Here is a 54,778-nt window from a genome sequence, read left to right on the forward strand (position 1 = left end):
ATCACTCCTTTCGTAGCAGCAAGAACAAATGCGAGTGCTGGTAGTTTACTGCTCATAATGGTGGTCATGGTGATCAAACCTAGATCAAGCCAGCACCCAGGGACCACTGCAGTACATTTATATGCACAAAGAAGAATGTCAGTTCACAGAGAACGAACCTTTCTCTAGCATCTTTGATCTGGCGTCCAGCTGCGACATGGTAGATTGACGCTACTGGATTGGGTGAAAAGGAAGAACTGGGCAAGAAGCTCATGTCTCTGTGGTCACATTGGACAAGACTTGCTGCCTGTTATAGTTTCTTGCCCATACCTATGTCAGTGGTACATACAACCTTCTAGAACAGTCTTTTCTTTTAATGTTTGTAAAAACAAATTTGTTCAGTTGAAAGGATGCAACAAGAACATCCTGTTTAATTTTCTCAAGCACAGCTTTTTTCCACAGAATTCTCTGTTTAAAGTTACATGATGCAAATTACTGTGGCACGAAAAAATTCCTTTCAAAAAACATGACATGAAAGTGTTTTTTTCTTCTTTTTTCAATCATGATTACAAACAACTTTTACGCCTTAAATCAACCTGTCTGAATGCAAAGATACAACCAAACAAGCTTAAAAGCAGCAGCAGGCAAGAAAAGACCACAGCATGTCCGTCATGACAAGGCAAGGCAAGGCCTGGACGCCAGATCAAGTCACCATCAGCGGCTTAAGCTGTGTGAGCGCCGGTCAGAGGAAGTGGAGGATCGGGGGCTGTCACGGCGCAACAGGTCCTCTTCGAAAAACTTTCGGAAGAAAGGATGTCGCATGGCCTGTCTCAAATTGTAGCGTGAACTTGGTTCATATGCTAGCATCTTCTCAATCAGGTCAAAGAGCTGCCGATGATCTTCATTGTCTGGCTCCTTCATATAGCGCTGTTAAAAAAAAATCATTCACTGACAAGAGGCACCTTTTGATATAAAGGATATAAATATAGTACATGAAAGCACTAACCAGGGTGTAAGGATTTAAATATCTTCTGCATATATAAAAATCTTGGTTTCTAAACAATGGTTAAGTTGCAGATGTTTATTGGAAAAAAGTGTAAGGATCAATCACTTCACAAAGACAGTGCAGTTGGGGGAAAAAAGAGAAATGGGTTTCCACATGTGATTTTATCCTATAAATCAATTTCCTAAAAAACTGAAACATATTCATCCACCCATACAGATATGGACAGAAGAGTGACTTGTCAGACCAGCTTCTTTCCAGGCATTAATTACAGCCCATAAAAAACCAGCATGCTTTGATCTATTCCTAGTAAATATTTAGCAGTGTGATTCTACTCAACATTACTGATTAAAAAAGTGAATCTCGGATACGAGGATCTTTCGCCGAGATCAGTGTCCACTAGCAACATCCCATCAGCATTTAGCAGTCTTCTTAGTACCATGTGCAAACCAGGAAAAGGGGCTGAGCATATGTTTGTGGCCTACCTTACAGCATTCTTTCACTGTGAACATCTTTTAGAAACTACACAAATTCACGTTCATTAAAAAGGAGAAAAAATTATTTGAATCAAAGAGAAGTTCTGAGTCGCTTTCACTGTTGCCTGCGCTTGCTCAAGTAGTAATTTTACGTAATGGGTAGTAGAAACAAAGCAAAACAATGAAAGAGAAAAGTGATGCTGCCTAATGCATGAAAGTCCTATATTGTCTACATGGCCCTGGCTCCTCCACCTTTGACTTGTAGCCATTACTGTCGTGAACTTTTCTTCCCAAGTGAGAAAAACTAGACCGAAGTGGCTGAACATTTTGAGAAAATAAAATTATTTTTTTTTGCTCATTTGAACCAAAAATGCACAGAAACTTATACATAAACAGCATAGTATTAGTCCTTACAGCTATGTCTAATTTAACAATTATATTTGCTTTTAAAGAATAACAAGTTTATGGCAGAAATTATTATTTGTGAGTTCTTGCACAATATATTTTATGCACTTAAATGATAAGTGGACAGACTCTTTTTTTATGACAGGAAAATTATGTTTCCCCTTTTTATTTTGTATTTGTCCCTAAAAACTGCACAAAAGTATTATTTTTTTTAATTTATTGTGATTTATATATGTAGAATTTGGCAATCACATTACAGTGAAATTTAAAGGCAGTAGGCAAAACATTTTTCTGCACATTTTCTGTTTCTACTACAATTCATTCCTTTAATAAAGCAATACTGTGACAGCTTTATGGATATTTATTAATGCATATCTTGCAACAGTGTTATCTTCCCACTTACAAGGTTCCCTTTGCCAGCAGTTATTTTAGAATCGATGTCTGATGGTGCAACACATCTTTTACACTACTTTTCTCCACACCTGGCAAGGAAGTTTGAGCTTACACTGTAAGCAGTTGTGTTTCAAGATAACACTCACGTTCTCACTTTTATACTCACGATGTCATATTGGGATTTAACCGATTAAGCGTGGGGCATTTATCATGTTATCTGAAAATCCTGATTCAAAATGTCGAATGCATATTTTGAGTTTGCCATCAGCATGAAGTTCTCTCTTTGTATCACAAAGTTTTTTAGGCATTCACCATAAAGAAAGTATATAATACTAACTTTTATCTTGCTTTTTTAAAACATTCACCATTGTGACAGTGATCTTTCTAACCCATCTCGTTATGTTTGTATAATTCATTAAAGACAACAAAATGGCTAGCAGACTGACCCCCACTTCTGCTTAAACCATTGACAAGCATAGACTGGGCATGTGTTGAGTAATTGACAAAATAGCCTCATTGTTCATACCTAACTACTAAGCCTTATAACTTTGACAGTTGAACTGCTGTTGGCGAAACCAAAATTAAGCCCTACTTAGCACTTAATAGGACAAATACCAATCATTAGTAAAGATCAACTTTCATTCAGTTTACACAAAAATTCAACAGCCAAACATGTTAGTGGCACTTTTTAGCCTAAAACTAATCTGACATTCTCTCTCTATAATTCAACTGAAAAAAGACTGCTGAACAGCAAACTTAATCTCATCCCTGGCACATGAATCAATCAGAAGGCTCATGCATAAGACCACTATTAAAACAGTGTAAAAAATTTTAAAGCCTCATGGAACAAAAAATCCAACTCAAGCTAAATATTTACAAAAGACTAAAGGGGGTAAGGCTGATAATCAACTGTGACTGCACAACAGTTTCCAAAGCACAATTCACGTCTTACCACTCGAAAGCTGGCTCCATCAGCAGCGCATACCCTATATGCTCATAAAACCCTCCTGATGTAAACCGATATAAACTTGAATCAGATTGCACCACAACCACCACCACTAATAATACATGCGTCACTGGCAAATGCACTTAGTGCTGAAGCCACACATAGCTATTAAGGTCAATGGCACACCCAATAATTTTTTTCATGACTTAATCCCCTCATTCTAACAGACTTTGTAAGTATTTTTGTTTAAACTGCTTTTTTACTTTACAATGCCAGTCTTTGGATTTTTGAGGTGCAATGCAGCTTTGATAGTATACACTTTTGAATATCCAACCACATTTAAGTAACATGACCACTTTGCATGGTATTAATGTCAATGTAAAATCCTAGAAACCTTTTTTCTCTCTTGGGAACCCTAGACTTCTCAGGACAGGCAATTCACCTTCCATTGTGTAAATATCTGAGAATTTCTTTAGGAGTAATTGCTCACTTTTAGTCTATTGGTAGACTAAAAATGGTGAAGCAGGATTTTGGCACTATCACTGGGTGTTTCACTAAACTATAAAACTCACCAAGTATCTTGCAATGTACAGTCTAATTATAAAAAGCCCACTGCCTCTGACCTGTGAGTCTCTAGACACAATGAACATCAATATTATCGTCATGCATAGGAAGACACCAAAAGGAAATTCAACAACGATGCAGAAAAAATGCGCGCATGAAGCAGATTGAAAGAGAAGGAGAAATTCAGTATGCACATCCTGGTGTTATAGGTGAGAGGACATAGTGAGACAACAAAAATTATGACAGGACAAATGTGTTGCACACTTTGTGCTATACTCTGCATACACCTCACCCAGATTATGAAAACAATTCCATGCCAGTCTAATTTGGCTGCATGGCAGGTAGAAAGAAGAATATATTTTTCAGATTTTTGATGACAGAAGAACTGGAGAACCCTTTCTAAATGATCATCATGCATCATTTAGACTCCTCCCACCCTTTAAAAAAAAAAATAATGAAGCATGGCACAGCCACATTGTGCAGGGTGAAAGCATCAACAAACTTTCAAGCATTATGGACATGAGCAGATGTCACACACTGGATCACTGTCAATGCATATGCAAAAATCTATAATAAAGGCTTTGATCTTGAAGCTGATATCAGCGTTAGAGAATGGAATGATGGGGTAAGTCAGAGAAAAATCTTATAAAATGTCAATGTGTGTGTGCACGATGCAACCACTTAAGTAAAACGGATTTCTATAATACTGGGGTAGAAATTTTCCCTCGGCTGTTTATAATTTGCATTTCTACGATGATTTACTGAGTAGGAACTTTACTTGCAGCAACTTCAGATGACAATGACAACAATAAGCCAAAACCACACTATGGGCTGATTGTGTATTCCTCAAATTCTTAAAGATACTTTTTGTATTATTTCTAATGCAAGTAACATTCACAGGTAGAGGCATAAAACTTAAAAATATCTTTTAAAACTGTACAAGTCCTTCTGAAACCGCTTAACATCCAGTGTCATTTTCAGAATGCTTAACTATGTTGAAAGCCAGCCATTAACTTTTGCTGTCTAATGTTTCCTCTGCTAGCACAAACTCATCTGTGTCCGACACAAGTGAATCTCCTGCATCTAACTTACTAAACTCTTGCTGTTTCTTTTCTCCACTGGCGCTTCTCCCACCATGCACACCATTCACTCTCTCAGTGTTGCTCCCCATGGCCAAACCCTCCTCTGACTTTTTCTCCCCAGTTAGTAAGTTGCTCCCCTTGGTCTGTGCTTGAGCCTCACATGCACTCGCACTGTCTACTGGGACTTTTTTTTTACCCTGGTCTCCACCATAAGCTTTATCATCAGGAAGAACTGGGGCAGTAGTGCTATGTGCAGGTGGGGATGACAAAGGTGTGCCCTCCACAGAACTGCGCTCACCAGGTGCTGCTGGCCTGCGTCTTCTCTCTCGACGACGTCGGACGCGTGCCTTTTGGTCCTGTCCAACTTGACCTTGTGTGGTTGCTGGTGCTACAGAAGGCATTACTACAGCCGGTGCAGTCTCAGTAGCAGGCTTTTGCTCCTGAGTTGTTTCATTTCCTTGCAGAGATGTTGGCGCTACTACTGATGCCTCTGCTGCTGGTGCAGGAACACCGAAAGGCTTGTGCTCTTGGCTAGGCTGATTGTTGGATGAGACTGCTGGTACTGGTGCTGATGATGGTAACATAGCTGGTGAAGGACTGTTACCTTGATTTGCAGCATCTGGGACAGCAGCTACTGATGGTGCAGCACATGACTGTGATGAACCTATAATGGACACACCTGTACTCTCTTCATAGGGACTTTGCTTCTCAATCCAGGCTTCAAATGCATTAACCGATTCAGCAACAAGGGCAGGTTCCTGTTGTTTCTGCTGTATTGGCGCTGCTGGTTTTGGAGGCTTGGCAGCTGTGGAAGGTGGATGCACAGGTTGAGTGACTACAGATGTAGAGGCAGAAACATCTTTGGATGGGACAGATGGCTTGGTGAAGGGTTGCAGAGACGGCTTGGGAGGAGATGAACACACGCACACTGGGTCAGGTGGATTAGATATGCACTTTGTTTGCTGCATGCTCCCTACCTGTACTAGGATGGGTGCTGCTGCAACATTTTCTTCTGGAGCTTGGGTTAAAAATATTCCTGGCCCTTCACTTAAATGAAAGTTTGGTAGTGTGGGAGTTACAGCTATCTCCAATGGCTCTTCCTCAAACACGTTGTCAAGCTTTTCCTCTGGCTGCTCATCTGTCTCCGTAACACTAGAATCAAAAGACCGAAGGCTGCTGCCAGCAGAGGCCTCTGGGAATTGCCCAGCATCAATGGCAACATCATGAGTAGGGATGGGTGGGTAGAACTGTGCAGGAGTCTGTGTTCCTTTATCCTGCATTCTAAAGGGAGCATCAGAGAACTCATGTGGGCTGGGGCACATCTCACGATAGAACCTTTCTGGTGTCTGAGTGCTCTGATTGTAAAAATGGCCCATTCCTAATGCTTCCATGATCTCAGGAGGGTCTAAGTACTGTGGAGATTCTGGAGCCTGTTCTATGATTGTTCTTACAAAACTAGGTGGTTTGACTGCAAATGACCATGGCTGTTTCAAAGCTATTACTCTTGGAACAGGTTCAGGCTCTTGTACAACTACAACAGGCTTCTTCAGATGCGGCACTTGGAGGTTTTGGGACTCAACCCCCTCGTCCCCACTCATAACACTGTCAACTGGACGAGCCTGGTCTGAAGCCAAAGTGATAAGCGGAGGTGTCTTTTCTCGCAGTTGCTTGCTTTCTCGTCGACGGCGCCTGGCCTTCACTGGTGCCTCGCCTGTACGCTGTTTTAGCATTTTTGCCTTTTCAGTTGGTGATGCTGGAGCTGGTTCTTGCAAATCTTCCTGCACATGCCCTTCCAGGGTCCTTTCCACAGCAGCTTCTCTCTCCAGTCGCCTAACTATGGCTGTTTCTTCTAGCTTGGTACCTCGTGCTCTCTTCAAAGCTGTTGGTGGGGCTGTGACATCAAGATTTTCCAAAACACAACTGCTTGGAGGCAAACCCTCCCATGTACCTTTTTCCCTTACAATGTTCTCCAGCTTAGGGTTAACAGGCAATTTGTCAGCCAGCTTCAAACCCATGGCCCCTTCTTTAGAGGGTTTGGAGGGTGCTTCCACATTAGCAGCTGCACCCTCCAAATCTTCAGTGATTCCCATTTCTTGCTCACCTGACAAAAGAGAAGAAGGGGAGGTAGAAGAGGGTAGAGAAGGGGGCAACATGTCACTGTTAGTCACAGCAGGCACTTCAGCCACTAGTAAGGAGGAAGCAGATTCAGGAAAGTTATGGTTAGTGGTTGTGGTTTCAGGTTCATCAAATGAGCTCATGAGCTGCTGGGCACGCATTTCGCGTTTGACAGGAGTGAAAAATGGGTGGCGTAGGGCCTCCCTCAGGGTAATGCGCTGCTCAGGCACATATTCCAACATTTTCTCTACAAGATCTAGCAAATCCACGTGGGCGGCTTCTTTGTCCACCAAATAGTGCTGCAGACAGGACACAAGAGACAGACCAGTCAGTCAACAACCACAATGCATGTTAACATTTCACCTCCTGAACTTTCAAACCCATTCTCAAAAAGACCATTTCTGGTCAACAGCAAGGCTTTTTCTTTTAAAAATTAATTTTATAAATCTTAAGGGAAGCAAATACATATTTCACAGTGATCTGCAGATTTAAATTTCTCATGTATGAAGTGTGCAAATGTGTCAAAAGAAGTCACGCAAATATGGGCAAAAGGGCTTTTTGTGCAAAGGCCCTGATTTGCTGCTTTTATTGTTTTTGATTTTTTTTTTGTGTAGGCAACTCTTTGAAGAAAATGTAAAAAAAAAATAAAAAATAAAAAAAAGGAAAATAAATTAGTATAAAAAAAAAACCAGTTTCTTTCTCTCTATATATATGTATTCTCTTGCCAATTATTATACCCAAGTCCGACTTTTTGGCTGCATGCACAGAAAGTCCTATGTCTCAACCATGCTATCATGCAGGGCAATGCACTGCAAGTCCCTAACATGCAATCTATTTGGAAATTATCTCCTTCATTTGCAAACTGATCTTTTGAATCTTTTTCACGTCAAATGTCTATTATACTTTTAAAGTAATGTGGGGGATGATGATGCAGCTATGGAATACTTGTGAAGGCTAGCAGCAAGATCTGAATCTAAGATTCTGTCAACTGTTTGTGTCATGTTTTTTGTTCAGCCAAACAATAAGTGAAAACCCCTCAGCTGGTAAGATAAACCAGACATGCCAGCACATGTGCATCTTCATCAATCTCAGTGTTTAAAGATATTTTGCCATGCAACCATTACCTACTGTGACCCCATACCAAAATACCGTTACACTAGACAATCAGGTAGCCTAATTAAAATATAACAGCTGATATCCAACATACTGTTACATCATCAAGTATACATGTGCACCACTCATTCAAATGTTAGCATCTAATTCACTGTAAATTTGTCTGCCAGTGGCAGCAGCCCACCAAACAAAAAAAAAAAAAAATGCATGCAGAATAACCACTTATATTTTCCACACACAAAAAAATCCACGATGCAGTCCACAAGACCTGAAGGTCATGATGTGGGAGTGGGAGAGGACCAAAATGATAAGTGATACCAGTGCATGCACACTCTGTCTACGTGTTCACACTGCACCTATTTGTGTGCACACACGTAAAACAAAAGTCTGCTCACAATTTATTCATGTGCCAGGGTAAACTGCTAAAACCTCCACCCCTCGCTCTTTGTTTATTATCCCAAGAACAATTGACTGATAAAATAGTTCTAACGCTTGGTATCCTTATAGGTGAATGTCTAGATAAGCGCAAAAAGACAAAATCAAAGATAAATATTTGCATAAAGTCAATAACCTGAACATTAATCTTTGACTAGGAAGATGATGTGATCTTACCAAACATGAAAATAAAAGAGGCACATTTAGATACTAATCACAGAACTAAAAAGGGTAGTGGAGTTAAGAAAAATAGGAGTAAAAATGTAAACAATAATAAAACATGTTAAATTTTTTTAGGAAAAGCAAGCCTAATGCTTTTTACAGAAGGAAAAAAAAAGAAGTTAATTTCTAATGTCTTCTCCAAAAACAGAACTTAAATTTTTCATCCCTACAAAAACCAGTTGTAAGCCTTCAATATTGTTTTTATGTACAAAGTTCAGTGAATTTCAGGTGCTGATGAAGAAAAGGCAAAAACAAAGAACAAAAACATACATAAACTAAAATAATGACAGTAAGTCCTCTGTACTCTCCCACAAAAAAAAAAACAAAAAAAAAAACAACAACAAAACAAAAAACCCACACCCACACCACTTTTCCAACACCCACTTCCCAATCGAAACCACCTTCCTCGGAATACCTACCATAAAAATTTATCTGAACAATGTGCCAACACATCACATGCCAAGACAAATCGGATAAAAAGTAAAAGTTTCATCTCTTACCAGCAAAGGTTTACAGTTTTCTCGGACGTATCGTCCAGCTGAGCTCTTCTCATCCCAGTCTAAGCGACCATGGTAGAAATACTTTTGCTTTCTTTTAATGCAGAAGAAAATGGGAAAAGAAAAGGGGAAGGCACAATCAGCAAACCAGCATGCGTTGTCCACAAAAAAAAAATAAAAGAAGTCGTTTAAAAGTTAATACACAAGCAAGCTCACTGCAACATCAATATGCACTTACTGTGTGGCTGGCTATTAAGTGTACACAACGGAAAGGGAGAAAATGACACAGCTAAACAATGGTGCAGGCTTCTAGGAATTACAACAGAATAAAAGAGGTGCAAGTCATGCTTTGCATCAACAGCCATTAGTCTGCTATGCTATCCTGATTGGATTTTCAAGAATGAAGCGAAAACAGAATAAAGAAACGATAGTAGCAGATTGGTCTGCCCACTTCACTCCAGAATGAGCAGGGTGGTACTAAACACCCTACACAACCTTTGTGAATTACTGCTATAGTGTATTCAAAATGATCAACCCAACACAAACTGGGAAGAAAAAACAACTGATAGCAATATTTTCTACCCTCGTGGATTCATAAAGAGAAAAATGTCTCTTTACAGCAGTTTCTTTACTGGTCAGCTGGTTTTCATGAAGGACTATAAGAAAGACAAAAATTTAAGTTACAGCTTGCAAAACCTCGGAGAATTGTCAGTGAACCAAAAGATAAAAGCAAAGGGCAGGTCACTCCACTGCAAAGCATTCCAAGCCAAAAGTCGGACATGCATGCCGAACACATCAGCACAATAGACCACCCTGTTCCCTTCCCCAAAACAGGCAAGCACAGCACCAAAATCACTTCCACTGACAAGAATGGGTGTCCGATGCAGACAACAGGACACACAAGAGATACTCACGTAGAGAGGCTTGCAGTTTTCACGGACATAGCGCCCCGCCGGGGTGAGAGGATCCCAGTCGAGGCGCCCGTGGTAGAAGTAATTTGTTCTTTGCCAAATTGAAGAGACAGAAAGAGTGATTTTTCAGAGAGGCACAAGTATTAACACATTTTCATAGAAAACACTTTTTTTCTGTTTGAAACTGAGCCAACAACCTAAAACCAGAGCCTGTACCTGGTAACAAGAAATAATATAGATAATGAAAAGATGACATCTCTTAATTGCAGCCAAAGAAATGAGAGCAATTAGCTTGTCTGTTTTGTAAAGCCACTGTGAGTGCATATTGACAACAGAAGCTTTCCTAGGAAAAAACATATTTGCTGAACTAAAGATTACAGCAAAATACAGATAAATGATGCTAACACCCCATAACAGTGCAAGTAGACAAGATTTTTTAAACATCAAAATAAAAGTAATGACTGAATAAAAAAACTTACAAAAATGTTCTTTAAACTAGCACTGCACTTGGAAATCTTTATCAAAATGACACTTTATTGCTCCCCAATTCTGAAGACTTTTCACAGCATCAAACCAATAATGTGCATGCCCTTCCATTCTGTTTTCACTTTCAAAACTTTTCATATAGTTTCCATCTTGTTTAATTGTTTAAAAACAAAAAGGGCTTGGGAATGCAAAGTGGAAAAAGGGTAGTCAGAAAATGAAGATGTTGTGCAGAAATAATGCACACTGTAAAACAAATCTGAGGCTAAGTGCTTACTTGGTTTTCTTGGCCATGCGGTACGGCAAGGAACCCAAAATTCGTTCCATCATTGCTAGATGCTCTTTGTTGTCATGTGTCTGATTATAAACAAAGAAGCAAAGTTACAAAAATTAAACAAGCTCAGTGTGCAGGCATTTCAACAGCTTGAAGAAATTTTGAAATTTTAAGAACACTTCAAATGTAAAGTGTAAGAACATTACCTGAAAGAGTGTGTAACCAGTGTAGAGTTCAAACATAATGCAGCCTACACTCCACACATCGCATGGCTGTGCCCACCCTAATTCTGGAAAGCATTCACATATACAGTTTTATACTGATTACAGTGAATCATGGCAAGATGTTTTGTTGGATCTACAGCCGTTACATTATTATACTTAAAAAATATTTATGTCAATGAAAATGACGAATCAACTGCAAACAGGCAGAAAAAAGCATCTGAAACTGTAATCACTTTCAGAAAGCTAATTATAAAAAAGTAGTTATCTACTTTCATAGCTACCAATACTATTCCATACCCAAGATGACTTCTGGTGCCCTGTAGTGCCTTGTGCTGACAATGGTGCTATGGTGTTCATGGTCAAAAGTTGCAGAACCAAAGTCTATCAATCGAATGTCTGTTCTTTTGATTCGCCGTTCATCTCGTCTCTTGTTTAAAAAAAAACTCGTTAATGAGAATTTAAATTCTGTCTTCATACAACAATAAAATTCATCAATAATTAGAAAATTCTTTTCTACTATTTATCTGCACTTAATTTTTAAAGTTGCTGGCTGTGGGCCCAACATGTCGTAAATCAACCACTAAAGTGCAAAGAGAAAACACTGTCTGAACGTACTCTTTTTGAATTGTAGACAACCTCAAAATTTGAATCAACAAATAAGATGTTCTCTGGTTTCAGGTCTGTATGAGTCAGCTGGTTTTCATGGAGGACTAAAAAACAGACAAAAAGTAGGTTCATTTGAACTTTCATTTTAACATATAGTTTCTTTTTTAAAAATGTGCATGTTGCTTATGAAACATTTCAACTTGTTACTAAAACAAGTTTGCAAAGATGTACTATTACCTTTTTCTGCATATTAAGACAAAAGATTAATTTCATCCACTCATATCCTATGCCACATCAACTGTTAACAAATCACAAAAAAGTACTTACAGTTTACTGCATAGCAAAGCTGGTATGATATGTGTCGAACTTGCTCGATGGGATATGCAATGTAGTTGTTTTCTTTCTATTGACAAAAGTGAAATGAGAATTTCATAATCTAGAAAAATGTTTCCTCAGTTTTATCTTAAGTCTAATATTTTATTAGGCACCACAGAATATGCACTGGAGTACTGACTAGATTTCAATCTGATATTCAATTTTAGAGTTATAATTACAATACTGTTTTTTTTTAAGGGTAACATCTACAAAGAAAACAAATAAAAACATGCTCGTTCTTTCTGTAGGAAATGTCATTTTTTATAACTGTCTTCTGTGCCAACCTTTATGCTACTGATAATTACCAAAAAGTCAAAAACACTGAGGCCCAGCATATCAAAAGAGATGCAGACATGGCCATGGAAGTCAAACCAATCAAGCATCTGAACACACATGCTGCAATAAAAAAAAAAAAACCAACTTTGTTATACCATGTGTGTTAGAAAAAATGGTTAAGAGGGTTGGGGAAACATAGACATTCTATCTTCAATGCAGCTCTAAGACTAGTTATATAATGAATAAGCCACAGTATTACACTTATGTTTGGGAAGTGGAATAATTAAAAAAGGCATGTCACAAAAATTATAAGAAATAATACACATCTAAAGAGTGTTTGAACATCCCCAAAGAAAATAATGCACAGCTTTCATTAATGTAGAAACTCAAAAGTCTCTCTTTGCCTGAAGTAGGCGATCTAGACAGAAAGGTGATAAAGACTCACTATTTTCCTGCTGGATCTTTCTCCTTCAATTTCTCAAGCACATTAATCTCAAGTTTAGCAGCCTCCCGATACTTTTCCACATTCTTGATGACTTTGAGAGCAATTGTTTCTCCATTCCTGAAAACATAACATTTATGAAATTCTACAAAGTTAAAAAAACAAGAAGAAAACCCCCCAATATACTAACACTCAAGTCAATAGTCATACTCTTTCAAGAGCACAAGGTCAACATGCCAGCGCACATTTATGTGTGCAAAATTACACGTTGGCGGTGTCTTCCCAATATAACAATACCATGACTGTATGCTGGAATCGCTAAAAATAAATGACTAAGTTTGAAACCTTGCCAGCTCCAGCTTAATAGCTTGCATTCAGTTACATTAAGTTGTGAATCTCATGGGGGACAAACACTTTCATGTCCCATTGACCTGTGTTACATAAGACCTGTTTAATGTTCACACCAAACGTTTATTTTTTCTTTTTTGTTAAAAAAAAGCAACAATATCAAAAAAGTTATAATTGAATTTTGTCATTTCACCATTCCAATAAGTTTATTTGTATTGGGCAATATCACAGCCAGACAAGCTCACTGAGCTGAAAAGGATCCACGAAACAGTCACAAAAGATGTAAAACAAAGAGCAACGTGAAGACTCGCTGTGTTCCGTAAGGGCAATCACTGCAGATTTAACAATAATGTCTCCAGCAAACAAGAATAAGTGACACCAGGAGAAAACTGAGAATATATTGAGAAATTTTGAAAATATTAAGAAAAGTTAGCATATTAAACAGCAAAAAGGTGATCAGCATTTCAGGTTCTAGACTGCATCTCAAGGTCACTGCTGAAGCGAGTGAAGCATGCCAGAGTGGAATCCAGCCATTAGATCCAATAAGTTCACACTTCAAAAGAATATTACATACACTCCAGCTGCAAAACAAAAGAGAGGAACAGATGCAGCAGAAGCACATGTAAACATAAAGAGCCAACACTTACATCGGAATCAACACATGACACAACACAGAAACAAAATCAAGGTAAGTCAATTCTCTCAGCCTGGTAGAAAAAGGGACACAGCTCTTCTCACAAAATGCAAAGAAATTCTGGCTTCTTCTACACTAAAAAGCATGCACATACTAATTACTCTCCTTATCCCAACCTCTGAAAATAAAAGTACCACAGAAGCTAACATCCTAAGCCATAGCCTACTTACCCTACTTCATTTCCCTTTTATTTATTATACTTTTATGGGTTTTGTAAATCTTCCCAATGCTCTTCTCCAAATCTTGATTTCTCCCCCCTATTTCTCATTTAGCTCACACACTTGGCACAGAGTCAAGTGGAAAAAAAACAACATAAACATGCAAGACAAAACTACAATTGTTTACAAACTTAATACTTTACAACCCGATTATTTACAGATATACAATGTCTATTTATAGTCACCATGAGAAGAGTAGCTGGTTCTATATTCAGTGCAAAAAAAAATTCCCCTAAAACCAACAATTGAGGTATTTATCTTGTTGAAATTGCCTATTCCAAACTTGCATTTTCCTTTTTTTTTTTTTTAAAAACAAATTAACAGCTGTTTGGAAACTATCAGTTCCATCACACCTCAGCACTCCCACCCATACCTTTCCCAATCTAGGGCAATGCAAGCATCAAGCTATTAGGAAGCAGCCATTTCACTCCCCCTACCCACCCCTGAACCCCAACTCTCTCCTGGTGACCATGACAACAGCACCAAAAATAGATCAGTTCAGGGCGGACTGCTGTAGAGGTTTTCTTCCCTTGCCTTGCTCTTGTATCTTCTTAGGTGCGGTATTTAAGTGAGGCTATACCCATTTAGATGGCAAGCTTCCAAAACTGCTGGTATGGCAGTTCACAAAAACCTGGCAGCCAGAAAGTCCCTCACTCAATGGTTCAGAAGAAAAACTACTGCCCTTCTGGTGTGCATGGGATTAAACTGGGTAAATGCTGGACATAGTTTTTGTTTCTTTATTCTATTTAAAGACAAATTACAGTAATTTTTAACTATGGGGGGTGGGAATGGTTAGCAAATTATTTGGAATGGATCATTGATATTTCAATGCCTTCTTTTAAGAGGGACATCAGGAAAAAATATTTGGCTGAAAGAGAGAAAACCTTATCATTATATGTTAACCCTGAAAAGGTCTTCAGAAGGGGAAAAACCCAAATGGATCCAGGTCTGACACTAGGTCTGAATTATATTGATTACAAGACCATAAAAAAAAAATCTGTCCCAAAACTGATCTAGACTCCAAGGAAGTCCACTGAACAAAAGATGAGACCAATAATGGCACAAGCTAGCAGCATCACTCCACATCCATGCCATGCTGTCTCATTCCAGCAGGTGAGCTAAACAGACAAAAGGCTTGACAGCTTCCCCACTTTTAACCTTTCCCACTATACAGTTAAGCTTTCAACCTAAGTGAAAATCTTGTGCATTCATGACACCAAGGAACTCCAAACTATGTTCTATGTAAGTACAGCAGAGGCTGCATGTTAGTAACAAGTGGCCAGATGGACTTCACAAGGCCCTGAGGAAAACATCCTAAATGCTTGCCTGTAACCAGTTCACAGGGAAAAGAAGCCAGAGAGAGCTGGTGAGGCCGGGTGGGGCACAAGAAGTTTCAGGGGAAGCTAGCAGTTAAGACTGCATTAGGGCCAAGAACCGGCCCTGTAAGCAGGTGTCAAATGCAGAGCAATAACAGAGGGGGCGAAAAGAGAAGAGTTAAGGAAAGGTCTAGCCACTAGGTTTACCTTCTCCACTTGGCAGTGATGTAGTGAAAGAACTGCGCAATACAACTGTTTACTTGGAAGCCATCTGGCTACCAGTCACATGCCTGCTTATTTACAACAAAGTTTTTATTAATTTTATAAGGAACCTGACCAAGTAAAACACCTGCCGGACTGGTTAGCAAAGTGGCCAAGAGTTAAACACCTGAACTGGCAAAAGTCACAGGATTCACTTTCAAACCATTTAACACAACGCAAACCACATTTTTTTTAAAGTTGATGAGCCAATTCACCCAGTCAAGTGGACTCCCCTTTCAAATAAAGTGGTCTAGTCAGACTCCCAAAGACCACCCTGTTCAGGCTCATCTGTGCAACATGTACACAAAATATACAAGCCTCTCCCTTCATGCTGTCAACTGACATGTACCATGTGGGCACTGTTACTGTTAGCTATAGCAGCATGACCTTCGCCCCTCTGGTCCTGTATGCTAATCATCTCTTCCTTGTTTACTCCCCCCCCCCCACCGCCAGCCATAATCCTCTATAAATAGAACATGACTAACATCCTCTCTAATATGGGTGTGGATATACATATATGCATGAATCTGCAAATCAGATAGCAAGAAATGTATCAGGTTTTAGCCATACTTCTTTCTTGGTGAGAATTTATACCCTATGCTGAAAGTGACATCCTTGCTAGAAGTCCTAGTCCTACTTATTATAGCTCATCATGAGTACCCAACCCATATTTAAAAAAATACCCACCTCATCTTTCTAAGACTTTAAATCCAAACCCCTTCCCCCCACCTTCTTTCTGTCAAAGGACCACTCTGAGCAAGCGGGCTAGGGGCACTTGGGATTCCCTGGGCCAGGTGATGCACACTTGGGTAAGCGACTTTCCAGGCAGAATGCTTGCCGCCATGAGCTCATTCTTTATCCCGCCCATCCATCCCCAGCACCTTCTACCCTCATCTAAAAAAAAACAAAACGGCCGCTAAAAAAAAATATTTTAAAGTGTAACATACTTACCCCCAAACATGAAGCAAAGTTGGGGCATTTTTAAAAATCGATCTTAGATCAGATGTTAAAGCAAATGGTCAGGCGGGGAACTGATTGGTTCACCTTCTTAAATGTGCTAACTACCAATACATAAAATCAATGCTGCATCCACTACAGCAAATTCTGTACACAAGATAGCTGACCCAAGATTTTAAGATAGGGATGTTGGGGTGGCTAACAGCTGCTGCTTTTTCAATCTTATCTTGTTGGCAGATTTAAGATCTACTTACAAAATTTCTACTTCCTGTTACCAAATACTTATGGTTGCTGTTTTATGGAGGAACAAGTGAAAAGATGGAGGCAATATTTAATGACTCTTGAAGTGCTTCACATGGCAGCCAAAACTACTAAACCATACATCAAGGCACTATAGAAAGAATAATATAGTATGTCTTTGTGCTTTCACAGCCGTTGCAATGAATAAAATGGGTCTAAAACAATACAACCCAAACCTTACATACAAATAAACCCCTGACAATACAGCAGCCAGGCTTCAAGCCATATATTATTTACAAAAACCAATAACTGAATAACAAATCCCAGCCCCTCTCTCCACAACTCTGCCCTCAAAGCTTAGTTTGCTGATGACTAATGTGTAGACAATAATAATAAGACAATAATACCTCCCCCCCTCGTTTCCTCTGCCCTCTTTCCAAAGCATGCTCACCAATCTCTAAATGAACAATTAGTGCCATATTGAATGGCCAGGCTAAGTGAGAGATGGCGAAGTAAAAGCTGGTGTGTAGACACAATCTACAGCCATACTGTCGTTGTTTTATACACAAAAAACACTATTTGAATTCAGACTACAAAAAAATTCTGTGATGTGCTAACCTGTATAGAATTTTATTATGCTCCCATTAAAGATACCTCAACGAAAAATTAAATGTGAACTATCATTGATTAACACTTACCCTAGAATTAAATGAAGTTAATATAAATTGCCATGTGTTTTCTCTTGAAACAATTTTACATAAACTGTCAGTGCATGCATCTAGGAAAGTCTATGCATGTTGCCTTCAATGAGTGAATGTACCACTGTGCATACAAATGAGTGAGACAAATGCACAAGTAAATAAACATTCCTAGGCTTTTCTGCTTCTATTAGCTGCCTGAAACTAACCATATTTCAAAAATGAGGACTGAAGGTTTGGCTTCTTATCAAAGATAAGCATAGCAGCACTATGCAGCAGCAACAGCAGCTACTTACTAGTCAAAATGGTTATTTTCTCATGTTTTCACCTCCATAAGTTTGGAAGTGATGTGTGAAGATGTGATGACTGCACTGTTCTCACCTTCTAGTCATCTGTTTTAAAAATGCTCTAAACAACACACATTTCGCTTAATCTGTCAAAATAGCATAGCTACCACAAACACCATCACCCACATTGCAAACTATAAAACTTGAGGCGGTAGGATGAAAAAATATTAATGCATAAACTTACCTTCGAAGATCTTTGCATTCTGCTACCTTCCCAAAGGTCCCCTCTCCAAGAGTGGACACCACTTCATCTGCAAAATAATGTCACATTGACAACCATTTCTTTCACACAGTCCCCTCATGCTGGGCCACAAGAGAAAATGACAGTCTACCTTCTTTTCTAGTCCTACCCTCATAATTCCTTCCAAAAAAGGAATGCACAGCAGATGCAAATGCTATCTTCTGAAAAGTACTAGTTTTGTTCTTAAAGGAATGCATTTTTTTAAATATCAACAATGCAGAGCTTTTTTGGTAAACAGCCCTGAATCATTACTTGAAATTAGTGTTTCCAGCTACATTGTACTTGTAGTTTAGCTCAGCAGAGAGAAGGGTTTTAACTTGACTGTCACCTCTTGACCCAGAGAGGAGCATAAAGACAAGGGTGTACAGTGATCATCACTTAGTGCAGGTGTAAAACCTACAATGAGTGGATCAATTCCAAAAGAAGAATATGAATCTGTACATTTTGAGAAGAAGCCTTCAATATACACATAATCCTGCACACAAGTAAGCATTTTGAAAAATTAAGAAAATAAAGCTATTATATGTAATAAATAAAAAAACATGTCCATGTGTACTATGTCAGACAGTATGGTACAAAACTGGGGTAGGGATAAAGCTGTAGGGGCAATAATGGAGGGACATGGGAAAGGAGATAAAAGAAAGGATGTCTTCCTAGACTAAACGTTACATAATTGTTGAGTACATCGAGCGTGCAGCAGGTCGCCTTGGCGATAGATCAGGTGTCCGTCTGCATCATCTTCCACACTGGGTGCTCTCTCATCTCCCTCCTGCCGATCCTGTTGCCGTCCACCGCCATTTTCATCCACATCAGGTTCGAACCCCCCAGCGCCAGCAACCGGGTCAAAACAGATGCAATGCACGTCCCGACCGCAACAGCAAGCAGGCGGGGGTTGACGCCGAATCGTGTTCGCACGCACCCATGTTCAATGTTTCATTGCCATGGTTGGCAGCCCACATATGTACGAGATAAGACAGGCAAGGGCATGGCGAAGGTAAAGATCGTGTCACATAATGTGTACATCGCATGAATTGGCATTGCAATCATGGTAGTAGTACTCTATATTAAGATAAGCATTCCATGCATCAACTGGGAAAGTGAAGACAGCACAGGCAGCCGCATAAAAAAAAAAGAGGAAAAATACAACGGTTTTTTTCCCCCAAGAAATTAGGAGATTGACGATTAAGAATGATAACAAAACCAGAATTTATGTTAACATGTAAAAAATACTCGATGAAATCAAAAGTTTCATGCTAGATGAAAAATGAACTTTCTAAATCATTTGAAATGATTCGTGAAACTAGACTGATATGAAAATCAATGCTTCCAAATGAAGGTCAGCACAATCCTTAAGCAGCAAAATAACACTCCAGCAGATGATAAAATTAAAAAAAAAAAAAAAAACCTTCAAATTTCACATGCAAAATGAATGACTTATTAGTAAATGATGTAAGAAACAGCAAAAGAATGAAGAATTTTAGTTATTACTGCACAAATCTAGCAAGAAATAAGTGTCAGAAACAAACAAATAAAAAGGCAAGCCTAAATGGTTATGCACACAGAACACCACAATCAGAAGCAATAGACCCCTCAATGTTTTCAGAATTATGAGAAAATCCAGACATCTACTGCATATTCCAGTGTACGAAGGTTAGTCTGCGATGTTTTTGTTCTGCACTGTCTTTGAAGTAGCTTGCCTCTCTCTTATCTCACCACCAAAACAGATAAGTACCTTTCCAAGTGAAATGAGTTATCTAATGTCTAGAAGCAGCATGACATCACTAGAATGGTACTGTTTATAACAGTGAGTCAATACAGTCACTGGCAGTAGTCTTTGGCTGTCTGACACTCCAAAATGTCAAGCGAGCTACTGTTCTCAAAAGACCAACTGCCAGCGTCAATATGACTGCCTCATGAAGACCAACACTTGAAATTAAAATTCATCTATGGTCAAAAAGGGAGGGAAAAAAATGCCAAAAGATAAAGCACACTAATGTCACTGTAAAACTGCTACACAAGTTTTCCAAAATCAGAGAGCAGACACATTTCCACACATGCAGTATGCTTTGGTGGTGTGGGCTGAACAGGAAACTTATCAACATAACAAAACTGGGTGAGAATTTATGTCAGTCAACAGATGTTAGTACCTGCAGTAAAGCAACTACAATGTCCAAAACATTAGAAAAGTCAAACATGAACTACAACAAAAACAAGGCACAAACAATGTTAAAAAACCACAATGCTGAGACTATATGTATCAATATGAATGAAGAATACAACACAGAATAGCAGTGAACTCTTATAACTATAGAGTACATCAATAAAAGAGCTTTCCACCACTCTAAGTGAATAAATAAACAAAAATTTCGTGTAATGTCTTGTGTAGTTGCTGCACCTTTCCCTCCAGGCCTTTGTTAGCTCCCTTTCCAGCAATCTATCCTACACAATCGCGACATGGCGTGTAACTTATAGCGCCAGACACTGCCATCCTCATCACTGCCTGCCTCCCAGTAAATGGTCCTACTTCCCTCTTTTGCCCTTTTGAGCTCTCCATGACATTTGGAATAGCAAGACTTGTTTCTAGAAACCTTGTACGGTCAGTCCCTTGTATGAACGATAGTACTATCAAAAGCAATTGCTGCTTGACGCAGATATCAAACCAACATCCCATAACAACCGCCACCCCCCACCGCCTGCCAACTCTCTATGGCTTTCACAGCCATTTTATAGAGATTTTGCCATGAATCTCTGAAATATTAAATCCAAGAGCTGTGTGCTATTTACTGACTCTTTAAAACATAGCGTAAAAAAAAAAAACCAAACTCATTTATTAGAAGCAGCACCTTAACTGCAATCACCACAAGGAGAGAAATTATTTTCTCGTTTACTTTTTGCATTAATGGTTAAGTCTGCCTGTCAAATCATCAACAAATCTTTGCTTTGTTAAAGAGTAATTCCAATAAAAAAAGATTCTTTTCTACCTGCTACCCACTTTCAGGCATCAAATCAAGATGCAGCCTCACGTTGCTACTGAACGAAAGTTTGCTCATTAATGTTACCATGCACTTCAATGTCAATACACACTTCTCAATGTTGTTAAGCCTGAACATGATCAAGCTGCAAATGTCCAGCAAATGAAAGAGAGAGAGTGTACATAACACTGTGCTTTACTGTTTAGTCCACTGATACAAAAGTTGTTCAAAAAAGACATCAAGTTGTGTGTGTGTGAAAGAGAGTATGTACATGAAACTTCACTTTACTGCTTAGTCCACTGATGTCACAAGTGTTAATTTAAAAACGTCTACATTAAACTGATTGTGCAGGCAACGGTGTTTGAGAGAAAGACACTGTGTGAGACTGATATTCTGTGAATGAACGAAACATAAGAAGGGACTAGTTTTACATCTATCCTCTGCATTTAGTGCTGCACTTTGAGGAAATGTTATGATCCCCCTTCCAACTGTGCAAAAGACTACACTGAAAGCATACCAACTTATTCTATTCTGGCTACAAAATTTAGAATTGCCAATGGGACCAAAGCTTGCTCATCTACCAAACATTTACAGTTTCGAACAAAAAATTTATTTGTTTAGTTTCTAAAAGTAACCCCCACCCCCTGTACCTGTCGGTTGTATATCAACACCTTCAAAAGCCATATAATACATTCACTAATGCAAATAATGCACGTCGTAAATCTTTTCAGCTTTATAGCCATATACTATTTACCTAAATTCACATTTTTAACACTGGTACTGCCTGCCAGCCATCTGTAAAACAAATATTAAGATTTTGGCACATCCCTTCTGGAATGTTGGCCTCTAGCAAGACTAGCCTCGGAGCTGGAAAGGTGCAGCAACTCACCACTATGCCTTATTATAAAGAAAGATAACATAAGTAACATCTATAATATTACCATTTCAAACTTTATGAAAGAAAAAAACAAAAAAAAGGTGATTAAAGCAACTTGAAAGGCAAAGCATTATTCTCCAAGGTGTGTTTGACCTGTCTAATTTTGGCTGCTGACTAGTGTCTGCTGCCAGCGCTCATCCTACTGTAACCTTAAAAGGTCTCTCTCAACAAGAAGAGTAATCACAAAGAGGGATGAAAAAGAACATACCGCAGCACGACTCCGGTTCAAACCATACTTATTACCGCCATTGGTCGGCATATTCCTCCATTCTCTGACACCACCTCCAGCATCCACTCTCATGCTGGCTTTGCCCCTACCAAGTCTTGTTTAGGGCTCAGTGTAGCGCTACCATTTAGCACCAGAGGCCTAGCAAGGGCCGCAGACAACCTCAGGCCCTTTGAACGGCGACAGCAAAAGCAGCGGCAGCAACAGTACTGCCTTACTCCTCCAAACCATAAGGCACTGCGGCATGCAGTAAGGGGGGAGGGGGGCCCGAGCAGGGGCTGCACAGCCCAAATGGTGCTCTAGCGCTCCTGCAAACGCTTGGATGAGAGGAAGGGAGTAGAGGGGAGGAAGGGGAGGAAGGGGAGAAGAGGGCTGCTGAGGGAGTCTTTAGGGTGCTGAAGGTGCTGGAAGGAACGGCAGAAGGGGCAGGCAGGAAAAGCACAGATACAGGGCACACTCATAGAGGCCAATCCCTGGGTTTTGCCTCTATGGTTTTGAGCACTGTACAAGAAGTCTGCAGCAGTTAAGTCGGTCGCATAAAAAAAAAAAATACTGCAGGGTCCAGTCACATTCTACGTAGGCACCTACTTCTTCAGTCTCCCCGACAGCAGAAAGTCACAAGAAAACTCTCTGAGCTCTCCTTGCACGCCACAGATTTACATCTATGGCACACGCCGAACACATGGTTAGATGCCAGGAAGGGTGTATGAAAATGGAAACCCCGACACAGGCCAAGGTACCCGCAGTCCACAGATAGCACCTGCATGAGGCTCCTCTTGGGATGCAGACGTTCTCCCCACTAGCGATGTCAGGTGATGGGCTCAGGAGATAGCCTGGGGTGCTATGGTGCCGTTTCAATAAATAAAGGCTTTCGTTCCACATTTTCCATTTGCGATACTGGCAAAAGCGGGGATCGTGCCTCTAGTTCTGTTACATCACAAATGTTACTTTTCCTGACATGTGTGTTGCTAACATCGTCATTGTTCTCTGTACTCTATGCCCCCTCCCCGCCCACTATACTATGCCGGAAGGAAGAGGCTCATTGTAACCTGTCGGACGATATCACCCTGGACAAATGCGAGCAGCAACAACATGAAAACAGTCATAGCGCTGCACATCTACAGGAATAGAAAGACTGTACGCAAAACACGCAAGCACTGGCTTCGCAGTTAAGGTATGTGTCATGTGTATTACTAGTCTCGAACACAAGCTGTAAAAGGATCGCAATGACTTCCGTAGCGACACCTGGGAGTTTCGAGGATGAGCATGTGAAAGAGGATCCCACTCTGCTCTGGCAGCTGTCGACACCAAGCAAGGACTAAGCTGACCTCCGGCTCACGTGCTGGGATAATTTCATTAGAATGATCTGCCGAGATCAGGTTTGTTACTTATGTGAGCGGTGCATGCCAAACGCCGCTAACATTCAACTGACACTTGAAGTTGACGAAGCACAAACTATGTCGACGACCGACGCAGAAGAAAAAGGTCACAGAGCCATCGCTAGCACACACACAAGGCATGCTTTTATGTGGCTGAGATGATGAGAAAGCGCCACTCCACCTCTCGGCCACCCGTTTCAGGCTACTCAAAAGCCTTATCTACGATGTCAACAAGTCTACAACCCCGATAACCACACCGGTTAAGATGGCCGTGCCGTTTCAGCATCCTTGTAAACACCGCAGATACCTAAGAAGGGTGGACAGATTAGGCTGCAGTCTGAAGCAGCAGCGGCCGCCAACTGAAGGCCTGCAATAAACCTTTAATCTCTCCACAGCGTCGTTACATAGGTCGTAAGGCATAAACTCTTGGTGCAGATAAGCACGTGTACAATCGAGTTACGTCAGCGCCGTAACAGAGTAAGGGGGAGGGTTGGACAACCGATAAGGCTAGCGCGACGGCCCGGGGTGCAGAATGAGGCCCCTGCCCCACCTGGAGCTGCAGCTCTCGCAAGCGAACCTGTTGCATGTACCTACAGTGGCTGAATACACACGAGAGGTGCACGAGAGCCGACGGAAATCAATATGCATCATAAACTGGCGCCGTTCTGGAACGACTGCTGCAGTGTTCGTCCACAGCACGCCGTCAAATTGCGTTCACCTCCCCCTCCCCGTACTGCGCGCCTAGAAGGGCCGCCCGCCCTGAGTCGCCGTGCTGGTGATGACAGCAGTTCGTTATCGCGCGCGTCTGCTGGCTAGTACGCCGAGTATCGGCCACGTAACCCGTGCCTGACAAGTGACCGTCGAACGTGTTGCTCGGGCAGGATGTGGTAGTAGGTTGGTGGGGGAAAGAAGGAAACAGGGGCCACCGCACGTTTTCCCCCTTCGCTGCTATTTCCTTGCTGTCCATCCTCACCACAACCTCTACATCCCTTCGGAAAAAATGGGAAGGACGCAGGAAAGGTCATGTGCAGTGGAGTCGCATCACCCCAACCCCCCCCCCCCCCCCCCGGCGTGGCCATTCACTCTTCGGGCAGATCTACATATCTTTCCCGTGGTCGCGGCGCATCGCTTTGTTCGTTTATTGCTATAGCTCTTCTCCTGATGTCCGATAACGCCAGCTCTTCTACGGCCGCTGCGTAATTGGTCGAGAATCCGTGGTCATCTCGTTGCTCGCGTGACATCTTTTATCTGCCTACTCTTCTCCTCCATCCACTACCACTACCCCCCACCACCACCACCGAAAACAATTTTTCTTAAAGCATATACAAACATAGCTTCGCAATTATTCCTAGTTACTGCACTGCAGGCACTATGATTTACTGTTTACAGTACCAGAGGCAACACTATGCAACCACACTTCTGACTAACGGCATTCTTCTCACGAAATGCGAGCCGCGCGTTCCAGCAGACATGAAAACTGTGCGACTGTACTTGGACCTAGCCTAACCTGCGGCCAAAAGACGATCGCCAACACATCCACCCACGCGCCCTGCGAGCTCATTCTCACAAACACATGCAAGCAGTATAACTGTCCAATGTTCTAACCACATTCTGTGTTTCAAAGAAATAGCGCACCACCTTCGATCGGCAGGAAGAGATAAATGCAGGCCCTTGTTTCTGTTACACGCAGGCTGCAACTAGCGCGAGCAGGCCGCCATGGCGCCGCGCCTTTGCCAATGACAAGCCCGACCTTCTACAAGGAAAGGGGAAAAGGAGGGGTGGGTAGGGCAAGGCCGCTAAAGCAACATCCCGTGATTAAGCAGAAGCAGCAGCGGCTGCAGTAGCACTGTCGGTCACCTTGTTGCTTCTAGCGTACTGCTACAAGGAGCCACTCAATCGCCATTCTCGCCAGGAAAGGGGAAGAGCGGGGGTTGTGACCTGCCTAAAGCGCCGTCTCTGATAATGCGCGCACTTTTATTTACTGCAGGAGCATGATGACTGAAGATTAACCATCAAAGTATGACTGCCTTCCAGCGGACACACTAGCCAGAATATGGTCGAAAACAGCATAAATTACCCGATAATCCTATATTTCCTGTGGTTTTATTACCAGAGCCACTCTGTCAAAAGCTTAAAGCCATAATGTGAGTCATTTTCACACCGATTACAGTACAGCGTGGGGCATAATGCATGCATAATGACATACTGTTATGGCATGATAAAACAATGTCTTTCTGTCCCTCCTCCTTGGCGCCATCTTTACCAATCACCTCTTCCACACCCCTACATAAACTTTTAAAAAAGCAATATAAACCGGGGTGCCTGGGTGAAAGCTAATTAAACAAGACTACATGAAAGTATTCTTCTAGATATATGTACAATAACGCAAATAAATGGTGCAGCACAATCAAGGTAAGCAGACACTTCCAATTCTGTCCTAATTAGCTGCATTGTGCTAACGGAAATGCTGATAAAGTGGTCTGAAGGGCAGCACTGCCACAAGCAGCACAAGATGAGGCTAAGCATTTACCAGATGCAAATTAAGTGCATGCATTATGTAGTCCTGCATGTATCTTGATCATCAATATAAAATGGCAGTCTAGTACAGCACGCCTTGTGCATTCCCAACAAGTATCAATCACAGCAGTCCACAAAACCCATCTCAATTTCCCACCACTCTATGTGATTTAACACATCACAATACATGCAGACCAGAAGAAACTACGATAAATTTAAGTAACACAACCCTTCACAAGTATTTTACAATGAAAGGAATGACAACAGCAAAAAAATAAGCCACTCCTTGCCAAAGTCAGTGTTGCATTGACTTTCTCCCAGAAATTCAAAACATTTGCTATTACCAAAATGAACATAAAACGGGAACACATGTTGGATCAGATGTCCGAGTCAGTGCCAGAGTTTATCATGCACAAAATGGATTTTGATATTCTGACTCCCCATTAAACCTTTTGAGAAACTTTGTCACCCTCAGTTAAAACTGTTGAAAGTTTCTAATCCCCCTCCTTTATAGACATATATGACAAGCACAAACCAGGTTTTATGTGGTATTATTGTGATTTTAATTCCTGATGCCAAGAAACTGCTTTAATTATCAATGACATTTAAAACTGTCAGTGACGTAACAAATAATGAAAATATACCACCCTTTTGTGTCAATTACATGAGACCCCAGCCTTTAGCATTTTCTTACCAGCTATGCAGGTTTCCCCCTCCCACCATGATCTGGAGCTTTCTTATATGATTTGCACATATTTATATGTGACTGGAAATGCTGACTGTTAATTCAAATCACATACAGCTTCGCTCTCCTTGAAAAAAAAAAAAGCACCATATATCGTAAAGGAAGAGGAACTTCACAGTAATGTTGCAAAATCCCTTTTCTATTTGTTCCTGAATATTCCAAGCTAGAAAAAGATGCGACAAAGGAGCAACAGTAAAAATAGACTACACTAAGCAGTCAACCCCACAAAATTATGCGTTTTCATTTAAGTGCATTCTACGGTGTTACATAAAGGCTAGAACTCTACAAGAGGCAACTTTTGACTAATTGATACAAAATATATAATTCCGAAACCGCTCCTCAGCATGTAATGCAGCAACTATCTGGGAATTTGTCTAAACAGGGAAACACAAGGCCCAACTCTACAAACCTAAAGCGGCACATGAAGCAAAAGATCATTACAAAAGAAAGACAAACACACATGAAGGATAAATAAAAGGTATGCAGGCACATATGGACAGTCAGCATCTTTTGGTTATGACTCGAAAGGAAAAAAAAAGTGACCAAAAATGATAGAGAAATTATCTGAAGGATTAGATCAGAGTGCAGTAAGTACATGAAACTAACATTATCAACAAAATGGTCTGAGTGGCACCCATTTTCAAAACAGCCTGCATGTGATGCATGATTTTTCAATGTTGGCACCTTTCCATTTATACAAACTGAATTATAGAATGGATATCTAGGGCTCTTCAAAAAAAAAAAAAAAAAAAAAGACTTACTTTCAAGAGTTTTATAATTTCTCAACACCGGAGCAAAATGTACCAAGATTGAAGAAAAATGTTATTGATAAAAATGCAAGTATAATTGACCTCGTTGATCCCTTTGGTTTTTGATTTCTCGACATTCAAAAAGGCCAGAAAGATTGTTTTAAAATTTATTTTTGTGTTTTCATTTACATTTCTAGGTGACTTGAACAACAGGCTATTTATTAAAGGTATGAGTGCCTCATCAAAATATCAATTTTTAAAGTCAAGAACCCCCTCCCCCACATATCAATTTTAAGTAAGCGTGCAGCTGTCTTCACCTGTCACAGATATCAACATGGAATGCTTTTTCTGGGTACTCACCTGTAAGTATCTGGCAATAACACACATTATATCAATGACACGAATGTACAAAATAGGGACAGAAAAAATGCCTAAGGTTTATAGGCATGATTTAAAAAACAAAAACAAACAAAAAGAAAATTGTAGGAAAAAAAAAACTTGCTTCCCACATGGTATGAAGTATTCCATCTGATTCTAAATCTCTTCATATTTACCTTAGTCTGCTTCCTTGCGTAACCGACTGCTTAGCCCATGGGTTCAAATAATAAAAAAAATAAAATAGGTGTGTATGCCTGCATGCATGTTATGGCACAGAAGTTGGTGTACATAACTCTGTCAGCTTAATGGTGCCTGTTAAAAGGGTTCTTCAAAGGGTCAATTGATTTTACCCTGAAGAACCTGTCTCATGTCTCCTGTGAACTCAACCTACCCTGAAGATTATGATGGGTGTCCCAATGGAAACAGTCTCCAAATAAAAATAAAAGCAAAGATTCAGCATCATCCTTACGAGAGGAAGCCCTGTCCTTACTGCACCAGAACACTATTGTGCCATCTATTCTACTTCTACACAGACTCAGATGATGTTAAACAGAATGCAAAGCAGAGAGTACTAACCCGACTTGAAATGGATGATTCACGGTGATGCCTGTGATGCTCTCGGTGGCGTCTGTGTCGACGATTACGGTGTCTGCGACTCGTGTTGGAGCTGTAGCGGCTGCTTGGTTGTGATCGACCATAGTGAGAGCTCTCTTGGGAACACTGGTCAATAAGATGCTCACGAGACAGAGAGCGATCTCGGTAATACTGGTGTCTGTGTAGTCATGCCGACGACCATATGAATCATATCGTTCTAGACTGCAATTAAATGGAAATATTGCATGAAGCTACGCAGACACATACATTTTGCTTCTTACGCATATTTTGTGACATGTTCATGAATAATTACTGACGTTCTGGATATTATGAAGCCGTACTTCTTAAATAAATAATAAAAAAAAAACTTTCATATTTAAATAGTGGATAAGTGAGAACATTAATAAATATATTATCTTTGTGTCCTTGCTACATGTGTAACACATTAAAAAAAATAAGCAAAACAAGACCTACATGAACTTTTCTGTGTACATTTGTGAAGCTCACAGCTTGCCATAAATTCAATGGTGTCTATAAAGTTTCATACCTTCTAGATCTAGAGTGGCGTGATCTAATGTCATAATAGTCATCATATGTGCCACCTCGGTGCCTTTTGTGGCGATATTCACAATCATAGGAACTGTCCCTGCTGTAAGAACGCTTTCTGCGTGACCTTGGCATCTGTACACAAAATCCAAACAAATTTATAGCTTGATGCCTTGTACTTTCATTCAAATAGCTTACAAGCTTACATAAATATGGTAATCACCAACCACTTCACAAAAAATAAATTTTTAAATAAATAATAATAATAAATGTGTGATTCATATTATGCATAATTAAGCTTATCAAGGAACATGCTCTCAGTGTTTAAGACAAGTAGGAGATATGAACAGGACAGAAGAAGAAAGAACTATGCAAATAAGAAATAAAAGACAAACATAAATGACACAAAAAGGAATCAGGAAACAATATGGATGGAGGGTGTCATAAATCTGCAGAGAAAGAAGAGCAGGTCTATTAGTCAACTGACTATAATCACAGCTATTGACAGCTATATTGATCAATGTAAGTAATGTTCATGAAACAGATGTGTTTATAGCGCTTTAAACACACATAAACATTCTTATAAAAAGAAATGTCCAATCTGATGATGACCGATTTACACACCATAATAATTAGTAAGACATGAATTAACAACCACTACACCACCACCATTTCCTATAAAAATAATTATGAAAAATTTTGGTAGCTAAACGAGTTTACAGAAGCTTTTGCAGAACGGTCGTGTATGTCAAATAACTTGTGTATAGTCATGCAATCCCTTTCCCGTTTCTGCTAAATGATTTTTATCACGTTATGCTTCATAATTATAGAGTCATCACCTGGGTTTCCTTTAATGAGCTCCACTCTTAAATTTTATCTGTACCAAGGCATACTAAGCGGTGTTATTCTAAAACTTCGAATTCTTGTCACAAGATAATTCAGATGTCACAAAAGCCCAAGTCAAGGTTTCAGAAGGTCTAGCACGTATTGCGACAAGAATGACATCGACACCTGACCTACTTTAAGTATTTCACTTCTGCTTGCATAAGGCTGTTTTCGTCTAGCATTATTTGAAGCAAACGACTTGTATGTCTGATACTCACACTTGATTTTAACGTTATTTCTTTTAACAATAACGTAATTTTCTTATTATTCACGTACTGTGTAAAAGCATATACATGGTTTGTTTTAGACAAGACTTACAGCATTCGATTTCAAAGATGGCCGTCAGCACAAGTAATTCGGACCATCAAAAGCAAACACTAGTCTTTCTTGTCACTCACAGACAATGTTAATTACATATTTGGCTTAAATTAATTCTTCGATGCTTCACAATAACTAAATCAACTTACTGTTTTGGCTTTACTATTATTTCTCCACAGAAAGTCAAGATTTATTCGGCTTCTACAAGTCGTCAAAATCGCAGTTAAAATTTCCATCAGACGATATAACCGTAGTGGGGATTGGCTGAAATCGTCCAATGAAATGTAAGTTCAATAATGTCCTAGAAGTGCTCCGTCATGTCCGCAAGAAAGCGAGCAAGCCGCTGTCTTGAGCTAATCTGTGAGTGTTGCGAGAAACTGCATAATAAAGGTGACGACACTGTGTCCCATCAATGTCCCGGGAACACGAAATGCTTCTTTACCTTTATCTTTCGTTGAGTTTCGCACCTTTGACGTTGGGATACTGTATACACGGTTGTATACACCAGTGGTTCTCAAAGTGTGGTCCGCGGACCACTAGTGGTCCGTGGGCATATGTCAGGTGGTCCGCGGCTGACAGTCGTCACATGTCAGCAAAGTGATGTTTAAAGTGATGCATTCCTCGCATTATCATTTTAATTACAAATAACAAGGTAGTTTTATGTCAACGTATTACTATACTACTGTCACAAAAGGACATTTAATTTTGAATTGTAATGAAACAAATGCGGCAATTTAAATTTGAAATTCATAGTACAGAGTGATTTTTAGGCCTTGGTGGTGCGCCATATTTTTTAAAGTGGTCCGCGGTCCGAAATACTTTGAGAACAACTGGTATACACGGTTGTTTTTTAGCCGTCCGATCGTTTGCTTCTAACTTTCCTTTTGGTTTTCTGCAGCTGCTAATGTTTTATTGATGTACTTTTCTGTATCATTTCGGCGCACTGAGCGTTTCCCTAGGATTCGGATTTTGCGCGTTATAAGTCTCCTTCCTTCCTTGTATAGGTGATAGTATTAGCAGCGGTTCTCAACCTGTGGGCGCCCCCCCCGGGGGGGGGGTGGCGCGACGTGCTTACAAGGGGGCGCGAAGGTGGTCCTTTTTTTTTAAAGTTTCTTATACCGGTATTAGTGAAATTAGCTTACATTGCTGGCTAAGGGGGGCTCGCGGACGTACCTTTGTTCGTCAGGGGGCGTCACAAGTATAAGGTTGAGAACCGCTGTATTAGGGGAAGGAGATGAGCTAAGTTTGTGGAACCCTCGGTAAATATAGCAAGGTTCGTGATGTATACATATATAGCTTCTTTGGGCGCGGGTTTTTTTTAATATATTTTTTAATGAATCGACCCATAATTTGACGTCTTTCACTTTATAGTTTCAGACTGAACAGCAGGTTATACTATTAGTAAGGTGACCAGACGTCCTGCTTTAGGCCTCCCGCTTTCTGGCTTTCGGGCAAGTCCATCAAATGTCCCGGTTGTCTTTAAAAATCACTTTTTTCGGTGTTCTTTGACGGTGACGACATCATCATCGGCACGTGTCCCGCTTTCGCCCCCGAAACGTCTGGTCACCTTACTATTAGAAATGTATTATAAAATTCATCGACAAAGCTTTCGAATTATGCCTTCGTTGCAAGTTTTAGGTCTTAGAAATATTTTAAGGTGTGAGCGAGTTCTATCTTTGTTAAATAAATGCGTAAGGAAAATAGGCGGACTTAATCTTACCTCTAAGTCGTCTAAGATAATCTTCATAATCACAACAGAACCAAGTTTTTTTTGTTTTGTTTTTTTTCAAGTTTTTATTTTCTCCACCAATAATGTATCTTATAATATGAAACACAAAACATTACACAAAAGTTGATTTGTATCAGAAATTCACAGGCAAAAATTGACCTATAAATGTTGTAAAACAAAAAAAAAAAAAAAAAAAACAACCAAAAAAAACAAAACCAAAAAAAAGGTACTGCAAAAATGTGTTTAGGACTGAACACTGTGCCTCTATACAGCATTCAAAAAGAAGGGTGTGCATGCACACACAAAAGAGCATAGACAGAGACTGAGAAACATGTAAAAGGAGTAAACTGTACTAAACTTTTCAGCAGCCCACAGAGATAAGCACTCCCGTTTGAAGTATCAACTGACCAGTAGGAGAGATTAAATGTTTCCCCAAGAAAGCATAATGCCAATACTGTCCAATAACATGTGGCAACCACATGATTACAACTGGCAAAATTTGGGCAGTACTCATAGGTTTCATTCACAATTTGACCATTTCCCAAACTCAGAAAATATCCATATAAAAAATATTCACACAAGAAAAACTCTGGAAATGGCATATTAAATGACACATCTTAGTTAACACCAAAAATAACTTAAACAAAATGTTAGTCACTGAAACTTTGACATAGTCAAAGTGAGCACCATCTTGACTATCATTGTATCCAAAATTGTCTCAATTAAAATTTATTGTGGTTGAGCACGGCGGTAGCCTTGTGTGGACCTCCTATGGCCCGCTCCAAAGAGCGTGATGTCTTAACTGATATCCAGACATTACTCAACAAACAAGAGGAAAACATTAAACACCACATAGACGAAGTTAGAGACGAACTGAGACTTTTCAAATCGGCCATTGATAAACTGTTTACGGAGTTACAGCAAGTTAAACAAAGGCAAGAGTCGCTCGAGCAAAACACAGAGAGACTAAAAGATCATGTAGATCGGTCTCTCCAGGTCTTTGACGACAAGCTCGACAAGCTCGAAGGTTTCTCACGCAGAGACAACCTGAAGTTCTTCGGGATAACAGAAACTGGAGAAGATTCATGCGAAACCTGTGCTGCTACGATAATAAACCTCCTGCAAGAAACAATTCCAGGGAAAGTGTGGCAAACTACTGACATCGTGCGAGCGCACAGAGTCGGTAAGAAAATTGTGCCCGCAGGACATACCCGAAACAGGGAAATCAAACCACGCCCCCATAATTGCTAAATTCACTCGATGGTCTGACAAGTGGATATACTTACCAAAGCACGAGAGAAACTGAGAGCAAAAGGTGTATCTGTGGCTAGTGATCTCACAGAAAGACAACAGTCGATCATAAAGTGTTACAGAAATAGCGGGGTGCGTGCATTCTACAGAGGAGACCGACTCGTCGTTGGAGGACCCTTATACCAAAATACGAACAGATAACAGGAAGAGAGGGAGAATCCTCGAACCAACGCGGACAGCTCCCCCTCTCAGCACCAGGCAGCCCTACAGCAACAGACTGATGAATACACACTAGTAACAGCGCAGCGGAACAACGGAGTCCGACAGCACCGGAGCAGTCTTACTTACCTCTACCTCTGCGGAACTGCTATCTACCTTTACAAACAGATGAGGAAGAGGATAACACCATATTACGGGCCGATAAGCATGGGGAGCAAATAGACACGAACGAGGTTACTCGCAGAGGTAGCATTATCAACAACCTACAGATGATTCCAACAGAACCAAGTTATCCTGCTGAAGTATCTTTCAAACCAATCACGGGCGTGCAAGTTCCTGCTCCAATAAAATAGTTGCTAGTATCTAGTTTTAGTTGCATCGCATGTTAATGTCGATAATATTAATAATTGCTTTTATGACAAAAGAGTTGTTAAGTGATGATAAAGTAAACTTTATTATTATTATACACTGGGGAAAATAATTTACATTTTTCAAGGGGCCCGGATCGAGAGGTCTTCTACTCTGGAGCACGTGGCTCTCGGCGGCCCTGTATACAACTCAGGGAACTACATGTATTATAAAATGGCAGCAATCAAAAAATAAAATATACTTCTACATTAACTAATAGAGCATGATTGTATATAATTAAACAAACATAGACAAATTCGTTTAGAACCAAAACCACGCACTATTGGAGTTTTGACCTCTCAAGATATGCGCTTCCTGCACTTGTGCAGCCCTTTATATAGGCTGTTTTGTTGTCTGATTGGCATTTTCTGTTGTTGCATTTATCCAAATCATAGTTCTCCATGTTTTATTATTTTCCCGTCGACCCACGTATATATTTACGGGGGTCATAGGGGCGCAGATCCCCCGCTCCCGCACATAACTGCATATTGCTCAGGCTCCTCGATCCCTAAATTTTAGCTCTTAATTATAGTAGTGTTGACCATATTAAACACAAAAGATGAAAAATACGCTACCTGATGAAAAAGAGTAATAATATATATATATATTTATGCATTTATTACTTACTAAACTAATAGTTTTCTTTAGTCGTCTGCGATTTTCCACGGTAAATAACTGCAGAATTAAACAAAAAGTTCTACTGATGGCAAAAATCACGGTCGTGAAAACTGTAAATGCTGACTGTATTATCTTCAAGGGTCTCTTTTTTAAAGCTATTGCTATCAATACCTGTTTGCACGTCTCAAAGTATATGAAAATAACATTTTTGATTCTTGTTGAAAACGAAGATATATTGTAAACGTGTCACTTTTTGACGAGAGATTATAAATAACTGGACTTTGCCGTTTTATCGTTTACATGTGTATAAGAAGTTTCTAATGCAGTCGAAAAAAAATCTTGTCTAATTGGGGAAATTTGTCTGCATTTTATTTGGTAAGGTAATTAACAAAAAAATAACACGAACGGTATTTTCTAAGATAAAAATTGAAAGCATGCGCATTGGTGCAGACGTCTGCGTGTAACAAGACCAAGCGCAGCCGACGTACGTTCTAGAAAGTCAAGGGAGTTTACTCTAAAACAATTTAAAAAAAAAAATCGCATCTTTGTTTTTGTTACCTGTTGATTCTTGTTTCGTGAAAACTGAACTGTACTTTCCAATCAACATTGAGCTCCCAAAGTATCGAAACATGAACAAAAAAGACGGGACTGGCCATCACCTCTGCGAAAAATTGCCGATAAAGGAACGATTTCCATACACTGGAGAGAAAAGCGATGGATCTAGTTTTAGTACTATCTATAATGGTGGGCTAAAACGGTCCCCGAAAGTGGAACTTTCAAGGAAGTTTTTACTAGATTTCGATTTACCTTCTAAACATGAATGGAGACCTTTCGAGACTCATAAGAAGATCGTAAGATTTTTCAAATGGGGAAAATCGATAGAAGCGAGACTTCGGTCGAAGATGGATACACCAAAGGGTTCCGAGTTTGTTTTGACTTGTTTTGCGAAGGATCTTTGTCACATTCACAAAAATGAAACGAGTTTGAAGAAAAACGCACACTGGTGTCACGACCACCACTATCTTTACGTTGCTCTTCGACTTTGCTTTGTGCTGAATATATCCATTAAAGCGATTGTGAGCGCACTTCTCCGTGAAATTTATCTGTGTGAAGGATCTTTGGATGCTATTTTTAGTATCATTCCCTCTACTAATAGTCATACGGACTTAACTGTAAACAGAAACAAGTTCACTATTTATCCTGGTCGCCGAAAATATGAGAAGTCTGCATTTCAATATTTCTTGAAAAGCATATGCCCCCTAGAGAAGGACACCAGAGAATATGAAGACAATGTCTTCATTCCAGACAACGTCCTGAACAAGCCATTGAACAATCTCTCAGGCGACACCCCACTTCTAGCTGCAGTTATTCAGTGCAACCTTTCGATGGTACTTCTTCTGCTACGTCACGGTGCAAACCCATTTGTTTGCAAGTGGGGTGAGGTGTTTTCACCATTGAAAATATGCCCGGTGAACTATGTTCTCAGAATGCTGAACATGATGATGTGGTTGCATGACCGCTCTGGGGTAAAAGTCAAGATGCAGATGGAGTTCTGCTATCTGTGCTTGTCCTTCTTTGCTCGTGCTGTCTATGCACTTGACATCCGGAAATCGAGCGGCAAAATAAGCACAACAATCGTTCACGGGACGAAACATGTCCTTTTTGAAGTGCACCCGAAGCTAGCGCAGTTGCTGGATTTGGACAAGAAGTCTTGGTGTACCCCGCCGTTAACCCATGTTTGCAGATACAACATTCGGTGTGCATTGCAAAAGGCAAGAAAACATAACCTGCCAGATGCCATCAAAAAACTTCCTGTCCCGCAAGTCATTCAGGATTACTTGGACCTACTTTGTTAACATTTTCGCTTGAGCATACTATCCTCAAAAGCAGGTCTGGTATTTATTTCAGCTTTTCTTTTTTTTTAAAGGTGGGTATGTGGGAGATGAATTATAATAAGTGACTAGATCATGGAATTTGCTTCTGATCAGAAAACTAGAAACTTTTGGAACTGTCTCCAGATCATTACAATACCGTAATATTAAAAAAGTGCTGTACAGAATTTTGGGGTCATGACAATGATTAGTCGTCTGTCTTATTATGAAGAAAAAGCAGGATAGAATTTTTTTTTAAAGATCTAAGAATTGGTGTTTGCAACAACATCTGTGCATTTTCATAGTACTGAGATATCTAACATTGTATTGTTTTTATATCAAGTAAGAAGCATAAATTGAAGAGCAAGAATGAAGGTCAAAATAAGCTGTACATACTGTGATCAAAAGAGGAATTATTATAGGTGGATGTCCAGCATACTATATTTAATGCTGTCCATATATTTTTTATAACTACTTTCTAGTGTTATCCTTAGGCAACAAGAATGAAATCTTTTAAAATTTAAGGATAAATATCAAACTCAAAGCAGTATTAATATTTTTGCATTTACCTTTATATTCATATTGTATATAATTTGTATTCTATTTAATTGTCTGTTGATTAGTCTATTTATTGCAACATTGAAACATTTCTTCTCCATAAACAATAAAGATATCTAGAGTATGGCATTAATTTGTTTCAAGTTGAGATCTTCTTGATTAATCACTGACCTATTTAGGTTTTTTCGACAATAAACAATCAACTATAAAGACTAATGCTTGATTGTGACTGTGGCACAAAAGAAGGTACCATTGAACCATAGAATAAACTAAGTGGTTTATAAGTATTTGGGTTTCATGGAGACATACCCAATGATCTGATGAGTAATCATAATAAGGTTAAGGTGAAAAGCCTTAATGAAGGTTGACACGGCTTGAGACCAATGGTTTCTAATCAACTGAGTGAGAGATTCATCTAAACATAATCTTAAAAAGAAACCTACTTACAATCTTTCACATCACAAAGCTGGCATCCAAAGAAATTCACCAGCTGGGGGGCTATCAACAAATTGGCCAATGGCAAGAACTGGTTTGAAATTCAACATTTATTTGATCTGTGAGGAATCTGGGATATGAAATATAGTGAAGTTCTTTCTAGTTCTGATTATAAGAAAATATTCACATGATATTTTAATCAGTAAGCTTGCAAAGGTAAAGACCATTTGAATGCTTCCATTCTGCAGCTACATAGTTCAGGACTGGATAACTTGTTCACTACTTTTGTTCAACACTTTTCTTAGACTTAAAAATTCTCAGGATGATGGGAACCAATTAAGCCCCATTTGTGTCAAAGAATCCTTTCTAGGTCCCATGCAACAATCTAATGATTAAAACTCTTGTTCAATCATTGGCAGATACATAATTTGCAAAGCTTGCCTGATGCTTCTGATATTGAGAAGGAGTCCAAAAACGTCTTAAATATTCTCTTTCAACAAAAAAAAAGGTAAACTTTACTGATAATGGCAGTCACCAGTTGAAACAGCTGTCTTCAAATTGTCTGCCAAAGCTGTTGTTTATCCCATTTTAACAAACTGTTCATCACAGATTTTTTTAGGCTTTATCATGATCAAAAGATTCACTCAACAACAAACTGTTTGTGATGTGAATTGTTTTATCTTCATAGTCGTACTTTCTTGCTCTTTTTTGCCTCTGGAAAGACCAATGGGACAGTCAAGATGGCTGTAAAACTGCCAGAAGAGGCTTCCTTTTTGACTTTGCATCCTAATGATTTGACATGGGTTTGGAGCCTGAAAAAGAATTCATCACTAAAATCAGGAAGGGTTCATAAGTTAGAAAGGGAAACTCACATCTAACATCTAAGATATCATAGACACTTTAACAAAACACTGGTTGCATACTCTTGGAAAATCCCCATAAGAAAATGCTCATAAAATGCAAATAGATTTAAATTTATATATGGTAAATATATTCTGTTATTCAGTGCTAACATACACTAAAAATAACAAGATATATTGCACTTCACAGCGCACTTCATCGTGATCATATTCCAAATCATGAAACTGCCTAATTGAGGTTCTAAAGTTTTTATTTGATGAGCAACTTGATACTGTTATTTTCAAATGGTCATGCAACAATGCATATTTAAACATACTTGTTTGGTCCAATTTTGAGATCCACCTGAAGCAGCTCAAGATCGGTGGTAAAACGATCAAGAATAAGACACAACACCAAAATATGTGAAAGAAGCAAGTCTTTTAGGCGGGCAGGAAGACATCTAAAATTGAAAGATCAAAAAACAAAAAAACAACACATGAGATAATGAATGGCTGATATCCACTACTTTAACCTAAAGGGAGATAGTGATGAGATCTGTTAGGTATAAGAAGAATGATCTGCCAAACATCAAATCTGAAAAATGATGACAGACTGGTTCACTCATGTTTGTGGTCATTATGCTCTATTAGCTTGTATACTATCAGCCAAGGTGATAAGTCTGAGTGAAATTTTGAATCTGGAGTTTGACAGCATTTACACACAATCAAATTGAGCAAAGAGCAGGACTGAGCACCATGTCAGCTGTCCCATCTCCACAGCAACCATCAGGGTCAATGGACTGGACTGACCTGAAGGGTTATGTATCGGGGCATAAGACAACAAATGCATATTTGTGTGCTTGAATGGGTAAGTGGATAGGGGTAAGTGACATGGAACGTGATATACACTATAAATAATGTTAAAATTACATGCAGTTTGATGTCTCTGGTAAATAAAGACGAGAAATTTTGTGGCAAAGCAGTCTAGACAAGGAATCTCTTACTGTGGGAAGTTGTCTCAAGAATCAAGATCAGACTGTTTAATAAGAACAAGTATTTAGGTGACCTTTCTGGTTGAGGAAGGGAGGATGGAAACATTAGTTTAATCAAGAAATATCAACTGCAATAAAATGAAAAGAAAAAGAAAAGTAGCTATAACAAATAATCACAACAAATTATAAATGTGAAGACCTTTAAAAAAAAATGCATCTACAGAGTTTAGTGAATAGACTGTGCAGACACAAACCAAACCAAAAAGGACAGAACCTTCTGCTTTTAGCTGTATCAGATTTGAAAGTGAAGCGGTTGAGCATTAGATTTGTCACCAAGTCCGGCCAGTCTGCAGGAAGGGGATCTGATTAAACACAAAGAAAATGACAGCTCATATTACATGTCTTAGAGAGATTTCACAATGTTACCATCATAAATAGAGCACGTTAAAAAATATAAAAATAACAACAAAAAACTAGATATAGGAAACGATGAAAACTTAGAACGCACCTTTCTTTTGCATTTGAGCTGCTTTCATTTGAAATAATGTCATCATAAACTGCAGGTACATCAAACAACAAGCACTTTCCCAGCGAGCTGTTTCATTAAAGGGCAAATTGCTTAATCTTGAAAGAACTGATGAAAAATATCTGTTGAATAAAAAAAAATGTTACAAGGCATCTTAAATATTTAAATGACTTGTTTACTATTAGTTCTTAGGCAACAATAATGGTCTGGAAAACAATTTTTATTCTTCAGATTAATGCAATAAAACATGAAATGTGTAATGAACTAATTTTTTTATTTAAATGTATCCCATGCAAATATGTACCTGCTGAAAGTAGCTTTGCTAGGTACAATAAAAATAAGAATTCTTTTGGGTAAACTTTTGCTCATATCTTCTTTTTTATGGTTGATTTATGTGCTTCCTAGCACTGCCAGCTTTATATCCTCCAAAGGAATAGACTGAAGCTGGATGGCTTACTTTCACTTCAAAAGAAGATGTAAATTTACCAGAAGTATTTTTTTGATAAACTAATATGGAAACACCCATTGAAAGAATAATCTCCATATAAAATTGTTTATCTGATTTTGAAAGTCTTGACAGTTTCACTTACGTGTTGTTTGTTTGCCATTCTGCAACGATCTGACTGTTACATTGGAAAAACACTTCTGCAACATTCCTCAAGCTTTGCAGCTCTGCCTGTCCGATGACTAGAGCACATAATAATTTTTAAAAAGTGTTAAAAGCAGAAGTGTTGAGGCACTTTCTCTGCTTGTTAGAGCCATCTTAAAACTCCAATATTACAAAGCAAGGCAGAGAAAGCAGTCCTCTTACTAGCGTCAAAACTAACATCAGAAATATTGTAATTGTACACATGCACAGACACATTTATTCCTTTAAAATTAAAAATAATCTCTCATATATCAATTTTTTAATTGCTGGACTAACATAGCACATAACAGGGATTGAATAACCTACTTTCCTTCCAAAGATAAACTCTACAATCTCCACCATGCACAAAAAAAGGTCAAAATCATGACATCAAGAACAACTGCAATATGCCTATGGTCTAACCTCTACCATTGGCTGTAGTCTCGATGATATAAATTCATTCAAGATGTCATGATTTCTTTTTAACCTCTTTTGAATAGTGATACTTGTTGGCTTGCATTCGGAATAGAAGATGGTTTTCATAGTAAAGGAAATTGTATCGTTTACTAAAGAAATATAAAATATATTTAAAAAAGATTAAAAAAAAATGCACACTTAGTGCTCTCTGGTAGACCTTTTAGTCTTTAAAGACTTACTATCATCAAGTTTGTAAACCTCAGCAGGTGTTCTTGCATCTATGTTGTATGGTGGAATGGCTGAAGTGGTCGCTGGTAAAGCTGATGAAGCTGCAAAAAATAACAAAACAAAATCAACATTAACTTTAAACTACTTATTTACTTATTAAGGACAAAAATGAAATGTAAGAAATATTTCACAAAATTAATGTTTAACATTGTTTTTCTTCTCACATCAAAATAGAAGTAGATGGCTTGGAAGTGTTACAAAATGTAGAGCCATAGGTAATATTTATGTATGCAAAGATGCTGCCACCAAATACTCACAACTACTAAGCTCCTGGGCAGCCACCGCAGAGTCCACCACAGAAGAAATGGCACTCTTAATAACACTGTCTTTCAAACGGATCTGCTGTCGTCTTGCCAAAGCTTTTTTCTGCTTCCCACTTCCAAAAGATTCGGTGAGAAGGTCAGTCTAACAAAACAATTACAGTCAATACATGAGACATGATGCCTCATCAAGGCCCCATACTTAGTTCAGCTGTCTCATGGCACCAACTAGTAAAACCAGATGACAGCAAAAGCAGCATTCTTGCTGATGTCAATTGCCAATGAACTGTTTACACAGAAGAATGAGCATGGACAGACAAGTACACAGATTCAATCTAATTAAGAACTAATAACTAATGAACAGCTAGCTCAGCTGACTAAATATGACAAGCAAAAAGTAACATTTTTTTTTATTTGCTGCATCGAAGACTATCAAACTTTAGACAGGTCGCTCATCAAACCACTCTCTCACACACAAACACACTCTCATATATATATATTTATATCCCGACTGCCATCTGAAAGTAATTCAAGTGCATTAAACAAAGCATTATATATATTTAATATGAAATGAACAAGATAGAATCTACTAAATGTATAAAAATACCAGTTAACTTACCTTTTCTTGGTATGACATCGAAGATTTCAAAGACTGTTCAAGTATACTTTCTGCATGTACACAAGCATTCAAAACCACACATGCGGGCACACACACACACACACAAAAAGTCCATTAGTTTGTGAACAGTTATAAAACTAAAACACAATTTAATATTGTTCTTGAAGCCTGCTAAAAATAATAGGAAAATCAACTAATGTTTTTAATTGTTAGATAAAAACCAAGTGTTTATTGATGTTTAAACTCCACATTCGTAAGTAGTTAAATTCTTTTGTTGGTTAGCTTATTTACAAAAACTAACTGGACTGGACATATAATACCTTTGCTGCCTCAAAACATAACTCTCAAAACTTACCTTCTCTGACTGGCATCAAATGAAAGACTTCTGCGGAATAAAAACTCATTTCGCCAGTCTCCTTATTTACTTCTGCCAGGTATAAACTGGAATTGCCATAAAATAAAAGATAACTGCAAAATACTGTCCTGAGATACGTCCTTTCTCTTATATCCATATATGTCCATTAGCATGAAACAAACGAGTTGACAAAGAGTGGAAATAAACAAGCAGCATTGTTCAGTTAGCAATTTGATGATGATGATGATGATGATGATGATGATGTTTATTTGTAATGCGCAGGTATCCATTCAGAAAAATGCTCATTGTGCAGCAAAAAACAAAAAAATGAAAAAAAAGAAGAAAAAGATGAACAAATATATAAAACACCAGAAAAGTAAAAATAAAGACAGAAGTGTTGCTAGGTTGTTTAAGTCTGTCAAATAAACAGATGGGTCTTCAGTCTTTTTTGAAACATGCATAAGCAAAGTGTAAGCATAACATAAGCAAACGTGCATTTCGAAATTTGCATAAGGTTGTAACAGAACTGTCATAAAAAAAAAACTTACTCTGTGTCATCACATTTGGAATCAACGTTATCAAAATTTGAAGCCTTGTATGTCTGCCTCTGTGACTCTGCCATCTGAAACATCCAATAAATAATAGGAAAATACAGAAGTTTGTGAGATGAGTTTCTGTGTTACACAAATTTAAGAAATTTTGAGCATTGTCATCTAAAGCTATAAATTTAACAGTTTGCTTGAGGAAATTCAAATTACCATGTTAAGCAAAAGTAAAAAAAAAAAAATGTTTATCTGCTCTAAAAAAAATAAATAAAACTTACCACTATTTTCCTCTTCCTTCCTTTCAAAGTTTGTTTCGACTCTTCATAAACTGAAACCCGTAGCTGTTTTTTGCATGCTTCTGAAATGCTGCCATTGGCAAAACAAACTGAAACAAAGGGTAAATGGAACAAGCATATAACCATTTTACTAGTCAATGTCCTTTTTCCCTCTCTCTCTTACTTACATCACTGTCGTTAACATTCACAGAATCAGAACTCTTTGCAAAGGAACATTTTGGGAAGTAACAGTTTTCTGGCAATTTTGCTTAAAGAGTTGTTTAAGAAGATATGTCCCAAAAATATTGTGACAGAAGAGTTTTATGTGAACAAAAGATCATATTATAATATGTAATAATGCTGATAACACTTAAAAATTTCTTCTCTTCACTCCAGAAAAATTTGACAGACAAGTTCTTCCTGACTTAGCAAACCAAATTAAACATAACTAAAGCATGGTCTGGCACTTCTCTGATTAACCTATAGATTTATTTTGAGGTTAAAGTTACTGCTATTTATACCTTTTATAATTTTGTTGACAACTTTGGCAGAGATAAATTGTGCAAGTGTTATTTAGGAAAACTGATTAGGCTGATTAAATTAAGCTAGGACAAGGTTGGAGTTAATCTTATAAAAATGATAAAAATACTGCTCGTTACTTAATTCATCAATTAAATAAAAGATTATATCATATAAACAGATAACGTTCTGTGAGTGAGCGTGCCAATAATTACAAGAAAAAAATATTAAAAATCAGTACTTACCAAGAGGGGCAGTGACGCCAGTCACCTTTTGTACTGATAGTGTTTCTGGAGACATAGCTTAGCTCTAGACCTGTACAAAAAATATTACATGTCATTAAACACATAAAGCGCACTATATACATACATCCTCTCTCTCTCTTATCTGTGAATATTACTAACACACCACTAATATTACTTCTTTCTTATACATGATGTTCAGAGAGCGTTAAACAATTATTTATAAACTTGGACAGTATTATTTAATACTAACAATTATTTTGTCTTACTTTGCAGCGCTGATCCATTAGCTACCAAATCAAAGCAGTCTTCGCTGTTTAGACCACATGGAAGTCAAGAGCAGCTCACCTTGCAAAAAAAAAAACTTCGGAGTTGTCTCCCATGACATGGATGTCTATGTGCTGATGCCGAACGAATTTTTTTCGCAGTTTGTCACAAGACTGATCAGTTTGGGTTACGATATGTTAACTTACAGTATATAATAATGTTTAATTTATTCTTGTTATAGCAATTCTTGGCACAGACATAAAAGAACTCATGAACACAAATTAGAGGAAGAGTAGAGAACGCAGGTTTCCGGCGAATGTGGAGATGCAGTTCATTCCAGATAAAAGAATCGGAGAAATAAAAGAATGTAGACTAATGTAAGAAGTCTGGGCTGAGGAATGCAAATCCTAAGGGGATCAGAAGAACGAGGCAGTGTAGGTGTAGATATGAAGTTGCAGGTTGTCAGGTTCGGCGAACCATTTAGCAGTTTGGGTCGCGATAGAAATCTCAGAAGTCAACGATAGACTTACAATAAATGTGTTACTTTTTCTTTCTTTGGCAAAAGTCATCGACATCCAAAATAAAAACACAACATACCTCCTTGAGATTTTTTTTTATCTCCGTCAACGCGTATGGTTCACGTCGTCTGTTGTTGATTGTCCGACTTGTATTGAGGTACGCCTTGCAGGCGAGCGATTTTTTGCCCCAGTAAACTACTATAATGAGGCTTGTACTTCTGTTGCCGTGTACGGGAGGAAATGAAAACTTTATGTGTGCTGTAGCTGGCATTTTCACACGGCCAGTCACATAAATGGTGGTGGATAGAAAGGTGCTTTCCCCACCCCTACACAACATTTCATTTAGGTGGAAGCATAAAAGTGCTCTTTGACGGAAATCTGTCAATATAATGAGCATCGGCATTGGATATAGTAGGGATGAGTGTTGATAAGTATTAAATAATTGGTTTAGGTTGCTAAAGTGAACTAAAATAATGATTATGAGCCATTTTCCATCGTCTTTGCACAGTTTTCAGACTGCATCAATACAGACCCAATATAGCCTCATACATACAAGTGTTTCGTTATTATCGCTGATGGTTGCCTCAAAGCAATCAATAAATCAAAATCTGAGAATATTAAAACTGCTAGAAAGCAGCAGAAATCAACTCATATAATTACATAAAAGATCATCCAAAGTGCGGCAACATCCAATGTATATCATAGGTATAATATTCTTTAAAAATTCTGTAAATTTCTCTTCAACTATTTCCCCTTTTGCACAGCTTATTCACACAATTCCCTTTCAGAAGAAAACTCCACATTTTAGTGATTCCCTTGCCTTTACAATGAGCAATGTCAGTAAAACCTATGCTCAGTATTTTTATTTAAGGGCTAAACATCTGCAAAACACAGCCTTAAATGCTACATTTCAAGAAATGCATCAGATTCTTTCTTTGAAGACTAAAAATAAAGACATGAAATATATGCTGTATTTTATTTTAACATCATGTAATGTTTTGAATAATGATTCTGTACAAATAAAGATACTAACAAAATTTTAAACTGATTACTTTGCCAGCTATGAAATGCTGATCTATTGATAAATTGATCTCACATAAAAATATTCATTCTTTAGTTGAGAAGTGTGCAACTAAATGCTTTGCATATGTGATAGACCTTCTGTTGAGATTTACAATATTCTCCAGAGCAGCAGCATTTTTTGCCATTTTTCATACATTCACATGAAGCTTTATGTAATTCTGATTAGTTTTGTCCTTAACTCATTGTGCCATTGGACTTTGCAGCAATAGCTAATTTTAACTTTAAACATTAACAATGTAAATATGATGCATCACAGTCAACAAGAAAAATTATTTTTTAGTGTGTTTTTTTTCAGTCATTCATTCTAATTTGTAGTTTGCCACTGTCCAGTATTATTTCATGGACATAAGCAACTCACTGCTATTTTGTTAACAAGCAGTGACAAAGATCGCCTAACGGGTATAGTCACACAGGCAGGTCCCAGTGTGTTACCACGATTTTGCTCATCAACCTTATATTCAATAAAAACTGTAAATAAATAAAGAGAAAATGTAACAGCTTAAGAAAAAAAAAACAAACAAAAAGTAAATTCTCATTTATTCAACCTAAAGTTTTCAAATACATTATTACATGGGTAAATCACAAAACACTTGCTGGACACTTGACAAATTTTAAAAAAAGTAATTATCTTCAGTTTCAAGGACTTTAAAAAAATAATGGAAATCTCCACTTTTTTTCCCTTCTATAAGAATTTCTATGAAGATCTAGACAATGGGAGGACATTCACGCTTATATCACTCAAGCCAGCAGGCAGTGAGATAATGCATGAACACTCAAGCAAGCACTGGCACGCACACACTGAAACCTGCTGATCCTGTCATCCATGAACTTAAATTTCTCTGTATTACTGACCATGGTGGGTGGCTCATCTGCCATCTCATGCACAGTGACTAAGGTGCCCAACACAATAAATTCAGTAAGTCTTTGCTATGTCTCAATTTATTTACAGGCTCCTGCCCTATTTCTCTTAACTCCCCTCTCCTACATCCTGCTAGACGGTCTTCATTTGATGACTGTACCTATCCTGTTGCAGAACCACCACATATATGAACTCTCAGCAGAGTTTTAGTTACTGTGCTGCAAAACGGTGAAACTTTCATTGCTTCTGATTCTACAATTTGTAAGGTATCCAAGATGGCTATTTCAAATTTTAAAACAAGCAGCTTTGTGCATTTTTGCCACACATACATCACTTCAGGTGGTAAGAAATGTTCTCTGTTGTCCTATTTTTTTTCTAAGCATGCAAAGCTGGTAGCTAAATGTCACAAATCCTCCAACTTGAATACAGATATAAAAACAAACAACAAAGACAAATCTTGAAATCAAGCATACCAGTCAAAGGTTCTTTTACCCCTACTATCATAGGGCATCTTAATTAAGACCGACATATATACTACTGTAAAAATCATCATCTGTAAAACTACAGATTATAGAATACCAAAAACATGCTTTAGCAACCTTTTCTTTTATGAATGTAATTGTTAGTAGATTTAAAACTGTTACTTTTCATATAGAGCTTTACATTTGTAGGACAATCCTTTGCCCAAAAAGCGTGAAAAACTGAGTTGATTAATCGAAGTTATAAGCATTTTCTTGTCTCTACATTTAGAGTAATTAAAAGCCAGACTGCATTTTTCACCTCACCACATCAAATCATCAATAAATTTATCCTCCTTATAATTGTGTCTCTTTTTTTTTACTTTGATCTAGGAAAAATTTGTTTTTGATTTTATTTTTCATAAAGAATAGAAAGGGGCTATAAAGATGTTATAAAAGTGTCAGGGGAAAAAAAGGAATGCCAAGGACTCTGAAACCATACCTGAATGACTGCATAAGCAACAAGAGAACAATGGTGGCTTGTTATCTACTAATTCAAAGAAGCTACATTTCCTCTCACACATATGCACTGTGAATCACATCACATTATTAGTTGCTGTCCCTTCTTTACCACTCCACTCGGCATGATGTTCATCATCATGCAGCTCAGCATGTCTTCACTTGAAACTGAATCCCTGCCAATGGGCTGCAATTCAGCGATGATAGCTGAATTCCCCTTGCAGTCACACACAGCTCAATTCATATCAATGTGACAGTGAGAACTTTCACCAGTTCACAACCAACACATGATTTTTCTGGCATTCATTTTTACTGCAAGATTCAGAAGGATCCAGAGACACAAAAGCATAATCCATCCAGCCTGAAATTTTCTATGGCAGTGTGAGGCCTTTCTGAGTAGCTCCAGGCACTGTCCACCAATGGAACTTCTTCAAGGTTCATTATCATGGATAACAAACAGCTTGATTTACAAGGCTAACTCTTTGAAAGAAGGGGATCCACCTTTTCGTCTGTGGGTTCAATTTAAAAACGTCGGGGAAATTTGTCTATCTGGAGTCATCTGGACCTCCCTGCATGCTTAAAACATAAAGTAGTACTTTGCAACGCAGATTATATATCAAACATTTATGGTAAGTGCTTACAATTCTTACAAACATTGAAGGCTTTTTTTTTTAAAAAAAAAAAAAAAAAGTGGAGATGATGTAGTGTTCAAGCTGCTGCTATTAAACTTTCGATTACTAATAACCCCATATTTACACAAGATTTATCACTTTATAGGTCACTGTGACTTAATACTACGAGAAGCGTTTTATTCTGGTTGCCTGTGATATAATTAGAATGTGATATGTATCCACTGTCAGTAAGTCACATTTTTTTTTCAACCTGGCCTGTTCGGGACAGTAGTCTCTTTTGACTTTCTTCTCTCATTTACACTAAAGCACAGAAACTATATAGTAATTGGATCTAGAGTGATAGAGCACCAAACAATCAAGATTCAATATACTGTTTTACATTTGAGATGAAATGACTTCCTTCTGCTAACATTTAAAAAAACTGTACCACTACATAAACATTTGACAATTGAATATGAAACACTTGGAAGACTGTTATGCCTTAAAATGCGCGCTCCAAGACGTTTTGCCATTGGAGTTTTAAGAACTATGCGATAGCATCTGGATGGTCATAACGTCAGGCTTTCTGGAGGAATTTCCAGAGCAAGTTTCCTTTCTCGCTGGCGTCCTGGATCATTGAAGGAGAATAGGAAAATACTATTACCATAGACAAATATTAATAGTGTTTAGGTCTCAGATGCCAAATCCTCGTATTTCCTAACATTTTGACAGAACAATCTCAGAAAACACAACAGACCACTATTTGTGATCTAAACTGTTACTTAAAGGGTTGCTTCTCTAAGACAGATACTGCAATTATTTTACAGGTGAATCAGCAGCCTGAGAATGGCAACACACCACTCGTAGCTTCTTTATTTGTTTTCCTTAGCATTGTTTAGGCACTTCCATTCTGTGATATTGTGCAGAGAGAATATGATAGATATGCTCAGAAGCTCAATGGTCAATAAAACCACCAAGCACTACCTCTTGTATTCTTTTCTAGCCCGAGCTTCTTCTCTTCTGTTTTTGCAATTCTTCCTCAGATCTTGACGTTCTCTCTCTTCTTCTTTTGACAGATGTATGGAAACAGTTCATTTTACCTAAAGCAACCTGAATGGTTCAAGTGTTTTCAGATGATCGAGATCTAGGTGATTAATGAATGTAATTTTCAGCTTCAAAGCCATCCATTTAATTAATTGATGCCAGTTTGTCGATTCACTACTGTACATACGAGTGCGGTAACGTATGATGTAACTATGTCAAATATGCGATTTAGAATTTGGCATCTCGTCAACACATAACAGAGAGATGGATGATGCACAGTTTGGATTATCTGGACATTAAAATCTCTAAAAGTTATGCCAGTTTTTTTCAGAAACAGAATGCAGTACTTGTCAACATCCAATATAATCTACGTCATCATTCTCTTGTGTGTTGAATGCATGAAATGTTGTTGATGGTGTACAAACGTTAACGTAGTAACATTAATGCATTGTTTACGGGGTGCAATTGTAGGATTTAATTAAAGATGGGATTTTGGAGGCTGAATTACAGGTTAGTTTTCTATCGCTTAGTATTACTGATACTGAATATTGTAAACTGTTAAGTTGGTCTTTAAGAAAATGTACAACTCAGTATGAGCTTTTGTGTGATATGAGGATTGAAGGAGAGTGTTTTTTTGAATGGGGTGGGGTGTTGTTTGGTGGATAGGGCGTTGCTGTTGAGTCTTGGTGTGTAGAGTGTTGAGTCTAATAAATGAGCTTGTGGTGATTTGTAGAGATGGTGGGTGTAGTGGGATTGTAATATGTTTGGCAAGAATATTTGGGTTCGGTCGGGTGATGTTTTAGGTGGGTGGTGTGAGGAGTCGGTAGGAGGGGATGTGGGAGGGTAGTGTTGACGGCTTATAGGTGTTATTTTTATTGAGTCTTGGTCGCATGGTGTGTCTGGAGATGGTTGCTTGGCGTGAAGAGTGATATGATGTTTGGTTAACTGACGTGTTTATTAGTGTGGGTTTTGATGTCTGTGTGGTGGAGGGCGGTGGCTGTGGTTGGTGTCATGTGTGTATCGTTGTTTGTTGGTTCTTGGAGGTTGGGTCGCCGTAAGATCCATATGTGCTTATCTTGTTGTGCTTAAGTCTGTTATGAAGTTTTCTCTTCTAACATGATAAGCAGCAGATATATTAAGTGTTCCTCGTTTATGCGGGGGATAGGTGCATGATAGCGATTAACGAATTTCGCAATAGGGAACATACCTCACCATGCATATATATAATTATTTGTAAAAAATTTGTTTGAGTTGTTAAGTATATATTAATATGGTATTATAGTATAATAACAATTAGTTGTAAAAAAATTATAACTTTACTCCCGAGGACCAAAAGTGTGCAATGGCTGGGCAGTGGAGTAACAATCATGGTCTCGTCGTTACAGCCTGCATTGTTTTCTATCTATAAAATATTTGTTTCTTTCTACTCAATAACAGGTATTTTAATAGATAAAATATCGTTTGCTATTTTTTCTTTTGTTCTGCTGTTGTATATTGGTCGTTGTTCTTCAGGTATACGAATGATCCCAGCGCGGAAGTTAGTTGGTGTTAATGCACTACGATAAATAACGTCGTAGTAGGTAGGGTTGACGATTGGCGCGTATTATGGTATGCGAAGTAGGAGGGAACGTATACACAATTTTAATTAGAATGGGTGGGTTAGACTACTGAAAGAGGTACCGCGTATGTGCTTTGTTAGAAACTACAGGGTATCAGGTGCTGCACAAAGCAGTTCATACTGTCATCCTCTGCTGACCTTATTGCATCTGATGTGTACTCTGCCATTTCAGAAGACTCCATCCAAAATGGCCAATTGTCTTATCACCTGTAGTACCTGGGCAATTACAAAACCAGCTCATTCCTCCAGCCTCATCAGCTGCTAACTTTTTTGCCAGTAAAATCTTTCAATAAGTGACCCCATCTATCTCCTTGACAGTGGTGATTGTTTCTCGCTTAATCTCTGGAGTTCTTGATTTCACAATGCCGCTCTATACTCTTCAAAGACTCACACTAAGGCATTTCTGGACTGAACTATGCATGGTTCAATCCTATCTAACTGATAGGCCCTTTCTCGCCTTGATACTGCAGCTGCTGCTGCTGCATAATTTTCACAAACTACGAAGTTGAGGAATTCACTGTACATTGAGCTGGAAACGAAATCTTTCGTTTTCTATGCTGGCTACCATATTCCATTCAGTAACTGTCCAATGCTGTGTTTTAATTTTTTGTTTGGCTCTCTGCTTGTTTTCTTTGCTGTGATATTTTCATGTCTAGTATGCATGTCCTATATGTTGATTGATTATTAGATTTTTCAGTTATATTTCTTTGTGTTGGAGATTTTAAAATGTTATCTTATGGGGGCTGAGAGTTGATTGGAATCATGTTAATTTGTAGATGTAATGGCTTTTATTGATGGTGTTTCACCACTTTTCTTGATATAATTTTTTTCATCACGATTTTTTCTTTTTAGTTTTTTATCTCGTTTGCGTTAGTTTTATTTTGTATTCACGGGGTTATGTATTTTAGTTTAGATATTGTTGGTTTGCGATATCTATGTGTGGGTTCTATGTTATTCGGCCGAATATTTTGCCGGTGGCTATTTAATCGTATGTTGTATTTTAAGATATTGTATTTTATATGTGGTACTTTTTTTTTTTTTTTTTTTTAAGGGAAGAGAGTGTTTATCCCACGTAGGGTTGTTGTTTTCTTTATTTCTTGTGTTGATGAGACATTTTGCTGTTTAGTGGTTCGACTTGGTTTTACGATGAGGGGACATTAACAGATTTTTTTTGGTGTCGGGACATTTTTTTCACACATTTTTTTCATACATTCTTGGCATATTATTGTGTATTGTTTGTAGTTTGGTTTTTTTATATTTATATTTTTTTTTTTATGTGTTTTATTTGTTTCTTTTTTTGTTGTTTTTTTTTTCCTTTGTGTATTTTTTGCGTGATAGTGGCTATTTTTCGTACACTGTGTCGAATGGTTGTGGTTTGTCTTCTTGCACTGTGATGTCTAATAATGATTTGGCTTGCATGCTGAAAAATTTTGTGTGTTTTTTTTTAGCATTTTGTTTCTGTGTTGGTGTTTTATGGGGTTTGAGGTTTGTTTGTTTAATCTGTATTCTTATATGGTTGTGTAAATGATGTTCAGTTCTGCTATTCTTCCAATGGAGTATTTCTTGTTATTTTGTTTTGTACTATTTCTTGTAGAGTTCGCAGTTTTTTTCATTGTGAATTTATGTGTGTGCGTGGTCGATATTCTGTGTTGATTGTTAGATATTTTTGTCCATAAATTTTGTTGAATGTTACGGTTATAAGTACGGTAAGGTTAGTATTGTTTTACTTCTTTTTGTATATTGTATTCAATTTTTGATGTGATAATTTTTGTTTATCTTTATGAATATTTATTTTCTTAGTTTTTTTTTTTGGATTGAATTTTTTTTTAAAGATCTGTTGTTGATATGTGGTTATCTTTTTTCTCATAATTATATTAATCGACCTTTTGTTCTCTGGTTTTTTTTTCAGCATTTAATTTATTACTTTTCTTATTTTTTCCTCTGTTTATTTTTTTTTTATATTTTTACATCTTTATTTTATGGTGTGTGTTTCTTTTCTAGTTTTGTCTCTGGTTATTTAATATATAATGTACTTTTAGATGCTCAGTTATTTGTATTGTTTCACGTGTTAATGATATATATTAATTTTTTTTTTTGTTGTTTTTTTATTTTCTCATTCATTTTTATAATAGATATTGGAGTCGATATATGTAGTATTAGTATGTCAGTTTATTTGTCTTCTTGGGTTAGTTTCTTTAAGATGTATGAGTATGGTGATAATATTGTTTTTAATTTATATGCTTGTTTTTAAATTTTTTGTGTGTGTGTGTGTGTGTGTGTGTTTTACTTTGGGTGTTTCTGTATATTCTAGAGATTTTTATTTATGATTTTTTTTTTTTGTTTCTGGTTGCCGTAAAGGGGTGAATTGTTCGTCTATGGTGTTTTGCTTGTTTCCTTTTGTCATTTGTTTTGGCTGTTGTAAGGAGGTTTGGATGTTTGTCAACAATTTTGTATTGTGCTTTGTATGCTTGTCGTATCTTTTTTGTCTTGGTTGTTTTTTCTTTTGTTTCTTTTTTTGTGTGTTTTTGGGTTTTTTTTTGTTTTTTTTGTGTTGTTTTTTTTTTTTTTTTTTTCTTTTTTTGATTTTTTTTGTTTTTTGTTTTTTTGGTTGTTGCTTTGCTAAGGTTTTTTTGTTCTTTAGTGGGGTTTCTATGGCTTGATTTATGTTAGTATTTTATTAATGTATGCGATTCTGGTATTGTTTTGTATATGTTATCTGGATAAGAGAATTTTATCTGTAGATAATTTTATTTTCTAGACTGTTTGTTCTAGGTGATATACATATAGGGATATTTAGCAAACAGGGAGGTTATTTGTGGGGTTATATAGGCAATTAATCTTATGTTTGTTAATCTTTCTTTTAACTATATTGAATAATACTTGTCTATAAGGGCAGTTCTTCCTCACTATGATGCCTGAAGCAGACACAATGTATTTTGTCAGGGAGACACTTTTGATGGTTTATGATGTTCGGGGTTTATACGTCAATTTTTCATTTGGTAGTAAGAGTTTCAAATCTGATACTAATCTTTACTCACAGCATTAAATATATTTAATCATCCTGAAGCATAAACATACAAAAAATATCTAATATAATATGGCTAATTTAGTTGTACAAAAGATTTGTGACATCAGTCTTATTTATCTTTAATCATTCCCCGGTAGCTTAATCACGATCCCATAGTTTCTATTTTTGGCTACACTGTCATAGTTTCTCGAGCATCAAGCAGGAATGGATATGTGTTTTCCTTCAGTGCTTGTGAACTGTGCAATGAACACAGTGACAAAATCATTATTTACAGAATACAAACTGGCGGACCCAGTGTTATCATTTTTCCCCAGGGGATGTATTATAGGGAAGAACTAGCTAAGTCTCAGGATTTAGAGAGCTCTTAAGAAACCCATAACAAATTTAATGCCAATTTATTATTTAGATTTATTATTTATGTTATGTTATGTATTTTTTTAATTTACTTACTCTCCAAATGGTGACCAAAGAGCTAGTGCAACTAGTATATACTAGGTTACTATAATTTAACAGTGTTGATGCTGAGTTTAAGTGAGCAGAAATTGTCAGAAGTATAATATTAAGCTGGTTTTTGGGATGGTTGAGTGGGAGAGTGAAATAGATCACCTCTATATCTTGGTACTGTATTAGGCCATAGTGGTGTGTGTTTTCAGAAATGTGCACTTGTGGTCGCCAAGTGTTTGACAAAACTGTCTTTTTCCTGGTGGTCATACATGAAGATAAACCAGGGAATTAGTCCGCTTGCATCATTCAAGCCTGAAGACATAACGGAATAAATTTCGTTTTCGCTGT

General features: G+C 38.1%; 2 protein-coding genes and 1 long non-coding RNA gene across 6 annotated transcripts; all 3 read right to left on the minus strand.

Moving 5' to 3' along the window:
* Nucleotides 1-768: 768 nt before the first annotated feature.
* On the minus strand, nucleotides 769-28,756 carry LOC112561859 (titin-like). 4 transcript variants are annotated; one of them, XM_025234672.1, is made up of 13 exons: nucleotides 22,259-24,156; nucleotides 18,826-18,919; nucleotides 18,085-18,151; nucleotides 12,825-12,941; nucleotides 12,409-12,499; nucleotides 12,056-12,131; nucleotides 11,738-11,832; nucleotides 11,420-11,549; nucleotides 11,105-11,187; nucleotides 10,902-10,981; nucleotides 9,234-9,324; nucleotides 3,209-7,262; nucleotides 769-906 (listed from the first exon to the last, which is right to left on the minus strand). In XM_025234672.1, the coding sequence occupies exons 1-12, from the start codon at nucleotides 22,349-22,351 to the stop codon at nucleotides 4,776-4,778; spliced, it is 3,504 nt and encodes a 1,167-aa protein (XP_025090457.1). In that variant the 5' UTR covers nucleotides 22,352-24,156; the 3' UTR covers nucleotides 769-906; nucleotides 3,209-4,775. The 4 variants fall into 4 exon arrangements, with proteins under 4 accessions (XP_025090457.1, XP_025090454.1, XP_025090455.1 ...); XM_025234669.1 differs by lacking the exon at nucleotides 9,234-9,324 and adding an exon at nucleotides 10,145-10,232; XM_025234670.1 differs by lacking the exons at nucleotides 9,234-9,324; nucleotides 18,826-18,919; nucleotides 22,259-24,156 and adding exons at nucleotides 10,145-10,232; nucleotides 28,621-28,756.
* A 37-nt stretch (nucleotides 28,757-28,793) lies between these two features.
* LOC112561861 lies at nucleotides 28,794-30,852 on the minus strand. Its single transcript, XR_003098734.1, has 3 exons — nucleotides 30,537-30,852; nucleotides 29,186-29,319; nucleotides 28,794-28,860 (listed from the first exon to the last, which is right to left on the minus strand). It is a non-coding gene; the product is annotated as an uncharacterized LOC112561861 (long non-coding RNA).
* Nucleotides 30,853-37,571: 6,719 nt separating this feature from the next.
* LOC112561866 (DNA-directed RNA polymerase I subunit RPA49-like) lies at nucleotides 37,572-44,989 on the minus strand. The gene is made up of 14 exons (XM_025234682.1): nucleotides 44,846-44,989; nucleotides 44,251-44,329; nucleotides 43,985-44,054; nucleotides 43,224-43,330; nucleotides 42,949-43,022; nucleotides 42,401-42,486; nucleotides 42,046-42,095; nucleotides 41,424-41,571; nucleotides 41,118-41,207; nucleotides 40,424-40,520; nucleotides 39,816-39,955; nucleotides 39,582-39,669; nucleotides 38,654-38,776; nucleotides 37,572-38,288 (listed from the first exon to the last, which is right to left on the minus strand). The coding sequence occupies exons 3-14, from the start codon at nucleotides 44,037-44,039 to the stop codon at nucleotides 38,159-38,161; spliced, it is 1,188 nt and encodes a 395-aa protein (XP_025090467.1). The 5' UTR covers nucleotides 44,040-44,054; nucleotides 44,251-44,329; nucleotides 44,846-44,989; the 3' UTR covers nucleotides 37,572-38,158.
* Nucleotides 44,990-54,778: the final 9,789 nt, after the last annotated feature.

Source organism: Pomacea canaliculata, linkage group LG4, assembly GCF_003073045.1.
Source record: "Pomacea canaliculata isolate SZHN2017 linkage group LG4, ASM307304v1, whole genome shotgun sequence".
NCBI classification, from domain to species: domain Eukaryota; kingdom Metazoa; phylum Mollusca; class Gastropoda; order Architaenioglossa; family Ampullariidae; genus Pomacea; species Pomacea canaliculata.

What these genes read in the sequence shown, in the direction of transcription:
- LOC112561859 (XM_025234672.1), bottom strand. Translation starts at nt 22,351, where the DNA reads ATGAGAGTGGATGCTGGAGGTGGTGTCAGAGAATGGAGGAATATGCCG. An exon ending in TCAGTGTTTTTGACTTTTTG is followed by an intron (nt 12,132 to 12,408) that starts GTAATTATCAGT and finishes TTTTGTCAATAG; the next exon opens with AAAGAAAACAACTACATTGC. An exon ending in GCTTTGCTATGCAGTAAACT is followed by an intron (nt 11,833 to 12,055) that starts GTAAGTACTTTT and finishes TCTGTTTTTTAG; the next exon opens with TCCTCCATGAAAACCAGCTG.
- LOC112561866 (XM_025234682.1), bottom strand. Translation starts at nt 44,039, where the DNA reads ATGTCTCCAGAAACACTATCAGTACAAAAGGTGACTGGCGTCACTGCC. An exon ending in CGATGTCATACCAAGAAAAG is followed by an intron (nt 41,572 to 42,045) that starts GTAAGTTAACTG and finishes TTGTTTTGTTAG; the next exon opens with ACTGACCTTCTCACCGAATC. An exon ending in GGTTTACAAACTTGATGATA is followed by an intron (nt 40,521 to 41,117) that starts GTAAGTCTTTAA and finishes TATGTGCTCTAG; the next exon opens with TCATCGGACAGGCAGAGCTG.